Source organism: Rhipicephalus sanguineus, chromosome 6 (assembly GCF_013339695.2).
Source record: "Rhipicephalus sanguineus isolate Rsan-2018 chromosome 6, BIME_Rsan_1.4, whole genome shotgun sequence".
NCBI classification, from domain to species: domain Eukaryota; kingdom Metazoa; phylum Arthropoda; class Arachnida; order Ixodida; family Ixodidae; genus Rhipicephalus; species Rhipicephalus sanguineus.
This window is the reverse complement of record NC_051181.1, coordinates 161,692,583-161,764,671: the sequence shown is the minus strand read 5'-3', so window position 1 is coordinate 161,764,671 and position 72,089 is coordinate 161,692,583. Positions and strand designations below refer to the sequence as shown.

At 44.6% G+C, this 72,089-nt stretch overlaps 1 protein-coding gene across 2 annotated transcripts; it reads right to left on the bottom strand.

Moving 5' to 3' along the window:
* Positions 1 to 59,813: 59,813 nt before the first annotated feature.
* LOC119396942 (uncharacterized) lies at positions 59,814 to 71,033 on the bottom strand. Of its 2 annotated transcripts, XM_037664328.2 has the most exons (4): positions 70,971 to 71,033; positions 66,364 to 66,422; positions 61,235 to 61,310; positions 59,830 to 60,296 (listed from the first exon to the last, which is right to left on the bottom strand). In XM_037664328.2, the coding sequence occupies exons 2-4, from the start codon at positions 66,392 to 66,394 to the stop codon at positions 60,050 to 60,052; spliced, it is 354 nt and encodes a 117-aa protein (XP_037520256.1). In that variant the 5' UTR covers positions 66,395 to 66,422; positions 70,971 to 71,033; the 3' UTR covers positions 59,830 to 60,049. The 2 variants fall into 2 exon arrangements, with proteins under 2 accessions (XP_037520258.1, XP_037520256.1); XM_037664330.2 differs by lacking the exon at positions 61,235 to 61,310 and having other exon boundaries at positions 59,814 to 60,296.
* Positions 71,034 to 72,089: the final 1,056 nt, after the last annotated feature.

The window sequence follows — 72,089 nt, the reverse complement described above, 5'->3', positions numbered from 1 at the left end:
TTGTGCACACGGCTCATTATATCTTACTGTTTTCACTACCATGCAGTGCCTTCATCTGCGGCGCGTGCAAGCTTGTCAAGCCGCCGATAAGGCTGCCTTGTTCTCACGCACTCATGGAAGTGGTACATAAAGTTAGCTCAGCTGAAAATGCCGCAGTTATGCTTTTGTGTTGCTGATATTTGCACGCAATACTCTATTTATTTATTTATTTATTTATTTATTTATTTATTTATTTATTTATTTATTTATTTATTTATTTATTTATTATGAACCCTGTCAGGGACATTGCATAATTCATGAATCGGCTTATTATTGAATAATGATATCCTTGATAGTGGCCTCAGGTGTGGTATTCTCCAGCGACTGGCGCAGAGTTTTTTTGGGCAGACCCCTTCAGCCCGTGGCTTGTTGGATAAAAAAATCACAGCATATCCACGGAGTGAATGATGATGAGTGGGCGAAGCTGCGGAGGTTCATCGGTAAACCGTGAATCTTCCGTGAATTCTGCCCAGTACATCATCACCGACGTGAGATCGGGCGCGTTTATACTAAAGGTTCGATGAGTTATGACGACTTGCAGCTCACTTTAATTTTACATGTACGCTGTGAATTTTCATTGTTTAGAGAACCATTGCTTTAGAAAACATCTGGCGTCTTTCCTTAAGCAGCTGACGTATTTTCGTTTTGCTTTAGAAACATCTGGCGTTCTTTCGTTTTTCTTTTACAAAACATCTGGCGTCTTTCGTTGGTTTATTTCATCAATCAACGGCGTTTTGAACAAAATTTTTATTGTTTAATCACGCACAGGAGAAATCTCACCAGGCACTACCTTGGGGGTAAAGAATGGCTGCTAATGGGAATGAGAGACAGAAGAAGTCGGCTTTTAGCTAACGCTGCGAATTTTTTATTGTTCAACAACGCACAGGAAAAATCTCCCACCGGCACCACCTTGGAGGTCAAAGCGTAAGACTGGTTACGCACTACGACTACGACTACGAGGGACGAACGGGTGCCGCCTTAAGGAGCTTCGCCCCTAAAGAACATGCGAAGGAGCCTGCATGAGTGACACTATAATACCAAACATAATGGGTTCAATACACGTACGAATATTTACTCCAATGAGATGAACAAGGCAAGACTTACTGCGAATAATACGGCACCAGCCATCGCGCAACTGTTCCTTATTTTTCTATTCTTGAACAAAAACATTTTACTTTTATTGCAGTAGCAGTTATGTGGCCACTTCCTGCTCATTTTTGCCGTCGCCATCGGCGTCGGTGCCGCTGTGAGGTTCTGCATGAGATCCAGTTCGATAGCCTCGGCCCGCGCGTCGTATGTTCTATGTGCGAGTGAAAGCGTGCGCGAAAAGCCGACGATCTCTGCTCAAGCGGATATGAAACGCGCCGGCCGTCTCCGTTCCGCAAAAGGCGCATGGGAGGGTCCCGGAGGGCGGGTTGCGTATCATCAGCAAACTCCGCACTATGAGCGACCGTATTCAGGCAGAAGCGATTAACTGGGCCGAAACGGTCTTGGCAAGCTACTGGCCCTCCGAACCGCCCGCAAGACAACTTACCAAACCCCGTCAATAAATCGTTTCTCTCTCTGAGCGACCGGGCGTGGTCGCCCGCTGTCGCGCGCGCCGAATATTTACAGGGATTCATCATCAGCCTGTCTAAGCCCTGGGCGTAGACAGGCTGATGATGAATCCCTGTAAATTTTTTTCAGTTTTGCTTGCGTATATATACACGCACACATACAAACGCACGCACGAACACACGTAAAGTATGGTTGAATCCCCCTCCGAAAAAAATTTTGGCTACGGCCCTGAAAGCTAGGAACAATCTGCTGAACATTTGCTAACGCTACGTTATCCTGGCATAGCCGAGCTAAGCCACCGCAACATTTTTTGTTGAGCTAGTTACGCCAGGTCGCATGCTAAAGGAGTGAGCTGGTAGCCTTACTTCGTATAACATTCCTGTTTTGTTGCTATCGAATTCATTGCTTCGTCCTTGCGACGAAACTGAGACTTTTTTTACTTGAACTACGTTACAATTTTTGCGGAAATAAATATTACAATGTAACACATATATAACGCTTACATGTTCGCAACTCAAGTGCTAAGGTTTATTTCTCATTTACGTCGACTTCATGAGGCGTTTTTACCGGACAATGTTGACAAATTAACTGCAAGTTATACTTGATATCGTTATCTCAATGCTGTAGGCTTTGGCAAGAGTGCAAATCAATTGAATTCAGCAGCGTACTGTGGAGACAACTAGGATGTCAATTAGGTATTTGTTTAAAGAGTTCGGGCTTGGTTAGAAAACACGACCTGTGGAAACACGCACGCTCAAGGTCATTACGAGCGCTGACGCAACTTCTTTCCCCCGTGCCACGCCTCCCTGTGTCGCTTTAAGCGCGCTCGTTTGGGACACATAAACGAGAGAAAGCCCTTCAAGCATGCGAGAAGTCACTCCGCTCGTTCTTGATTGATTCGAGAAATCTTCTTGAGGCAATAAACTCTGATACGAAGGCCATTCGATGATTACTTAGAAAAGTTGTTCTGGATCCCTTTAAACTACGTAGATGCCCACAGTTCGCTCAAATGCAGCACTTTTTTTTGTTTCCATTATTTTCCACGTAGTAATAGAGTTAACGTTTTGTAGTAGCAGAACTTCAGAAATTCTGCGGTGTTCCTGAAATATCTAAAAAGTTTAGAGCTCGAATAAACTTGTTTTTAAAGATGACCGATTATCACTTTTTATTTATATCAAAAGACTTTCACTCGAACCGGTCGCGCAGTTTCTTCACCAGCAAGTTGCAGTGACTCACGTCCGTCCGAAGGTAGAAATCAGATTGGGGCGGATGAAAGCCAGTCCCTGTAAGGTCACGAAGCCCTGTGAGAAATGTACTCCCGTAGGCGGCGACGAAAGCCCCGAAACGCTTATTAGTATTAGTTACTAGTACGATGCAAGTAGAGCCCACTGCTATATACAGCAAGGATTGCTGGAAAGTCAAAAGTCTGCGAATTGAAACCTGTTTTACAGGATTACCAGAATTCATACTGCCGAAGAAAGCCAGTAAAAAGATCAGCGAGACGGCATCGTCGACTGACAGGATAATATAATATCACTCATACCAGCAACGATAAACCATATATATATATATATATATATATATATATATATATATATATATATATATATATATATATATATATATATATATATATATATATATATATATATATATATATATATATATAAAGATCTTCCTGTAGCTAAAAAGGCCCATATCCTTTTTCAACTTAGAAGGCAGCGCTTCACCGGGCGCCCTGAAGATGGACGGTGTCCTTCAGGCGCCTTAGAAGAGAAGTGGGGTAGAACGTCTGCGACATTTTGTGACGTAAACCCCGGTGGGCGAAGCAGTTGTATTGCGCAGAAACGTGCCCGGAATTCTTAATCTCTGTCCGGTTGTTCTGGGCACACTCCTATTCCATCTGCACTTTGATGTCACTCTCTCTCCGTCTTCCGTTCGTGTTCCAGCGACACTCATTTTTCATCGCTCTCATTCCACCTTTCGTTTGGCGGAGGATCGGACTACTAGCTTCACTTCGGCCGCCACAGCAGTGCACCGAATTTCTGAATAAGTAGAGAGCAGCAATCCGCACAGCAGCAGCTGCAGCAGCAGTTTGGTTTGGGAGAGTTGACTTATACGAAATAAACTAAGTACAGAGCAACAAATTAGAAAGGAAAACTTTCCCTGTGTTTCCCTCCCTGTTTCGTTACGCTGTACTTAAGGTATTTGCTCAGCAACATCATATCTGCCAGGAATACTTTGCCATGATGTGGGTGCAGCTGAGCGATAACCGAGGCAGATGGTTCCAATGAAAATGTGCCCCTCAGATACTGACTGCCTCCGTTATTTCTTTGTAATAAAAGGTGGTCCAAACGTTATTTAGGTTGGTGACACCAGCGGTACCACCAACTTGGCGAAGCTGCTCTCTGGTTCTAAACGTTAATTTGAGCATCCGAGACGCACACACAATAGCTACATGCACAGAAAAAGCAAGAAATAGCTAATAAGTGTGTTTTCAAATTATAGCGTTGTTAGCAGAGTCAAAGGGACTGGACCGACACATTCTGATGTGTTGGACTGATGTGAGGGTCTGATGCGATGCGACGATGTCGTGGACTGATGCGAGGCGACGCGTGGCGAGGCGAGGAAAGATACAAGGTAGCTTCTAAATGTTCAAAACAGGCCTTCGAGACCTGTAGAGAAGATTCGATTCGTGGTGAGGAGGATAGGATGAAGGCAGAACATTAGTCGACCGCTTTAAGTATTTGACTTTCTTTAGTGGACGAAACAACTTCGCCACATTCACGCAATTCGCACGTGCACCAAACTCTTTGTCGTCGTTCTCTTCCGGCACATTGCACGCAGGCACTTCCGGTTTTTTGCGTGCACATTGCGTCCTATATCCCGTAGATTTAGGATTGTGTCATTACTTACTGTGTCGCGTATCTGGGGAGCGCTTGCAATGGATGAAATGAGAGACGAGAGGGACGGCGGTGTGACTAAGTATTATGTGATTTACGGTCACTACTGCACGCAGCGGTGACGTAAGAACAAACACCTCTCGTGCTACACAACGAGCAAAATGACATGCTAGATAACATCTCATCCCTTCAAAGGAAAGGTGTTGGCTGAAATAGGAGCATGACTCAGCCAGCTATACTCGTCCCCGCAGAAATATGGGAATACGGCAATGAACGCTGCTTACACTTTGTTTCGTTAAATGCGACGTATGTAATGCAACGTGAGTGCCGACGTCCCGTCGCACCATAAGCTACCCTTTACATGCTAGTGTAGTCAACGTGGCTCGTAAACCCACGATATGCACACAACCACTGAATTTACACGACGACGTCGATCCACCTCGCAAGTCTTTGCTCAACGCCAAAAAAATCATGCGCAGCTCCAACTGACTTATCGTCGAAAAGGCTGATTAAACAGCGGAGCTGGTGGCACAGGCAGCTACTCGCTGCGTCGTCGGCAGCTACTCGCTGACTGCTTCGCATGAAATTGATTCCCGCTATGCGTGGGATCTGCCGAATTTTTTCCTTCTTTTCCTTGTGATGTTTACGGGCACAGATTACTAAAATCGATTGATGTCGGCATCAATTACGTTTTGTTGACAGGAATAGAAGGCTACATGTGTGAGCGCCGCAAAAGAAAACCATCGGTACCGTATTGTTTTCCAAGGAAGTGTGGAGGTGCAAAAGGCTTATACGATAAAATGGGATATAACCCGCTTCTGAGCGTAAATCGTTTTTCAACTTATAAAACGTCTGCTCTCAGTAAGCGTATCCCGCGTTGCTATTTTTGTAGCGTGTCAGAGACAAGAGCTTCATTTGAACTCCAGCTTTGCTTTCTGAAGAAACATAGACAGTAACAAATCTCCACTCAGGCAGCGTCAGTCTAATAATACGAATATGACTGCTTAAAAATAACACTGCTTATATACCTATATATGTAGTGCTACTAATAAACAGACTTACTCTTAGTGTTGAATTGAAGCCGCCAGAATGAAGATTTGTTACATATACAGGATGAATAACAAGCTCTCACGTTCTTGTTGAAAACTATATGAGAAGGTGGCAGGCTAAATCTACCGTGATCTAAACCAAGAATAGATCACAGCCTTTTTAACTGAACAACAACGAGGAATCACTGAGCAGAAAGGAAAAAAAAATCTTCATATCATGGGAAACCTAGACCGCGACAATTTAAAGATTAAAGCCGGCGACTTTCATCTGTTCTAATTCAGCGATGTGCCAATAATATAGGGTGCCCCAGCTAACATTAGTCGAGGTATTTTGTTTTATTTTATTATTTTTGTTAGCCAAGTCCATAATGCACGAAACATAGTGTTGCTAATGAACGCCTTGCTAATGAAAGTGCACAGATCCCCAAACGCTGTAAAAGTCAATAACCGTATATTGTAAGATTATTTGCTTTTCTTTAGGTTTGGCTAAACCTTGCTGACACCTTGCATGTTGGCACGCGCGCTTGTTGCTTTATTTTTACGTGATCGAGCTTCACTAACAAAGTGCGCCCAAATGTTTGGAGAAACTTCGCGATAATTCCGATAAGACTGCGCGCACAAAGCGAGTAGTTGAATCTATTGTCGAGCTAACGCGAGCACCGGTGATAACGCTAGAATTTTCGATCACTAATGTGACGACGTGTTCCGACGACCATCAGTGTTGTCGACGGCCACCATAGACATTTTTCACCGAAAAGCTGCTGCCAGAGGCTCGTAGATCAAAAGGACCTGGAATAAACAGCATGCTCCCTACAGCAGCGTCTCACGATGTAATACGGGTGCACAACTTGTAGTGCGCTTATGCAAAGTGGTTTGAACGTTCTACTCAAAATGAAACAAAAGTGACATCGGCGTCTTGCACGCACTTCTTCGCTACAGTGTACGCTTTTTTTTTCTTTTCTTGCCTCCTGTGTTTGTGTGTTGTCGCTGCAGTTCAGAGAGTTCACATATACATCACACACAATTCAAACACTGTTGTTGAAGCACTGTGTTTTAATTATGCGCTAATTAGTTTAGCAGTACTATTATTTCTCGCAGTTATCATTTCTTCTAATGGTTTAACGTGAACAGAAATAGCCAGATTACAATCCACATCGCCGGCCATACCTCGCTACCATTCTTACCCTTAATTCCTTCCACATGAGAAGCACCGCTGAAATTGTACTGAATCGCGTCGTAATGAAGTGTTATCACAACGGCCAATTGGCCGAAGAGATAGCGTTCACGTTCATCATGCGAGAAGCCATGTTTGGAACGGCAGTAAAGCAGCTAATCGAAAAACGAGCCTGCCGTCGTATTAGGAGATTGTTGGGCCTCCCGGACTAATGGTATCATTGCGCCCACAGCACGAAAACCATTGAGTCTCAATCTAAAGCAGCCTTACAAGTGTATGTTTCTCCACAGATGTTAAAAATTCACAAAAATTGGGGGCTTTCATCTTCAAATATCTCAGACACCAAGTGCTTCACATCTGCAAGTTTAATTTCAATAAATGCCTCATTTGACGTCACTCCGACAGCCGGACTGCCGTGGCCTGCAATAACTTATATTGCCGGTAAGTTTCTAGTTCTTTTGTCACGCTGCATTATTTTATTTAACGTTGTTATATATTATAGCACATTAATTTACAGCAAATCATTACCGCTGCGCAAGGAAGCCCTCTTATCTTTCTCACATGCCTTACGTGAAACACCACGATGTCTTAAACAGCATCACCAATGCAGCACCTCCTTTCCGTGAAAACATTATAATTACGTGTTTTAAACTGCGGATACGGTGTTTTAAGAAATTGAGATAGCATGTGGTTATAGCTTCTGGAACAGAAAAAATTGTCGCCTTTATTTCACGTCATTAAGTCACAAAAGCACTTATTTTTTATTTTTTTATTCATTTTACCTTACAGGTGAAAATAATAATTATAATTGGGTTTTAAGTCCCAAAATCATGATATGATTATGATGGACGCCGTAGTGGAGGGCTCCGGAAATTTTGATCATCTGGTGTTCTTTAACGCAGGCACGTATCAGAATACTTTTTCGGGTGGTGAGGGGGGGGGGGGGGGGGCAGGGCCTAATTGTTCGAAAGAAAGTCTTTCCGTGGCAAAAATAAAAAAAAGTTGCCCGGTAATATAAAAGGCTGGACGAATTGCCCCCTTGCCTATGTGCCTGCTTTAACGTGCACTGACATCGCACAGTGCACAGGCCTCTACCATTCGGCCTCCATCGAAATGCGACCGCTGCGGCCGGGATTGAACCCGCGACCTTTGGGTCAGCAGCCGAGCACCATAACCGCTACACTACCGCGGCAGACTTACAGGTCCAAAAGGACATTGAGTAAGGAGGTACAAACGGCAAATACAATGAAGTGGGAAAATAGGTAAGGCAACTGACATAAGTACATAACATAGCATACAGTAAACAAGATGCAGTAAAAAAGTTATGAAACGGCACTTAAAATGATACCGTAATGGAAAAGCGTAAATACATTAAAAAGGAAGGAAGGAAGGAAGGAAGGAAGGAAGAGGAAGGAAGGAAGGAGGAGGAAGGAAGGAAGGAAGGAAGGAAGGAAGGAAGGAAGGAAGGAAGGAAGGAGGAAGGAGGAAGGAAGGAAGGAATACAAAAAGGGAGGAGACAGGGAGCATAACCAGACAGCAGTCCGGTTGGCTACCCTGTACGCCTGGGGAAAGGGAAAGGGAAGTGGAAAGATGGGAAAGGCAGAGAGGGAGAGAGGAGCAAAAAACAAGAAATGATCAATAAATGCGCTGACACGTACGTGGCGGTAGAGCTGTTACAAGCGTTCACAAAGGCCCGTAGTGCTTAAAGGGACACTAAAGGCAAATATTAAGTCGACGTTGATTGTTGAAATAGCGGTCCAGAAACCTCGTAGTGCTACTTTTGTGCCAAGGAAGTGCTTATTTTGAAATAAAATCACGTTTTAGTGGTGCGCATCGCGTTAGCGCACTTCAAATCACTCGCCTCAAAATGGTCTTTCCCACGTCACTGTTGTCGTGCCCAACGTTGCCCGCCTTTACTGCACAGCGGCGTGCACTGGCGGGGTGCACCATTCGGGCATCCGGCAACATCACATGCATGAGGCATTTTGTCGAACTTTCTGTCAAGCGACTTTCACGAGCGCGCAATAACGCACGCGGCAGTACGCCGATACGAAACTACCACTGATGCGCGACCGCCGTGAGCGAAGCAGGGCGCCGGGCGAAGCGCAGTTCGGCGAAAACGGAACCTTTGAGCCACGCGCGCCGTTCCCCATGGCAACGCCAAAGAGGTTCTTTTTTCCATGAATCAAACGGAAACGAACAAACCGCATTTTATTACGTGTCTTGATGCACGGAAGGTTCTTTTTTATTGCAGCTAGGCTGATGACGAGTGGTTGATTGTAGTCGGACTCTCTCACGTCATCATGATTATTTCCAAAATGTCCCGCTCGTGGCGCTCATCGTGTGATACATTTAGATACCACGAATCGACGACACGGATGAATTCCCATCTCTGCCACCTCGCCCAAAGGCACAATCATCGACTTTGACTACACCTGCAGCTGTAGCTCCGAGCAATGTTCCGACTGTAGGAGTTCAGCAGAGCACGCTGGTCCGTCGACAAGACCACGGTCCTCTATCCAGGAGTGGACCGCGAGAGCGCAGCACTCGGCAAGGCAACCGAAACCACATTCTCATTGTATCTGCTCTTGTCGACGCTGCTCGCAGCTTCCTTGCACCCATGTCTTCTCCGGTCGCAAAAGCCATCTTGACACTGCTGGACCTTATTTTGCCTATTCTGGAAAAATGGCGTAGCAACGCAACAACTCAGCTTGAACAACATCCGAAACAACGTCACCATATTTCAATGGAACGCCTGCAGCCTCCGCTGTCGTCTCTCGGACTTCAGGCAATTTGTACACAAGCACCGCTTCCCGGTAATCGCAATTTCGGAATCCCGAAGTGCGCACCAGCATTCGCCTTTCTGGATACACTCTCACTTTTCGTCGACTGGAGTGGATACCAATAGAGTCATGTTGGCGGTCCGCAACGATCTGACTTTTAATGTTCATTACCTGCCAGTGACACGTCAACGAATATGTGGCAGCGACAGTAAAGTGGAACAAATTGACATTTACGGTGATTGCGGCATATATACCTCCTCGAGCAAGATTTGACGTGGACAGACTGCAAGAAGTACTAGATGCGACACCTGGACCGCACATTTTAACAGGGGATTTCAACGCACATCACCCAGCCTGGGGTGGCAGAAGATCGTCTGCACGAGGTCGGCGTCTTCTCGAAGTAGCTCACAAAAATGACCTGGTAGTTCTCAACGACGGTCGGCCAACCCTTCTACCAGGGAGATCGATCCAGTGCGCTAGACGTCACCATGATTTCCTCTTGCCTCACGCGGGCGGCAAACCTGGTTCCCAGATATTGAAAGTCACGGCAGCGACCACGTGCCAACGTACATCTCTTTGGGCTGCCCTCTGCAGCATATAAAAGGCAAGATTCTTCGCTGCACTGACTGGGAAGTGTACAGCGCGACTCTCGAAGATTCATACTCATCTGAGATGACCTACGACGAATTTGTGGATGCTATATGTCAAACAAAGCACAGTAGCACTAAGCATCTCAAGACGCCTGGGAATCGCAAAACGGCTGACATGTGAGTACGAGAGACTTCGAGCAATACGCCGCAGATCTGAGAGGCGTGCTCGTAGGAACACTATCTATAGACGACATTCGCGAAGCCAGGCGAACGCAGAAACGCATCACACGTCATCTAGACCAAGCTGGACAGGCGACAGTGGCGCACTTTCTGCTCCAAGCTTGATCCCAGAAAACCTGTCTAGAATATGGAATATAGCGGGAAGCTTGAGGGTCCCCGCCGACACAACTGCATCCTTTTAGTCTGTTGCACTATCCCGCAACGTCAGTGAGTTTGGACATGGCGGAGGCTTTTTGCTACAAGATAACTACAGCAACGGTGATCGCAACCATACCACGATTGGGCACAGAATGTCTCTGCTGCTGTGACAGTAGACACTAGTGTGACCGGACGAGCCGTTCTCGTTCCAGGAACTGCTCGGCGCACTGGCTTCAGTAAACAAAACATCATCTCCTGGACCTGACTCATCAACTACTGCTGAGCTTTCGCATCTGGGTGACAAGGCGAAGATGCACCTTCTTGCTATCTTCAATGCCAGCTGGAAGAGGGGCCGCCTCGAACCTAGTTGGAAACGGGCTCGAATCATCCCTTGTCCTCAAACCTGGCAAGACTCCAACAGATATAAACTCCTATCGTCCGATAGCTCTTCTCAGCTGTGTGGGGGAAGATTATGGAGAAGATGGTGCTGATGCGTCTGCATTGGGTTCTGGTGAGCGCTAACGCCTATCCCCCACAGATGTCGGGATTCAGAAAGGGCCGCAATAGCATAGATAACGTCATCAATCTTGCTAACTGCATTAGGCTCAACAAACTTGCACATAACATTACCATTGCTGTGTTCCTCGACATCAAGGGCGCATTTGATAACGTGACACACGAGGCGATCTTACACACTCTGAGGTCTGCAGGAGTCAGTGGCTGTATGTACAACTGGATTTCTGACTATCTCACTGACCGGTCGGTGTACATGACTACGAAAGACGGCGACACCACTTTTCATACAGTGCCTCGTGGGGTCCCTCAGGGTGGTGTATTAAGCCCGACTTTATTTAATATTTCGCTCATTGGTCTGGACAAATGTGTCCCTGCATCGGTTGAGATATCCTTATATGCAGATGACATCTGCATATGGAGCAGTGGCCGCAACCGTCGAGTACTACGCGGAAGACTGCAGAAGGCCATTAAATCCATTGAGACTTTTTTACGACACGTGGACTATCCATGTCACCCGACAAGTGTGCCGCCATTGCCTTTACCAAACGGGATATGACGCACTACAAGTTAAAGATTGCGGGCTCTCACATCCGATACGTGTCAAGTCACAGATTCTTGGGAGTGATCTTCGATAGATCCATGACGTGGTCTCCTCACATTCGATCACTAAAAGAGAAGCTCGCATCATACGCGAACATCTTCCGCATGATGTCAAGTAAAGCTGAAAGCTGCTCCGTGAGTGCACTACTGCGAATGTATACAGCATTATGTGAAGGTCTCCTGCGGTACAGTCTTCCTGCACTACAGGGCCTCACCAAAACAAATATTCAGGTGCTCACGAGCATGCAAGCCAAAGCCTTGAGGGTGTGCCTAGGTTTACCGAAAAATACATCGACAGTAGGGACCTTGACAGAAAGCAAACGTCTCTCGGCTGCCCTGCTAATGAAGCAAGAGTTCCTCCGAGTCTGTCTGCGTTTTGCGGCAAGGGTACAAGATCACCCACTTGCTTCAGTCAGCATTTCTGAGGTGCGAATGTTACTCCCCCCGACGTATGAAAAGCCGTCGATATTGACGGGGCCTTCATGGCAGCTTCCTCCCTGGACGATAGTCACGACAGTGCCGGGGTTCAAGAGCAAGAGAAACACACCTGGGCCGGCGTTGACATACTTCGCTCTAGAACACATCAACACCAACTATAGAACCCGCCGTCACGTTTATACAGATGGGTCTGTCACAGATCGATCATCTGCTATAGGCGTGTGGATACCGTCGGCGAATGTCACCATCACAGCCGTTCTCAGCCACCGCACATCCGCCGCTGCCACTGAGCTGGCTGCATTGCGGAGGGCGCTTGCATATATTAAAGATCAGAGACCCGACTCTTGGGTGATATTCTCCGACTCACGAGCCGCACTGCAGTCCCTGAAATCTCCACGTACGCAAGACCAACTAGTCCTAGACATCAGGCGCCTAGGCAATAATGCTCATGAACTACACCACGATGTAGTGCTGCAGTGGCTGCCTGCTCACTGCGGCATCGAAGGGAATGTTCGAGCTGACTCCGCTGCCAGAGCTGCGCATGACACAGCATCTGAGGGAATTGAAATTCCTTTTTCAAGACAAGACGCAGCGTTTCTGGTGTCTGCGTTCGCGCGTAATCTGCAGAGAACAATATGGAGCGATGCCAACAGCCAGTACGGACCGCTGCACAGAATAGACCCGACGTGTAAGCTTTCATATGCCACAGGGATTAACCAGACAAGATGAAACTTGCATTCACCGGCTGAGACTCGACGTTGCCTATACGAAATACTTCAAGCACAAGATCAGGCAGTCGGACTCACCCACGTGCACCACATTGTAACACTCGGGAAGACCTAAGGCACGTACTCTGCGACTGTTCCCGTTACGACGCAGAACGACGGATTCTGAAGGAGGCACTTCATTTGCAACGCGGCTCGAGCTTGGAGCTGCGGCACCTTCTCGGCCCGTGGCAAGACAGCAGTTGTGCGATGCGCAGCATAAAAGCGCTGTTGGCGTTTTTGAAGAACACTCAGCTCAGCCAAAACCTGTGAAGGACTCTTGTTATGTATATATGTGTGTTTGTGACTGTATGTACTATTTGTGTGTATATGGTGTATATGTGATCATTGTATATACCATAATCACCCGACACCTGGAGTAGCAAGCCAGGCGACAAACCAGGCTGACCTCTCCGGGCATTTCATTAAAGAATCTTATCTCTCTCTCTCACTCTGACATAAATTGTTATTTGCCTTTAGTGTCCCTTTAAAAAGCACAAAAGTGATTTAACTGCCTGGTGGGCCGACGAGCGATGGGGACGGTGCTTCAACAGCATCTGCACGGAGAGCAGCCGATCGTCCAATCGTCGCATCGCATCAGAAAGCGTTGGTCTTTCAGAGGCAAATCGAGGACATAGCAGATGATCGATGTCTTCCTCAGTGCTGATGACCTCGCATGCCGCACTCTCGGTCACTCCAATTAATGTTGTGTATGCTTTCGTGAAGACTGGAAATTATAAGTGACACATAGTTCCCCTAAGTCTGACGAAGTGCGCGATAAGATGATTTTCTACTGGAATGAAAAGCAATCCGGTAGGCATGGTCAGTGATCATGGGGCCATGCGATATATTAAGCTTTTTAGAATGGAGAGATGTAAGAGTTTAAAAAAATAACAATGCGTTTCTTTTGTAGCGCATTCAGTGACTGTAACATTTAGTTCCGCTTATTAGCGCACCATGTGCTAAGGGGGGATGCGTTGTAGTCCGAGATTCTGCTCCAGGTGCTTTCTTAAAATATTTTAAGTTGTCTTGTCTATACATTGTGGCCTTTTGCATATGTCCACGATATTAGACGGAGGTTCTCCTTGTACTGGCATGAGCCTTGTAACTATTTTAAAATTGCAGACAACGTCAGTGTTATGGTTTTTTAATGGCTTTTTATGCCCTACAGCATCGATACACTTTACGCACAATTTTGTAGCTGTGTTTCCTCCATGAAGTCCAGGAGGGACCTATGATGCGGACCGTATATCCATCGCTGTAAGTCCCGCAGGTGGCGTCGACGAGCCGCTTCTAGCCCGTGACTATCAAAGGGGATTCAGCTCGGCTTCCCGCACAGGACAAAATGTACAGCTCGAAGCTGTTTCGGCGCACCCACTTCGCGCGGATTGAAGGCGTCACAGTCCTTGGTAGCATTAGAGGCAGCCTCAGTTACAGAATTTGATTAAATTATTGCTGACAGAATCGCCATGCCTAATAATAAGCATTGTAAGGGATCGTGTAAGTGCTGAAAAATGTAGCAATTGCAGGTACTCATGCGGTCCGTTCAGCCAATTTGCCATGTGTGTATAATGTGTATTTGTTGTCTTTTTTTAAGTCATGAAATGATTTCCTTCGGTTTGTGACTAAGTTGTACATGTTGCAGCGTTACCCAACCTTAACGACTTGTCCGCGCGGTGGAGCAGTGCTTATGGTGCTCGGCTGCTGACCCGAAAGTCGCGGGTTTGATCCCGGCTGCGGCGGACGCATTTAGATGGAGGCGAAATGGTAGAGGCCCGTTTACTGTGCGATGCATGTCAGTGCACGTTAAAGAACACCAGATGGTCAAAATTTCCGGAGCCCTCCGCTACGGCGTCTTTCATAATCATATCGTGGTTTTGGGACGTAAAACCCTATATATTATTATATTAACCTGAGCGACGTGCACATGCGCTGCGTTTTTCATCGCACTCGGTTCAACTAGGGCTGGGGTGTTACATTTCGTTTCTGATTGGATATACGTGCTTTTCTGCTAGAGCAACGAACAGCCAGTAATGCACACGCTGACGCTGAGTGTGGGCGAAAACAATTTGGCGTCTAGATGCATATCTGTAATACAATCAAAATGAGCAAGACGCTTCCACTATTGCGTTAAATTTTAATCGCATCTGCACCATTCAATTCAGAACAGGACATTTGTTGTCGAGTAACTTGATACCACAAGGTTCTGTGCGAAAATTCAAATTCTTGAAAACGGAACAACGTATAGCAACACTTCTTACTACTTTTAAATGCGGCAGGTCTGTAGCAACCGCCTCCGCATGATAATTTCATTCTTTGTGCTCATTGGGAATGATAATGTGATTCGCAAGCCGAAACACAACTTTCGGCCACAAACCAATCACAAATGTACGAATATACGTACGTAATCTAGCTGCAGACCCTCCCACGCCATTCGGAACGTATCACGAGTGCCTCCGCTGTGCGCATTGGCAAGGAGCAATACTCTGCAATGGCACGGACGCTACTTTTATGTAGCGGCCGTGACAATGGCTTCAAGAACGAGACGACACGCCCACCTGATGTCGTCTGTTCTGGGATTGGTGACCACTCGATGGGAATTGAAGCATGTCCGTCATGGGCACTAAGCAGTTTTGTTTTTTCTGCGCGCGCACAAGAAACAGCGCACTGTCTATTCAGTTCCCGCGGACGTTGCCCAAAAAAATATTAGTTCCAAGTGCAGACGACTTACGGTGAACAATAAGTATTTCGCTTTTCATTCTGCCTTCAAATGTAGATATGTAATTGTGCATTCAGCTGTTTTATGTGGATGGACTGGATTTTATGTCGCTTAGGTACAGAAGACTGAGGCGCGAAATACATTTCTTGAAAAAGAGAGAAGCAGAAGAGAAGACTTCTCTTCTGCTTCTCTCTTTTTCAAGAAATGTATTTCGCGCCTCAGTCTTCTGTACCTAAGCAACATACGCACCAACTAGCCCAGAAGCAAGTCCTTTTGGATTTTATGTCGTGTTTTAGTGTCGCTATCTGAATGGACACTGTCCTAATGTAATGTTTTGTGGCTTCACTGACTTATACAAGCTGCCTTTAGGCGAGATTTTATGTAATTTTTTCTCATGGATAACCTAATGAAACCAACAGATAATGAAGCCTAGGAAGGTGTGGTGTAGTCTTTAACTGTAGTGTATCAGTTACGATATAAATGCAAAGAAATTAAAGTAGATGAAAAGACAACTTGCTGCCGGTAGGGACTGAACCTACAACCTTCCGATAACGCGTACGTTGTTCTGCCTATTGGTTTCATTTGATTGTGTCTAACAAAGAAAAGCAAGCTTTTGATTCATCTCCCATCTATATTTCTCATGAATGTGAATTTCACCAATCCTATTATCTGCGAAAAGGAGTAGGCGGCACTGTATAAAGAACGCCGCCATCTGCTAAACAGCATATAATAAAGAAATGAGTTCGAGACTTGCCAATCTTCAAAGCACACGCTGAGTAAGCACATCTTCAATTAGCCGCGCATTACGCGTTGTGATCAGCATGCAACCCTATGAGCGCCCGCATGCCTCCTTCCCTGTTCCTGTACCGCAGATTTCAACGTCTCACCGTGGGTCAGCACGGCTTGCTTAGCGATCTCATCGGGTGGCCTGCATTATGCGCTCGAGCTATGCGCTGATTCAATTGCGGATTGAACCGTCTGCGTACAACGTGCAGCCAATAGAGTACGGCGGTGGTTGCACGTGGCAGACAAACACTGCGCAACACGCAGCGCGTGGCGATCCTTAACCTCACGATGCACTCTCTACGTTAGCTCAGTGCAAACGAATTGAGTGACCTTATTGTGGGCATCACGCGTGTGACTCTCGAGGAAGACAAAAAATATCTGGGAACTTTCTCCTCTTCTTTTTTTTATAGTTATTTTGGTTGAAATCATTGCCTCCTTCACGATCGTTGATTTCCCGCGGTCAGCGCGGGCGTTCAACTGCATACTGTGAATCGTGCTAAAGAAGAGAAAGACCACCGCCTTCTGAGTGTTGGTTCGCAGAAATCTAAAAGAGAGGCACCACCCACAAAAGCGTGCTCTTTCAACAAGCGGGGCTTCGATGTGACTTCTCGAAGAAATCGCATCGCGCCCCTCAATAGAATTTGTTGCCGCCTTTGAAAAGAGTTCGCGATAGCTACTCGAACTACGAAACGGCTTGTTTCGTGTATGTACCTCCGGTTTTGTGACCCCGGAGAGCATTGACAGGAGCGCAGCCCACGACATGGCTTCGGCATCTTGACTTCGTTTCAGCTCCGGCTTCTAGTCGTTTGTCGTAAAACAACCTGACCGTTTTGTAAGATTCAGAGAGGCTGCACCGCAGCGTCTTATGACTCCAGTGCTATTAGTGAAATTCTGTGAATTATTTGAGAGATGCTGCTTATAAGACAACTTCGCCCAGTTTCTCTCCTTTTTTTTAATTAAAATTGCCGCATTCCGCTAGCGATAATCTTTGCAGCTCCTCCAAGACCTACTACTCACAATCACTGGTCAAACACATTCTTCGTGTGATGAAAGCAGCTACTGTTTGCCACAATGTCCCAATCTCCAGTGGTTGTCTGTTAGATCTCCCCGACAGTTCTTACTTCGGGACGTGATATTGTGTATTTTTTCACCCTCTTGTCTTTGTTTTATCACACAGTAAAAGTAACAGAACGAAATAAAAGTCATGGTTTTGCCGCAAGGTCGAAGCAATGAATGCGATAGCAGCATATTGGAATGTTACCCGAAGTAAGGCTAGAACCTAACTCCTCCAGGATCCGCTCTGACGTAACTCTACAAAAAGCTGGCGTAAGGAAATGCAGCCGCTGCAGCGAGCGAAACGACCTTCGTTCCGTCTATCGCTTCAAAGCGAACTGAGCGGTGAGAGCACCGCGCGCACAAAGGTATGAGCAGTCTGCTGATCCCTGTCAAGATACATTTCTCGCGACCGTGTCAGGCCATTTAAAGTATGCAGTGTCTGCCGTAGCTAGGCAGCCCACCGAACCGCCCTCCGGGCCTCCACCATAGTAACCATAGGCCTTTCGCGCAAAGGGAAACTCGTTTCCTCCCCGTTTGAGCTGCGATCGTCGGCTGCGCTCGCACGCTTTTACTCGCGCATCGTACATACGACGCACGGGGCGATGTTATCTCCCTTGGACTTTGTACGAAACCTCACAGGGGCGGTGACGGTAAAAATACGCCTGGAGTGTCCGTATTATTGCTATCACAACAAAAAATAATTAGGCAGCCTACGCCGCAGGTCGCGTGATCCAATCCCGGCCGCGGCGGCTGCATTTTCGATGGAGGTGAAAATGCTTGCTAGAGCCCGTGTACCTATAGGTTTAGGTGCACGTTAAAGAACCCAAGGTGGTCAAAGTCCTTCCGCTACGCCTTCCACTACGGCGTCCCTCATAATCATATTGTGGTTTTAGGACGTTAAACCCCAGCACTTGTTATTAATAGTAAGCGGCCCAGCTCAGAGTCATTAAATACGCAAGCACTTCTATGCCGACACTCGTAGGAAACCTGCGTGACCATCCCCATGTCATGTACATCACTATAAAATGAAATAAATTTCAGACACGTTGGCATTGGGTTCGAACCTGCGACCCCGCTCTTACAAGCCGGCTGCCTTACCCACTGCACTAACCCATTTATAAATGCACAAGCATTTCTACGCCGCATTTGGAAGAAACTTGTATGCCCGTCCGTATGTTACGTAACGCGAATCACTATATATAAAAAAACAGATAAAACAGAATAGATTTTGTTGGCGGAGGCGCTTTTCGAAACTACGGTCCTACGCTCAAAAGCCGAGTGTCGTACCCACCGGGCTAAACGGCCGCGCTTGCAGAAGGTGAATAGATCTGAAGGTGAGCACATGAATGCGTCTGTGCGCCAACATCTCCTTAAATCATGTCAATAACAAAAAAATGCGTTGTACAGGTGGTTCAAAACAGCTGTAAAAGGACAGCACTTTCTGAGAAGGATTTGTTGAAATATTTTGTGATGTTGGAACAAAAGCCATCTCTAAGACAACACCTGATGTCTACTGGAGCGTTTCACACATTAGTAAAATTACGGCTTTGCGCAAAAACAATGCCAAACACGACCCATACCCGATGCGTTTTGGTGGTCGCAAAAATAGCTCTTTCGTGACATTACGTCAGTGAAGGCGTGACGTTCGGTCACTCACTCACTCACTCACTCACTCACTCACTCACTCACTCACTCACTCACTCACTCACTCACTCACTCACTCACTCACTCACTCACTCACTCACTCACTCACTCACTCACTCACTCACTCACCGCTTGATTATGCCAAACCACCGAGATTTCGTTCCTTAAAATTAGCCCTTGTAATTAACAAAAAAAAATGATTTGTGGAAATATAGGCTGCCACTGTTGCCCTTTCTTTGCTTTGGAGGCGTATTTCGATGCGCACTTCTCGCCTTACAGTAAACAGAGGTATACAGTATCAATCTTGAATGTCCCGAATAAAAAAAAAGAAAGACATTGACCTATTAACGAACAAAAGAAAGACATTAAACTCCAATAAATTTGGGCACATACTTTCATGTTTTTTAAACCCGTAATCTGCCACCATTACACTGTTATTTCATGTGCTATTCTTTTGTAACGGCATTTATACCACTTGTTATTTCTGTTGCACTGTCCTTGCTTCGCTTTTGCAATTTAAATCATGTATGATGTATTTTGCAAACATTTTTTTTAGCATTGCATAATAATGACCATGCTGTTAATGACGCTTTTGTCATCCCCTTATGTAATACCCTGAAAAGGGCCTTTAAGGGTCAATAAATGATGATGATCGTTTAGATGCAAACCCGTGCCCAGTAGCCCGTCCTCCCTTCTAGCTATATGCCCACTGTTCGCTTCTTTCTTGATCAGCTCCCACGTGGTGACCTCTGACATTAACGAGTGACGCTACGTCCGCGTGCAGTGCTGGCCTGCGCGCCCGACTCCAATAGTACCCAGATGAACGCAGCCTGTTTTTCCTGAACTGCGCGATCGTCAGGCGCTTACGGTGGCGAAAGAGAAAGACCAACGGTGCTTACTTCAATGTCGCCATGTCTTCGTAGCAATACAGCTGCAGGTAATCACTCCCTGTTAGAAAAGAACTACCCTTTGGTAAGCGCACAAACAATATGGCAAAACACTTTGCTTCGAACTGCGCATGCAGTACATAGCTTCCGCTCACCTCACTCGCTCATTCCACGTAAAGCTCAGTAGGATTCGTTAGAACCATTGACCCGAGATTCATAACAGATCACCGCCAAGACGTCAACGTGCCTATACTCCTACCCGCTTCCCGCTCCTCTTCAATCGGTGGCGCTTGTCCAAGTTCGTAGAAAGTGGTCGCCGTTGTTCTCGGTAAATTGAGATCGCGAACTGCGCCCTCCGGCACCTTTCTTCCTAGAAACGTGGCAGCTCTGCTTTTCTTCTCGTATGCGCAGCCCTTTCGGACAGATTTGCCACGTATTTTATTGATTCTTGTCACTTCGAATAGAGTGCTGCTGATGCATTTTCCTGGTGTGCACTTTCTCTTTTCTCGTGTGTGTGTGCGTACTCCCCCCCCCCCCCTTGTTACAATTCAACTAATTAAAGAGAAAATACGAAATCATGTCGTTCCAAAATAATTAAATATGAAGTCTGTTTTAGTGACTCTTATAATTTGCTCTGCAATTATTTTAATTTCGTTTTGCCGTTTGAAATAAGCATTACAAACAACGGCCGAAGTAAGCGTAACATTTTAAAAATTCATCGTTCCTGCCAAACATTCGTTCTTTTGCCCAACCATGCGCTAGCGTCTCAAAAAAAAAAAGACTAAACGAGACAAAGATCTTACAACATCAGCATAACTGAGTCAGTAACTGTACTAAGCACCTCCAATGTCAAGCACCTCTCCACAATGACCCACACAAGCTGGGCATACGAGGGCCAGGCATCTTAAATGCGAAGCATTTTTTCGTAGACCAAGGGCACTTTTTCCGTGTCTATCTAACTATCTGGCTGCCTACGTTTCGGCGCTCTCGTAGTCGTCTCCTTAACTAGGTATAAACCAATATTAGTACAGGAAAGGTTATGATATGAATACAGTGACATGCTTGCCACGTACGTCATGAAACTATTTCCCTCAGCAACCTGTGACACCTACCCGCATACCGTGGTCCACGGAATTGATTCACAGTCTATATCAACCCAACAACCGCGACAGTAGACTTTGGAAATATTCACACGATAGCGTTAAGGAGCCCATGTTGCAATGGACACAAAGAATAAAAATCGCGGTTCCAGCCGGAATCGAACCCCGGCATTCTGCGTAGCAGTCGAGTATCCTACCAAAGAGCCACACCAGCGCCTGAAACTGCTTCGGAAAGAGACCCTACACAGTCGGGGCAACGTCAGTGGTGGCTGCAGTGTTGGCTAACCGCTCTGATAACAGTGTAACAAGAATCGCATATGTACTCCTATGACTCGGCAACTATAGACAAGCGTTGTTCGACCCCGGAGGAATACACCAACGACCGCTACTTAGAAAACGCACCTCATCGAAGCGTAGCGTGCACTTCGTTTCGATTAAGCTGACGTATGAGCTCTAACGTGATTACCGATCTTACATCGGCCCCGTTAGGCGCCAGTGATGTCGGCGTCGCTGGTGAGCCCTCGATATGCCCCCAACTTACTATGGTCGAGGCTTGGGCTAGTTGGTTCATGGTTAAACTTGGCAAAAAACTACCCACAGCTACTCAGTTTGCACAAGTGCGTCGATAAACATCGTAACGCTTGGGCAAAAAAGGATGCGACATAGGCAGCTACTCGCTGACTGCTTCTCATGAGATCGATTCTCACAATAGGTGGGATGTGCCAGAATTAGTACGACTTATTTTGGTTGTGGTATATATATTACTGTGCAGGAGAAGGGAGGGCAGACAACGCACTGCGCTCAGGTGTTATGGAAGCTGTTATGGCTCTACGTTTCAACGACCCTGCGCAGTTTTCAGTAACTGCTGCTACATTGTACATGCGTAAACTCGGAGAAGACAACCTCCCTCCCACTGTGGCGGTTGCAGGAGAGGACTCTCTCGCCGCTGGAAACACCACACGAGCGTGTCTGAAGCCTTCTTGTGCGACCTTCTTGGGAATGGGAAGTTATGGGATGGGGTGTGAATGACGCGCGCCATAGAAATTTTACAAACATGTTCTCTTTTATCTTGAAGAAGAAGAGTCGATATATGAGCCAGTTGGTTCATGTTACTTGAAGAAATGCCGGAAAAACCACGGCACACGAGAAAGAAGGCAGACGTACACAACGCTGAAAATATCAACTGTATCTCTTTTATCTGTTTTATCTGTTTTATCTCTGTTATCCACCTACGCTATAGGCCTAATAGTATGTATGGTTGAACCAAACATTTATACTCCAATAGATGTCACACTCAAAAATATGCAAACTCCTGCATGTAACGCGTAAATATATTCGCAACAATATTATTGAGTATCCAGTGCAGCCAAAAACATCTATGCTTTCCTTCGCTTTATTCAATAATGGCTTCGCGAAATGCTTGAGGCCCGTGTACTTAGATTTAGGTGCACGTTAAATAACCACAGGTGGTCGAAGTTTCCGGAGCATTCCACTACGACGTCTCTCATAATCATATCGTGGTTTGGAACCCCAACAATTTTTATTATTATTATATTCAGTAATGGCTTCAGGATGTTGCTGCTCAAAGCGATATCTCTCTCCTTTATTGCCATGCCAAACTCTAATTTAGGCCCATAACATGATCGGCATTCAGAGACAACGCATCAGAAGCCCTATACCAAATATCGTCGGAACTTTGATGAGTCCCTACACAGCACCGCGAGATTTGACTAGACGACACCGAAAAGAATAATAATAATAATAATAATAATAATAATAATAATAATAATAATAATAATAATAATAATAATAATAATAATAATAATAATAATAATAATAATAATATCTGGGGTTTAACGTCCCAAAGCCAAGATATGATTATGAGAGACGCCGTAGTGGAGCGCTCCGGAAATTTCGACCACCTGGGGTTCTTTAACGTGCGCCTAAGTCTAAGTACACGGGCCTCAAACATTTTCGCCTCCACTGCACCGAAAAGAAAGAACCCAAAGAGGAGGGCTTCCCTTCTGTTAAAGGCCTCGTAAGGACTATATATATATATATATATATATATATATATATATATATATATGTGTGTGTGTGACATTTTCAATATGACAATTCATGATTGTAAAAGGTTACTCCCACTTAACACAACAACGCAGCAGCTACTAAGCTTTAGCCACACAGTGCGTGGAAGGTGAAGGACAGGCGTAATGTCTGAGCTTCTCTCTCTGACGAAGACGAAGCGCGAATCTCACCGAGCATCACTGCCGTGCCCGAACGGCCTTACAAGCAACGCCCGCTGAAAGGCGAGTGACAGCCGCTCGAAAGGAAGACGTTCACGGGTGGGACGGGGTACACCGGCGAGCAGTATCTGAAGCCAAAGCCGCGACGGGGATCTGAGACGCTGCCGTGGAGCACGCGTCTAAAGCCTCCGGAACGTCAGGCCTGTCAGCAGAAGAGTCACATTCTGCGTCTGTCGCTCCAGTGAAACGGATCTACGAGATGCGCGCCGGGATTTGAGTCCGCGCTAGGATGCCGCGTCGCTGAGCAAGGATTTTAGAAGCGTGTCGCTAACCTTATTGTAAAGGCAGCGACAAAAAAATTGTGTCAAGCGAGCTCGTGGTTGCGCGGAAAGACGGGAATTTTTTTTTTTTTTTGAAAAAGTAGTAAAGCGTGCGACATGTGCTTTTGTTCCCATCCGAGTATGTATGGCGCGACACGGCGATCTTTGTTTGATTGATCTCCCACACATCCAGTTTTTCGCATGTGAAGACATGATACGACCAAGCGCACGACTACAGGCGGGATGAATAATGAATTCGCGGCCCGGGAGCAGCAGCGGTAGAGTCGCCCACACTGCGGATGTCGGAACTGAAGACGGCTGTACTGACAGTGCTCGTTTTGCAGATGCGGCACATGCAAATGGCACGATTCTCTTTGTGAATCGAAGAAACGAAGTTGGTGGGACGGCAGGAAAAAAAAACCTTTGTCTATATTTTTCTCAGTCGTTATCCAACGCAGATGGTTTTAAAACTGCGCTGAGACAGTTTCGTTTGCCTCAGCTGAAACGTAGACGTGCGTTGCTCAATACCGCACGCAACTCGTTTATTTGCATGTCCAGTGGTGCGGTTTTATAATTGCCGTGCGACGCAATACCAGCCATTGGTAGTCCGTACATTTTTATCAAATGTATTTGGAATCGCCATGATGAAAACGGCGCTATGTAAGCAGAATAAAACGCGGGAGAATATCTTACGTTTGTGGCCTCTCAAGGTTAAGTAAAGGTAAATCGATGAATGCCTGCACAGTTCGGGATATAAAAAAAACATAACCAGCTTTCCTGCAATCTGTTCACATCTATTCCGGCTCTTTTGTTCTGAACATCTCGCGTCTAAAACCTGACACTACGACAAAGAGCACGCGCCATTACTCGGCCTGAATGGCACACGTACTAAGCCGAAGCGAAAGAAAACGTCATCAAAAAACGCAAGCAAGAGGCAGTCTCTGTTTTTTATTTTATTAATGCATCTCTAAACAAGCAGTATGGGCTTCTTTTGTTTTCTAATGTATATGTATGTTCTATTTTGTGTCTGTCCGTGGCGACATTTTTCTAGTTTACCTATGTGGTACTAAAAACATGCTCTTCTAAAGTATACCGAGCTATTATTCCGTTCGTTGTTGCGTGTACTATTGGATGTAGGTTATCGATTATCAATTCGACCGATATTTTGCCTCAGCGTTTCATGCACTAGCATAAGAGGAAGCGAGCAGTAAGAAATGAAGGACAAAAAAGAAATACATGCCAGATTGTCTTGTTATGCATCACATGACTTTCACTACTATATGTCACATTTGATAGTTGCTTTCTGCCATCGCTAATAATGTGGACTGAACATATTGCTGAGAGTGATAAATATCTCAATCTGGCGTACTCCATACAGTTGTAGAAATCTACTTTATCCCGCGTAAGGGCCCCTCGTGCTCACTGCTCGTGCAGTAAGCACCAGCAGGAAATGTCTAAAGCGCCACACATTATGCAGTTCGTATGGTGTGGCACGTGATGTTATACTGCGCAAATGCAAGGCAACGTTCTTGATACTGCTGATGATGACGATGATGATGAGTCTTAGCTAAGGTCTTTGTAATTGTTGGACAGCTTGAAGGCGTCTACTCATTGCGCAGTTCACGTGGTGTGACACCCGGTTCATTAATACGCATTTGCCACGCAATGTCTGGAACTACGCATCTCCACTGCTCGAGTGATAGGAGGCCACCGTTGATGTTGCTATTGACGATGGTGGTAACAAAGTGTAGCATAACTGTTTGTAATAAATGGACTGCTGTAAAAACTTGGAGGAGGCTCGAGCGTCGCCTTCAAGTGTTGAACGCGATAGCGCAATCGGGCACCGTGCGCATCGCCTTCCACCGTGCCGCAACGAAACGAACGTTTGTGCGCGTAACATTGGCCGTTTCAAACTATCCTAGAATGCCTACTGCAAGTGCAGTTGCGAAGTGCCCACTACGCCATAATTCCTCCTTTTGCAAATTAGCGCAGTACACACTACGCGTCCGTAAGGTATCACACGCACCTGCGCAGCTGCACACTTTGTAATGGGTGGGCAGCTTTAAACCACCCACTCGTTGCGCAACTCACGTGCTTTGACGCCTGCTGCGATTCTACGATTCTGCCACGCAATATTACATGCGTTAAGGAGGCTCCTCCCACTACATGACATCTTTATACCGTTTTTTTATTTATTTTATTTTTACGAAGCAGTTTCAAGCACTGGCGTGGCGTGGTAGAACACCTGCTTGCAACGCAGAAGGCCTTGGGGTGCATGAGGGTGTTGGCTATGCACGATGGCCCGAGTTTGGCAAAACTCGGAATGTTTCTGAGCATTGGCGACACCCCCTTTTGGACGAGCTAACAGTACGAAAAGGTCAAATCCGTCCCTCAGCGCGCGCTGCGTTCTATTGGTTACGATGGAACGCGGCGTCACGTCAAGGGTGGTCGACAAAGTTGGATGGTGTCTTCAAACCAGAGGCATCTTTCGTTTGCTTGTCGTCCCACAGAGTGCAGAAGTGCACCCGTGCAAGTAAAGTGTCAGAAAGTTTTACTAACGATATTTTTTATAGGTACGGGATGTTTAAATTCATTTTCAAGCGTTTAATAGCTGCACTAAGTATCATTTAGAATAATCAGCACGGTGGCCTATGAGATTAGCTCTGGCCGAGCGCCTTACAACACCGCGGCCGGACCTAATCGCCGAGGCCACGTGTGTAATGACCATGGTCGGCTTCTACATTCTAGCGCGTTTCGCGGACGGCGCGCACCCTCTTCGTCCTCTTCATCATCGTCTGCTCGCTCCGCGAGCACGTGCGCCCGGCTGATTAGCTAAATGGCTGGGCGGTATACCTACCTAATTAAGTCAGGGCATGCTATGACCTAGCTAATTAAGTCAAGTCAGCTAAGACCAAGCTAATTAAGCCACATCTCACTAAGACCATGCTAATGAAGCCGCGTAAACCCCTGACCGAGCAAATTATTGTCATGATATTTAACACGATGCTAAGTAGGAGCGCGCTAATTAAGGCCGAGCTAATTAGGACCTTACTCACTAATATCACCCTAATTAGAATTATGCTAATTACATCCGTAATAATTAGCGCTGCTAATTTAAACCTATATAATTAATCCCGTGTTAATTAAATATTGTCAATTAGGAGAGGGCTATTCAACGTCATGTCAATTAAGACCTAGCTAATTAATACCATCAAAATTGAGACCGAACTGACGAGGTCTTCACTCCGAAGCAGACCGAGCAGACTGAGCAGACGAGCCACGTAAAAAGCTGGAAAAAGCTATGATCACAAGCTCCTCCGATGGCTCTAGTCTTGCACAAGTAGTGCAAGCTGACCAAATTATTTTATATGCAAAGAAGCTGTTGCTTAGCGTCCACCGCATGAAACGCTTTACAGTCACACCGGCACTGTGACAGTCACGAGTTGAACTGAAGCCTTTTCAGAATCAACGAGTTTGTGCCACAGTTCACGCGTCAATCAGTTTGATTGACAGACGCCCGCGGCAAAGATCGGGTCCGCCAACTGCGTTTGCTCTTGCCGAGGAGCAGTGCTTACGGCGCAACGCCAGTGAGCGGCACGATTCATCTATGAGCTTAATTGCGCAGACTATGCACACACGCACGAATAACTAAAGGTTATATCATCACGAGCCTACGAGGTCTCGCATTCAATTTCATCGCGCTCACGACGTACCACTCACAGCCATGAAGCAAGCGCCCCTGGTGGCATTTGCGGTGAGAAATGTCACTGTTTACTTGTTTGTGGAGATATTGTTTCTACTGACTCGTTACTGCAGAAAAATCTTCAGGCGTGTAGTGTAAGTAGCCGTAATCTGTCTATTTATCTGTAATATTCGAGAGAAGCGAAACGAACTGCAGGAGAGTGCTGCGTGTGCGCCCTTGTTGCCTTCGAAAGTGGAGAGAGAGAGAGAGAAGGAATGTAGGAAAGGCAGGGAGGTTATCAAGACTATGCGTCCAGTTTGCTACCCTGCACATTGGGAGGGGGATAGAGGAGTAAAAGAGAGAGAGAGAAGGATAGACACATGTCACATCCCACACATAGTGCCGAGTTTCACAGGCGGTCTTGAATTTAATTGTCGTAACCAACCTTGGTATCACGACTGCTCCGGTTGAGCTGTTCGGCAGCACAGATCCGTCAATGTAGATGTCTCACGCAACAACATCGACGGCAGCAGAACTGGCAGCCCTTCATAAAGCGTTACAATTCGTCAATGACCAACCGATGCACAAGTGGACTATTTTCTGCGACTCGAAGGCGGCACTGCAGTCTCTACTGTCAGCCTTACGCCGCGGGCCGCACGAACAGCTGGTACTAGAGATAGCAGAGGTTATCCACCACCTAACTGAGAAAGGACATCAAATCACTTTTCAGTGGTTACCACGTCACTGCGGAATCATCGGCAATGAACGGGCCGATCAAGCTGCCCGCTCAGCCCACGCAGAAGACCATGAACTACTACTACCGCTTTCTAGGACCGACGCTGCACGGAAGCTTCGTTTGCATGCTCGCCAACGCACCACGTCACAATGGAATGAGCCACACTTCAAACATGATCGACTGCACTCATTTGACCCTACATTAAGTCTTCAAGTCCCATCAAGGCTTCGCCGAGCAGACGCGACCCTTTTGTGTAGGCTGTGGTTGGGCGTTGCGTTTACCAACGCCTATGCTTTCCGCATTGGGATGGCCGACACCGCAGCCTGTGACCACTGTGGAAACGCAGAAACAATTAGACATATTTTTTGCGACTGCCCACTGTACAGTGCACAGCGACTATCTCTTTGCAACGCGCTGAACAAGTTGGACGACCGACCTTTGTCGGAGGAAAGAATTCTACGCCATCGACAAGACGCAACGTCACAGAAGAAGGCCATGCAAGCGCTACTGCGCTTCTTGCGATCGACCGGCCTTTTTGAACGATTGTAAGAAGAACTTCGTCCCTGTGTGTGTTGTTTTTTATCTTGTGTGTGTACGTGCGTTTTTTCCTCCTCTTTTTTCCCCTCTCCCTCTCTCTCTGTAATCCCTCTTTCTTGCCCCTATTTCCCCTCCCCAGTGCTGGGTAGCAAACCAGATGCTAATATCTGGTTAACCTCCCGGCCTTCCTTTTTTCATCTCTCTATCTCTCTCTTCACAGGCGGTTGCTCAATAAGGTTCTTTTCAAGTTCCGCAGGAGGGCTCGTGTGGCTTTCTGGGCTGATATGCTGCGCGACCAGGCTCCTAAGGTCTTTGCTTCATTAAAGGGCCGGTCATCCAGTCTATTCAAGGCACACTGGAGAGTCCGGCGATCTTCATCAAATTGGGCACAGTGGCACAAGAGATGTTCAATAGTCTTTATACAATTGCAGCTTTCGCACATGGATGAATCTACCATGCCAATGCGATCGCTGAATGAGTTAGTAAACGCTACACCGATCCACATCCGGCACAGCATTGTAGCGTCACGTCGAGAAATCTTGGATGGCAGTTGTAGCTGGAGTAATGATTCATGCTTTCTTTACAAAACAGTTCCCACTTTCCGACAATAGATCATTACTGTTGTTTAGCGAAGCTCAGAGAAGAAAAAAGACGTGTTACTGTATTTTCTTGTTACTAGAGATGTCCTTTACGCAGTAGCCACCACGCTCTGGAAACACAATGTTTGACATTTTCTGCTTTTGTTCTAATAAAAATGATGCAAACATGTTTTTTCATAATATCATTCTGCAGTCCTTTGAGGACATTTTGGGCGACTTTGAACAAAATTGAGATTGGTTTTTTTTTATTATAGATGTTTTTAATCGAGGAGCACTTTTGTCTTTTTGGTGTTTCGAGCATGACAATTTATTACTTCGAAAATTATTAGAGAAATACAAATGCAGAGGTTCATTACTCACATAAAGGCCTATTCATACTGCAAATATGAACAAGCTAAGATGTTCACAGAAGTAGCCATAGCGTCCCAAATTTGACTAATTTTCAAAAACGTAGCGTCTTTCGTGAATTTTTAAAAATACATAATTTGCTCATAATTCCATCAAATGATAAGAGCTATTTCCTATTTACTTCTACTTCCGCTAAAAAGAAAAATATTTGTAATATATAGCTTCAGTAGCTGCCAGCATGGTTGCGAATTTACGAAAACGCACTTTTCATAAAATGGTCGTCGTCAACCGGCGACGCTTGCAGAATTTTCCTGTGTTGAAAACATTTTTTATTTGAAAACGAACCGCGATTTCGCGCTGTGCAGTCATATGTGCACAACATACAAAATTATCAGGAAAATCGGAAACATCAAGTATACACCGTTTTTTTTATCTTTCGTGGAATCGACCTGAGGCTTTGTCAGTGGGATATTTTGTCCAAAAATAAAAATAGTCGAGAACAGGATGGTTAGTTTACCATAGTTATACAGCACACAATTCTGGGAGAAGACAGCTCTTCCTTGACGTGAACCTTTTAATGTTAATATCGCTTTGATTTGCTGACGAAATTATCGGCATTAGAGCTTTGTTTTATAGTCGTGGTATTGAATTTGTGTCAGTGTGGTGCGCCGGGCTTGCTTTCGCGTCGAGGTGTCGGACGAGCACTAAGCACACGGTGAAGCGCAGATACGGTGCCATGTATTGGTGATGATGATATATTCGTGAAGGTGGACCTATTTGGTTTACAGCTACAAACGAGTACTTTGATGCATACTTTCATAGAGAGAAGATCTCTTTTTTTTTTCTATACCGTATCTGACAGGCCGTTGTTTGGGGAGGTCGTGTCCGTGGCGTTGGAATGCAGCACATTTGTTGAACAAGGGGAGTGCCGGCGAAAATGTGTTTACCATACAATAAGCAAAAACTGCGTTCATCCGTGCGTACATATTTTTGTTAGCTTAGGGTCGATGTGCACAAGTTTCGTTCCCGAGTTAAGGTAACTGTGACGGGAACATGACGCGCGCACAAAACCAAGGTATTCAATATGGGGGCCACTGTCAGTTCACTGGTAGCGGGCGAAGAGGCGGCGAACTGCATTGTGAAAAGCGGAACAGAATTGCCAGCGGGCAGGTTGCTGTCTCTAGGACAGGGTAGAAGGGCATAAAAAATGGTGCAAGAAGCACCAAGTGCTCAATTAATTAAAGCCCTCGCTCGTTCATTATCGGCTCTTGGGTGAACCGTGAGCGGACGTGTCGGTGGTCGCAGAATGCCAAGCAAACATTCGGCGATAATTGCTCGCCGACCGGGAAAAACTCTGCGTACTATAATGGTTTGAGCAATAAAGGACGAGAAGAAAAGTGAGCTGAAAGGGCAGTGGAAAATGGAACATGAAGAAAATGGAAGCAAAGTAGTTGGTGTCATTGTTACTAAGGTAAATATTTTAAATATATTATTCAGCCTGAATATACGTTTCGTCACATACATTCAAATGGAGAGAAATGTACTTGTCTTTTTTTGTGTATGTGTGTGATGAGAGGTAAAGAAATTAAACTGTAATCCAGTAAGAACGATTGGCTTCCTTTCTTTTTTTTTTTTTTCGTCCGGCTGTCCTGGTGACGCTGCGCTAAAAATATATAAGAGCAACAGCGGGAAGAAAGGAAAAAGCCGATGATGGAAAACTGAGAAGGCCCTCAAGATGCTCTCAGATTGTGATTGGATTTTAACGTCGTGACGAAAGCAAAAAGTCAGTGCTTCATTTCTATATTTTCGTCACAGTTTTTCATGGGCGCAACTTCGAAGCATCCCATAGGCTGTCACATAGAAAGTAAAACTAATCCGAAAGATAGAAAAAGAAAAAAAAAGAAAATAAAACTGATTAAGTTTATGGAGTGAAGTGGGCTACGAGGGCAATATATTTTCAGATGAGACGGTAAAGGCGTATTTGTGCAGACAGATATTACCATATGGGCATTGCTGCGGAAACAGCCGGCGCTCACATTACAGTGTTTACGGTCACTAAATCTTAATAGCTTGAGAAATTAGGCCACCGCTTCCAAGAAAATGCACCGCAAAAGTAAGAAATGAGAGAGAGTGAAAAACGTAGACGAGGTATGGAAAAGACGCTGCTTTCTGTAACCCTCAAGGAACCCAGTCTTCGGGGAGAGATGGGAAAGGGAGGGGGAAGGGTGGGGACGCTGCTTCTGTCGGCCGTTCAGTCCGGTGTCCTTAAAGGGCCCCTAAAGCACTCCGAAGTAAACACGAGAGAGCGGTTTCTTTCTCGCCTTCCCCAACCTGCCTACATGCTCTATCTCGTCCTCGCCACTTACTTCTTTAAAAAAACTCGTGGAGATTAAAAAAACTCTAGGATCGGAGGCACCTCGCCATGGGGAGGTACCTCGCCATGGGCACCTCGCAATTAGCCATGGGGAGGCCGCGGGAGGTTCGCACTGCCTAGGAAGACGCCGCTCAAGAGAATCGCGGTGTGCTACCAACCGAGATTGTCAGCGTCGACGACGAGCGGATCCTGGGCGGTTAGCCCAAGAAATGGCTGCGAAGCGACGGCGGCGTGCTGAAGACCCCCAGTACGTACAACGAGAGAGTACTAGGGAACGGGAAAGGCAACGGCGGCTGCGAGAAGACCCCGAAGCGATGGAAGCCGTGCGCGAACGACGACGTGCCCGTAGATCTATGGGAGATCTATGGGAGAGTTTCTGTCTCTAGAGTTTGGACATCCGTGTCTTGTCTGTGACTGTCTGTGGTTTAACTTGAACCTCTCTGCGCTGAGGAGCAACCTAAAAACAACCTAGACTCACCTATATAAAGCATACCAACAACCTAGAAGCAGCCTAGAAGCAACCGAGAAGCAACCAGATTAGACTTCAGAATCGTCCAGCTTCGCTGATTCAAGCCTTGCACGACATAGTGCAAGCTTCGCCTTTTTTTTTTTTTTTGTAATCTATTGTTGGCACCAATGGAAAAGTTTGCAGTATTGAATCATGGGGTATGCAAGGAAAAAGCCATATTACATCACGAACAAAGCTTGCACCCTAATTGTTAACTATGCATTAGCAGCACAAACGACACGTTACACGTTGCAGGTGCGTAAATACTATGCTGGCAACAACAAAAAATAGGGATTCTTAAAATAGAACACGATAACACAGCAATTCAGTATGCTACGTATAGTTTATGGCTTGTAGAACTAAATGCCGCATCATTTGACATTTATACATATAGAGGGAGTTTTTCAACTCTTTTTTTTTTTGCGAAATGTGTTGTATGTACGTGTATATATGTAGGTAACGCCCCTATTTATGTTGTGTTGTAAGCACGCCTGTATATCCAGGTAACTTGAATATGAAGTCGGCAAGCGCAGTCACCGTCACGATCGTTCGTTTCTTCTTGACGATGAGTATCCGCTAATAACCTTTGACTTATTACTTGCCTCCCCTGAGAAATCATTTAATTGTACTCTGCAAAGACACTCTGTCGTAGATACATGATATATTTTGCCAATAGCTGATGAAGATCAGCTATTATTAGCTTATCTTTATTAACTAACCATAGCGTGTCATTGTGTGTCAAAGCTAAATATTAGCTATAGCATGCGTATTGAGATACTCGCCCTCGAAACTGCAACTTTAGACTTTGCTGTCGCATTTCTTATCATCCCGAAGAGCCGGTTGCTGCCAAACAATAATTATGAAGGTAAACAAAGACAAGCAGTCAGACTTGCCATGTTTCGCAACTAGTAAAACACATAATGCGCGATGTCTGGACAAATCTCGTGGGTATTGTGCGTCATATGAAGTGATCTGGCCTCGTTCCGCTCCTGCAACATCTGCACGCAGAGGAACGACTCACAGAACCTGCCACCGCAGCTTTTACGGAATGCGCTCCATCCTCCAGTCACACTGTATGAATGTACTGGCACAAACAACTTGTGTGCGAGTTATGCAGCATCCGGCCGGTAATCAAATGGCCAAGCTGTGAGGGGGATAAGGGTTTTTTCTTAGGTTTTTTTTCTCGGGCTCCTGTATATATGCGTACCAATTTCTACCCTCACTATGAATGTATTCTGCACTGCGGCTTTCGTGTATACTGTGCATACGTTCGTCAAAAATTGTGGCATAGGTAAATATTGTGGTTCGCAAGACAAACATTGCAGTTTGGTTTTCTGCACACCTGTGTGGCATTTGTATTAGTTTGGCCACCCTTTCAACAACGTGGCAGACACGTGTCCATGGGTCGGCGCAAACGCATATGCTCTCGGGTGTCGGTTATCGATCCTCCCCGTGTATGTGCGCGCACAGGCGCTGTAGCTACCATACATCGGTTCATTATTGAAGCTAGAACGAATCTTCCGTTGCTAGAACTGCGAAAGTTCGCGCTTTGCCTCTGATGCGATAGGATGGATGGGTGGGCTAGTTGGTAATACATTCTTGCAGGGAACCTACAACACTGCTACTACAATCAATTAGCCATATTTCACATTCGTAAAATGTAGGCACCGCAGCCCGCGCTAGATTTTTCATACATTTCTGTCCTAACAAAAATTATTCATTTTGTTTATAAACGGGAGCAATTAAAGAGGGAGAATCTGCAGCAAATGTTAAAGAGCGGGGACTCGGCCTTGCGCAGCGAAAAACTTGCGTGTCAGCAGCATTGGGTCTTATACCATTTGTATTATTAAAATGAAGCTGTTGAAGAACATAACGGGTTGCCATAAAATAGTATGTCACATATTAATCTAACATTTATTTGTCAACGTAAACACTAATGAATTTATTACATGCCAACTAGTGATCTCACCCAACGGATCTTCTGCACGGGATGTTCCGTGATGCAATATTCGAGCCTACAAAAAAGCAGTCTTCGGAAAAGCTGTTGTATTTTTGTTTGCCTTTAATTAGGAAACTAGCTCGACGGGTACAGTTCATTACTAATCAAACATAGTGAAATATAAACGTCAATGGCCGTGCACGCAAGAAAGGGAAGAAATGTGGCTGAGATAATTACGAACTTGGATTTAGACAGTTGACAGAGTTCGTGATTGTACTGACCTTCGAAGAGACATTTGTTCGCTCTCAGAACTGGTGCAGAGACAATACGCTACACTATTAAACCCTTACAAAAATAAGGTAATAAGGTAAACGAGCAAGGCACACGATGCCGAATTCCTGTATACACTCTTCGGAATGGTCCTTTGCCCAGGATCGATTGAATAAGATCGATTGAATTCGACAAGACGCTGCGCTTCTCTTCACTTGTTAGATGTTCCAAACAACCTGCTCTTTGCGCCCATGGTATTGTTTATCGAATATGAAATTACTTCCACTCCACTGAGCGTTTGTGAAACTGTATCGTACTATGGTATGCTTTCCACTAATCAGCAAGCCGCTAAAATTTTTGGGACGGAACATGAAAATGTGATATTCACCTCAATGAAAGCACACACAATAATTTTATATCTATTCTAAAGCATAGTTCCTCACTTTATGCGGTTAATAAGCATTTAAAAAAGAAGCGGCAAAAAGTTAGTAACAGCATCATTTACTACCGCTATGTACACTTTGCTACTTGTCGTTAAAGTTTCACTACTGTACAAATATATCAGAGGTAGTAAACGTCATTACTACTCAGTGTGTCGGGGTTAGTAAACGTTGCTACCAGCACACTTGACGGGTTAGCAAATGTTTCGGCCTCTTCTGGACGTGGCATGTTATGCTGTAATTTGGACAGCCTCACGGACAATTTAGCTGTAAGGTATGAGAATCTGGGTCTAAAACGTCGAATATATGTCTGGGTTGATGGTTGCTCACTGGTGAAAAGCCTGCTACTCCAAAGAAGGGCTATAAATAGTTTCTGTTGGAGTATATACCGCGTAGATGGCTTGACATTCTGTCTGAGCTTGTGTATGCGTTCTCGTTTATTGTTTGTTCATGGATCTATGCACGCATTAGTTAAAGGTGTCACTGTGGTGTGCGCTGACCAGGGTGATCACACGAAGTAATAGCGCTTACAATTTAGTGTAACAAGGCAATGCCGTACCATTTGACCTTTTTTTTTTTTGTTGGAGCTTAAGCTTTTGTAATATTCTTGATGTGAAAATGCCCAACGGCACACATAAACCATTAAAATGTAAACTTACTGCTGGTTAATTGTAGTTCACTAGCGTTAGTAACCGTACTATACAATGTAGTGACCATTGTGGTAGTAAAGCTACAGACTTTACTATCAAAACAGCCATGTGTGTTGGCAGGATTTTATCTTGGGGGTGCAAATCCGTGTTACGTCGCGGCTGAGGGAGGGGGAGAGCGCTGTTATAGCTTTGGGGGGGGGGGGGGTGGCTTGGTGTGGCTTGAAGGGGGCAAGTGCCCTTTCTGCATCCCCCCGCCGACGCCCTTGACAACAGCTATAGTTAAGGAGCTATAGAGGTTGTATGAACAAGAACAGGTGCCTCAGACAAGCTGGACGACATTTCTATAGCTGGACTTGTCTTTTTCAAAGGTGCCTTGTCATTCTAGGTGTGTTCGCTTTAACGGGGGACCAGCCTATCGCAGGCACGTATTCCTGTTCCTACAACCTCTATAGCACCTTGGGTTACCATCGGTTGGCTCCCACCTTTACAATGGATTTCCTCGTAGGTAGTAACTATTAGTAGTGTCATGGTAGTAAAGTTACTACCTTCACAGTTACTACTTGCAGTTACTGCATGGACAGTGAATGCTGTGACAAGCATTTCCTATATAAACGTTAGTAAGTACTACAGTATTTTTTTAGGAGTGTTGCCTAGCCCTTTCATGTGTACCATGATTCGCACCTCGAACAGGCAAACGCGTGAAATGAGACCTTAAATAATGACTCAACCTAGATGGAAACTGACACCGAAGGATCACAACGCTTGCATAGTTTCTCGGTATGAGGGGATTAAAAAACGCAGGTTAAAGATGGAAGGCTACAACGTAAAAAGTAATGCGAATACACAATAAAGACAATAACACAAACAGTACGAACACTTCGCGCATATCGTATATGTGTACTTCATGTTTCAGCACAACGTGTGGTCTTTGGTTAAAACACACACACACAGAGCGAGAGATAATAAAATGAGGGAATGGCAGGGAGGTCAACCAGAATTATAACATCCGGTTTGAAGAAAGAAAGTACACCGGCGAAATAAATGTTTAAGATGGTTCAACCCGGCCAGGCGGGTTTCCGTCAAACTCTCAATTTCAACATCCGGTTTGCTACCCTACACTGCGAGGGGTGGTGGGAGGGAAAGAAAGACTGGGAGAATAGCGGAGAGAAGAGCAGGCGCGCGAAAAAAATACACATATTGTATTGAACCCTCATTTGTTACTTTTCTTTTCATCATTGCACTACATTAAGTCACGTATTAATAAATGTCGGAAACTGTCCTTCCCTATCTTGCAGTTTCGCAACAAGAAATCTGTGCGTGAACGTCTCGCACTGGGACCCCATTTCCCATTTCGTGTACATTTCCATATCATAGGCGGGTAATTACTCGGGTGGAATTTCTCTCTTCAGACGTCCTCGTCTGTGCAGCCGTAATATGGCGACATCGCAAAACCTTTCTGAGACGACAAGGAGCATTACTTGAACGCGAAAAGAAAGAAAGAAAGCAGAAAAGGTGCGTCCGGGCGCTAAGGAAAAGAAGCAACCTGACCGTTCTCGGAGGTGCTCGGTTTCCTTTAACGCTGCAGTTTTCAACAAGCCTCAAATTGCCGACTGTCGCGGTGCACCCTTGCCGCATTCATATGAAATCGAGAAGCTTTTTTTTTTTTTTACTACGTGTCTCATTTTAATGCGAGCGAGAAATTGTAATTCTGCTATGCTCCCGTATTTGCCGAGGAAAAAGAAAAGGCAAGAGAAAAACTGATGTCGTTAGCCTGGTTACAAAACGTTTACCCCTCTGCACGGGGAGATAGCAAAATGTCGAACAATATTAGAAATAAAAATGATATGCGAAGGTGATGCGCTAGCACAGACAAAAGCGTTCTCGTGCATTCAAAGGCGCTCAGAGTGCAGTTGTCGAAGCGCAGGTTTCTATGCTGATAAGTGCTTTCCACCGTACACGCGTACTTGTCTCCAAGCATCTGTTGCAGTGAGCGGCGACCTAAGTCTTCACAACGAGAAATTAGCGTAGGCGTAGGCACTGGAGGCGCAATGTTAAAGAGACAGCGGAGCTGATGGGCACCTATGCAGTCCTGGCTGTTCCGCTAAGTTTTGGCAATTGTCTTTCTTTCTCATCCTCTATTTCTTTCTTCTGATCTCTGTATATTTCCATTTCTCTCTTTCTATTTCATTCTTCTTTCATCCCTTTCTTTCTCTCTCTCTCCTGTTTCTCGCTTGCGTCCTCCTTCTTTCTATCCTTTTCTCTCTTTCACATTCTTTCTGTGCTATGCTTTGCTCTCTCCCCTCCTCCTCACCATCACATATCTCCTTCTCACACTCACTTCCCTTTCCCACCCCATCGCTACACTATACTATACAAGGCTATGCTATGCCCTGCTGTTGTGCCTGGATAGGCGAGCGGTTAGGACGTTCACCTTCGCATTGAGGATACGCGGGTTCGAATCCCGCATTGTAGAGAATTTTGTTTGCCTGAAGTTTCTCTTTTCATAGATCTTTCTTTATAACTATTTACTTCTTTCTCTCTTTTTCTGCTCGTTCTTTCACTCATCAGGGTTATTACAGGCCACGGCGGAGAAATCGGCGCACGTGTTCTGTGAGCGAAGCAGAAGATGAAGAAGATGAAGAGGAGGATGTAGAGAAGGCGTGCCGGTTCATGATGATGATCATTTCTGTTTCCGACAGAAAATTTACGGCGAACTTGAACAGTTTCGCTGTTAAAATCTCCCACGAAGCCCACTCACAAGCGTATTTCATTAAAGCATTAAATTGTCATAAATGTTTGTCGGAGTAGTGAGGCCCCCAGGTTCCCTTCAAACCTGGCATGTATTCGAAGAGAACGCATGAGCGTTAATCCTTCCAACTTTTTTTACCCGTACAGTGTTATATCTTATCTCTAATGTAGGCCGAAAGAAATCTTGGTGGTTCATGTTACAGATTCTTTTCGAATGAATGAATGAATGAATGAATGAATGAATGAATGAATGAATGAATGAATGAATGAATGAATGAATGAATGAATGTTTTTTTTTTTCATATTCCAAATCACATATTACAAACGGTTGTCGGACCGGTAGCCAAAGGCTAGTTGTAGGTCCAATAAACAAAAACCAAGCAAATCCTCACATAACAGTAGACAAAAAGAAATAATGGAGAAAACACTAATGAGGATAATATTATAATAATTGCTGGGGTTTAACGTCCCGAAATCATGATATGATTATGAGAGACGCCGTAGTGGAGGACTCTGGATGTTTCGACCACCTGGGGTTCTTTAAGGTGCACCTAAGTCTAAGTACACGGGCCTCTAGAATTCTAGCCTCCATCGAAAATGCGGCCGCCGTGGCCGGGATTCGATCCCGCGACCTTGGAGTCAGCAGTCGAGCATAAATGAGGGTGAATTTTCAGTAGGAATCAAAAGGGTATCAAATTAATTTCGTAGAAACGTACACCTCGCGAACAATGAGCAAGATAATGGATACACAGAATAAAGGACAGTTGCTATCGCGATTACAAGACGCAAAGGAGGTGATGGCTATACATCACTTGACACGAAATTAGTGCATTATGGAACCATCAGCATCAAGCCACGGTTGCATTTTAGAGCAGTCCTCAGGCGCCAAGAGGTGTTCAGTCCCGCACTGCAGCTGATACTCGAGAATTTCCACATCCACCGAACTCCAGCTTTCAAACCTCTCGAGGCCTTCCAATAAAAGTCGTCATAGCGAGGTCTATTGGGCAAGCAAAAATTATAAGAACAAATCTTCGAGCAAACCGTCACGCGCTGTCCTCTTACTGCTTAACGCGGAGCGCGGCGTAACTTCGTGAATGACGAATGGCCGGCCCTTGGGAGACAAATCCCGTCTCTGAGAAATTTCGGCATTGGCAAATTTACATTCTAACGCGGGCAGATTGCGTGGAGGGCGACGGCTAGTAGAGCGAGGCAACGAAAAGTGGAGAGGACGGCCAATAGAAAACCGAAAAGCCGGTTGCCGCATCGCCCTGAGCAAGCCCTTTGCCAGTCGTTACAGACGTTCATGGATGTGTGCGAGGAGTACTGGAGCGCGTGCAGTTTCGGTCTAAAAAAGGAAGCAACTATGTATTGTAATACCCTGGCTGTCTCCTTTCCATCGTCACCACTTCGTCCCGTTTTTGTGAAGATTTACAGTATTTTTTATCCTAACTCTCATCCATACAACCGGCTACAATCTGCATCGCTAGAACGGTGCAGTGGTGTTAACCCTAAAGTTGGCGTCAGTAAATGATAAGAGGAATTCACGTAAATGACTGGTTGTCCTAAATAAGCAGGACTGACCAACATCTACGCACGTCGGAAGTCACGGCAGCAAAAAATCTAAACACGAGACGTCAGTCAATCGCGAACCCTTTCGACGCCTGAGAAGCTGGTCCAGCACGCAGCTTTCACAGCGGTGCACCAATCTAAAACGGCGGCGCGCAATATACGCCCGAAGCGGCGCCGACACCGTCCCCAAAGGCGAATTCAAATTTGACGCGCGTCTCAAAACTCTGCAGTTGTTGCGCCAGTTGGAGATAGATCCATCGTGGCGATGCTTCATCTCTTTTCAGGCGGGCGGCTGACGCAAAAGGAAGAGATACGAACGCGAATAAAAGAATTTCAAAACTTAGAATAGGGGCGAGCAGTGGGAAGCGCCAAAAATTGCCTCTAAATTGACGGGCGCGCGCACTAAGCATTACGGCTTCCAGTCACTGGCCCCAGGGCTTTTGTCGGGCGCCGCGGAGCTTGTTCAGTGGTCATCTCTTTATTGTTGCACCACTGAGAAGAGAGAAGCACGACCCCGTGGCGAACTTAGTGCGGCAGTCACGTGACCTTCGGCTGGGTAGTCTTGACAACTGTACTATATATCCAGAATAGCGTCCACATATGCGTAAGGCAAGCTAATGCAACACTTTCACAGGAACCGTTTGTCGCCGCTTTTAAAAGAAGTAAGGAAAACAGGAGACAGTGGAAAGGCAGGGATGTTCACCAGTTTAGTATGGCCGGTATGCCACCCTGCACAGGGGAAAGGGATAGGGGAAAGAAGCGAGAAAGAGAGGGGAAGCACACACACAACGTCAAAGTCCGGCAGTCTTGTGCGCTATACTCGGCATCATTATCAGTCTACAGCCGCTCATGCAAGTCCGTTGTCCTTAAAAAATTTAACAATGCCTTCGTTGCTTTAATTGTAAAGATGCCCGCTTAGTGTTCGCAGGCAACGAATAATACTAAACTATTTTCTCCAATGCCAGCAGTAATGTCTGTTGTATACCGACGTGCAATGGACGTGCAGTGGCTTCTACTTTTGTGTGCTGCATCGGATTTAGTGCGTCGTCGCATTACTGCACGAAACTTGTCTGTTTTACTTGTTTGTTTGCTTATCTGATTATTTTTATTCATTTAACTGATATAAACAACAATTTGTTTAGAGGCCATTATAGCGCATAGGGTCGAACTGCAGTATAACAAGACTGTGTTTGCTTTACATGCATCGTAGCAAATGTCATTAGACGAAGGTATACGTACGAAGCACCCATTGGCGGTCGTATTAAAGAAAACTAGTTTAAAGGTTTTAAAGCAAAGCAATCGAGAAATGATAAGATTACATTGTGAAACCTTATAAATATTACGGTACCTTGGCAGCGCGGCAACCTACCAGCTGAGCTACCACGATAGGCTTGTGTCTAATGCTCTTCTTTTTTTTTTTTTCAGTTGTTACTGTCGTGTTCGTCGTCGTTGTTATTCTTCTTGTTGCAGTTGTCGTCGTCATCGGCGTCGTGGTTGTTGCTGTGTTTAGATACTCTGCCTAGCTTGATCTTGACAATAATATTTTACGCTTAAGCTTTTCTGACGCTTTTGAGTGGAAAGAAGGCGTTACAACTTCATTATGGAAGTTGTGAGCAGTTGGTGCGCAGCTTCAGCCGATAGTTTCCGTTGGAATACTTAACAAATGCAGTATTTCAAGGCAACAGAATTGAGCGACCGCCTGTGAAACGCTGCACTGTGCGTATGTTGTGAAATGTGTGCCTCTTTCTCTCTCTCTCTCTTACTCCCTTCTCTATGTGTAGGGTAGCAAATTAGACGTGGTCTAGTTAACCTCCCTGCCTTTCACATATTCCTTCTCTCTCTCTCTCTCTCTCTTAGCAAATGATAACTGGAACGTCAGGAAGGTCACGTGAATACCAACAAATAATTATTTTACGTCAGCCGTTTATTATCTACGTCACTTTATCATCTTTTTTTCTTCACGCACAATTCACAAATTTAATTTTTTTTTTGTCTTGCGTATTGCGAGCCCGCACAGGCCTCGACCCAAGAGACCTCACGTTTGTTTAACTTTCTTTGCTTATTCCTTTTATTATTATTATTAAATAAGAAACATTTCTTAACGAACTCACGTCACTGAGCGTTTCTATTTACGTATCTATCTCTCTATCTAGCCGCCTACATCTGGGTGCTCTCGTGATCGCCTGCTTAACTTATCATAGACCAAAATTGGCATGAGAGGGCAAGAGGACTTGACGAATATGACTGTCCAATCATGACATTAATAACGGGAAAATCCTGTCGAGTACGTCGTCAAACCCTCTCCTCCAGGCACGTGTGGCACATAATCGTCTACCAGGGATCCTAATTTTTATTCTTTCCATTGGTCGGGGCTGCCGATGTCGGTATTTCTTAACGCTCTCTCATTTAAATTACCGATGTCTTGTTTCTCGCCGTTCCTCGGTAGATATAAACTGTCAATCACCTGTGGCGCATACCCGTCTACCGCGGCCCATGGTAAATGGTTATGTGCCACACGTTGCTGGAGGAAAGGATTTGACGACGTACGCGACACGATTTTCCCGTTATTCTGCGTGGCATTCAGGTATAGAACAGACACTGGTAACTAAATGCTAGAGCGTTAAGGAAAAACCCACATCGGTAGCGTTGACTCAAACGAATGGAAAGAATGAAAATAGGATCCAGCAGGAATCGAACCCAAGCATTCAGCGTGGGCAATCAGGTATTCTACCACTGAGCCACGCCAGCTCTATAAACTGGTTTGGAAAAACAGCCTACGCAGGCGTAATGTCGGTGCAGCGTCAATTGTGGTTGTGTGCTGGCTATCTAATTTTACAAGAAAGCAATAAACACTACATGATACTCCTACGATGTGTACTCCTACGATACAGGCGTCATATCATATGAACATCTGTAGTTCCAGTGTTGGCTCCGCTTTTATAGCAGTATAATAAACATTATGATCGTATTTCTATTATTCAGCAAGCTATATTGAAGCATTGCTCGACGCCGGAGATATACATTAACGAAAGTTACATATGATATCCACATCACCGCACCGTAAGGTGCAATTCGATCACCAGAATGACGCAGTGTCTTCTTCATTTCTTACGACGCTGGGCGATGGCCTCATGCTGACCGAGGATGATGCCAGATTGATTGACAGCCGCTTGGTAGACTACGCTACGTAGGCCACGTACGCCCAGGTAGCCTACGAATACGACAAACACGATCCACTGATGTTGGTCTACGCAGCACTATCCAGGCCTACCAGCCTCGACGGCCTATACCTCATGAAGGCGAAGGGTGGCTCCAGGTTCCGACATGTCGCCGGCTCCGTCGACAGACAATTTGTCGACACAATGACCGAGGCATCCATGTATACCAACAGCTCTACTATACCACATACTTCACTACACATGGACCCCTCGACACCACGATCACGACCGGATCCTATAACAAGTCATGACTAGCTGCTGGTGCTCACTGATCACGGTGATGATGCCCTTGCTCAAAAACTTTCAAGAACTTCTTGCACACATGCACACGGGCTCGTGAAACGTGCGTGCGTTCTCAGGACACGTATACCACAGAGCCATGCCAGGCCTAGAAATTACTTTGGAAAAACACCCTATGGAGGCGTAATATAGGTGCAGCGTCAATTGTGGTTGTGTGCTGGGGATCTAATTTTATAACAAAGCAATAAACACTACATATGTACTCTTACGATACAGGCGTCATGCCGGTTAACATCTGTGGCTCCAGTGTTGGCTCCGCTTATATAGCAGCCTAATAAACATTACATTTGTATTCCTATAATTCAGCAAGCTATATTCAAGCGTCGCTCGACCCCGGAGGAATACGCTAAGGAAAGTTACACATGATATTCACGTCATCGCACCGTAAAGTGCACTTCGTCTCGGTAATACTGACGTATGTGCTCTAACGTGAGCGCTGACGTTACGTCAGACAATATGTAACCCTTTAAACGCCAGTGTTGCCGACGTGTCTGGTAAGCCCACGATGTGCACACAACTACTAAACTTACAAAAACACGTCGATCTACCTCGTAACGCATGTCTCAAAGCCAAAAAAAAAGGCAACATAGAACTACTAGCTGACTGCTCCGCATGAATCCGATTCCCACAAGGCGTGGGATCTGCCGATTTTTTTCCCCCGAATGCTCATTTATAGTCAGATATGTTGACTAAGCACACTCTGACCACGTTGCAGTCGCAGTCCGCAGGGCGGGTACTATTCACTGTGTATTGACTGTTTCACACTGTGTATACGAGAACCACAACTACAGACCCCAAGTGCAATCACAAATAGAAATATCATAGTTGGCACAATGAGTCCTTTTTTGACATGTATGCACCTATGTGGCGTTTTCTCTCCTCTCATTCATTCAGACTACTTATAGGCCGCTTACTCCGTGCAGAATTCTAATTTAACAAACATTTTCCTAAGCTCAGTGAGTAACCGTTTTTATCACTTTCCCTCTTTCTTTTTTTTTTTTTTGGTTTGCCAGTCTTACTTCGCAGTCTTGTTTTATTGACTGTTATCGTGATAGATATACCATTGTACGGTTACAAATACTCGCAGCTAAACGCGTGGATATAGTAATAACACCGACGACTCTAATCGCTGCTGATGACGTTGTTGGGAGTACCGTATGTCTCCTCAACGACTCCTTTCATGCGTCCGGCTACATTTCGCAATTCTAAATTACTTTCGCAGAGGCTTGCTTCACTGTGTCTCCATATCAATGCAAACTGCGCTTTGTGACGTCAGCAGTAGGGGCAAGTGACGCCGCTGTCGTGGTCACGGTGCTACGGCGTGGGTTTCTTCCTGTGCAGTTATTACGACGTCTCGCTCTAGTGCCGACACACGCATGTCGCAAACGAAGCAGTGGATGGAGAGAGAGAGAAAGAGAGCAGAAGAGTCCATCAAACCGCGACCATTCCTCTCTTCCTTGACTGAGCGACGCACCACGGGCTTCCAAAAAGTCGAATAGCTTTTTATAGATCGCACTGCGACAACCTCGGGGTCCGACAAAGCTACATTTGACTGCGACTCCCACTCTTCGCGCTCGAGTGGGCTCTGGCGCCTTTTGTTCTTCGCTGATTGCCTGGCAAGCTTTTGCGAGAGCATTCTTTTTTTATTTATTTATTTTTACGCACTGCAGACACGGTCTCTGTAGGTTATTTCACGAAGCGATCAAAGCGCCCTTCCCACTTTAAATTAAATGCATCGAGATTTCCGTCGCCTCTTATCGCAGAGCAGATTATATTTAGTGTGTCCGGTCGTTATCGCGTCGCGTATCACGCGTTCTCAGTTCCTCAGCTCAATAAATGTGCGATTGCTATTGTGCCAGTAATAGAAAAATGACTCAGAGAGAGAGAGAGGGGGGGGGGAGAAAAGGGAAAAGGAAAAAGCAAGGAGGCTACCCTTATGCGAGTTTCCGGTTTATTACCCTGCTGTCGGATAGGGAAATGGGAGTTTTGAAAGCGGGCAGAGGAGGACGAAAAGCTTTATTGAAAGAGGGAGAAAAAAAAGCAAGGAAAGCTCTCCCATTCGAACGTTCAACAATGCCGGTGAATCACACACTTGCACAGTCCTTCGATTGTTTCACAGCCAAATCGTTTCTCTCTCGGTGCACTGGGAACGTGCTGCGGTATAGGCCATCGCTTAGTGGAATGCGTAGACACAGGTAAGAACGACGTCCAGCCGCAGCCTACAGCAAGTCTTTGCCGTCCTTTCAGCAAAGTCGATGAAATTCGAAGGCTAAACGCAGGGAATATTTCTCGGCGTGCATGAAGTGTGGATTTGTCCGGACCTGCCTCGAAGTGTGCCAACAGTGTCAACTATCGCGATCGCTATAGAGACCAGACAACTCCCGCCAGGGTAGAAGGTACGTTGGCCCACTCCCCATTTGGAGGGGGGATGATGATGTGTTTGTGGCAGGCCACTATCTAGCCTCTATAAATGCGGACAGACCACGTATAACTCTTTCTGTCAGACGTCGGCCGCTCATCGTGAATCGTCACCATCTTCCTTCACGCTTGCTACGAGACCTTCTCGTCGCTTCGTTCATCAAACGATCAAACTTAAAGGGGTCATGAACCACTTTTCCAAGTAATGATCTAATGACCTCCTATCGGAGTTTACTGCCTCCCGAATCGATTACCGCAAAAATTTCTCGAATCCGTCGAGAATGAGCGGAGTTACGGGGGTTTGGCGCACGCTCTCAGCGTTTTCTCTCTTTCCTCGTGCCGACGAGCGCACTGGAAGTTACACAGGGAGGGATGGAAGTTGGAACGGGGGAAAGAAGTTACGTCAGCGTGCATCATGAAACGCGATCGCTCTCCCGCTGTGATTCGCGTGCGCGAGTGCGGCTATAGTGCCTAGAATATACTATATTCTAGGCACTATAGTGCGGCTACCGTGTACTGAGGAGTGCGGCGCCGGCAAGTGGCGGCACCCCGTGGCAAGAAGCGCATCTGATTCGAACGCCGCTCTCGATTTATGTCGGCTATCGGCCAATGAGGATGCTATGTCTTTTGCGACGCGAACAGGCAGATCGCGACATCAACGGGCAGACGCCCCGCCCACCGACGAGAGCGGCCTCTGTTTGAAAAGAGGGTGCCTGAAAAACAGCAGCTTCGCGTTCCTCCTTGTATCCTTTACGCGGCGCGCACGACTGCAATATTTGGCTGAGCAGTTCATAGCCGTGTCCGCTTTCCGCAGGATGTATTTTTTCAAGAAGCCCAAGGGGTGCTTCATGGCCCCTTTAAAATACCGAAGAAAACACACACTGTCGGTACCGGCTCTTAAACAGCTCACTTTACTTATTATTTGAGAAGTACAGAAATTGCACACATGTATACACCGACCGCTCAGAAGAGTTACAGCAGCGGTTATCGTTTCAAATAAAGTCACCACTATCAAGATCAATGTCTGCATTTGAGATGGTGTCTGCATTTGAGTGGTCCTAGATAAATGAATTCCTGTTGTCTGCTGTCTGTCGGCTCTGCACTTCAAGCCCAATGAGGCTATGGCAGGCCAATTTTGTATGACATTGTTACTGTGGACGAATTATTACCCACGAATGGGTATTAATCTGCGACTCCAAGGTGGCACTTCAATGTTTACTGTCAGCACTGCGCCGCTGTCCGCGCGAGCAGCTCGTATTCATATGAGAGGTCAGACACCTCTTGGCTGCAGAAAGGAGTCGCAATTATTCAAGCGGAGCCTGTTATGACTTGCAGATTACGGTGGAGGCGGCATCGTACGCGAAAATCCCTGCGCCGGCGAGTGTACAAAAAATGCGGGTGTCCACAGAGCGGCCCTCGAAGGTGCGCTGATTTCGCGCGTATTTGTACGCGCCGTTTCCCAATAAATGATGCTCTCTCGATCGTGGGCTTGCCAGTGATCAGCCGTTTCTAATATGGAATTTGATCTTTTATCGAGGTCGCTTGTCATTTCACGTTACCACGTTTCATTGTTGCGTGGATGTGAACGCATGACCGTCGTTGTTGCCTGTATAATACTTGCGCTAGTAACTTGTTGATAGAAATATCATACTTTTATATCTAGAGAACTGATTGCATTTGGTCATAGTCACACGACGCTGTGTATGTAATTAACTCCATAAAAAGAAGGTAGCCAAGCACCAAACCATCCGTATGCCGTAGGAGTCGCAAAAACAAGAGCAAAAACACAAAGAAATAAACAATGGAGCAGAGGGCAATGCAATGAAGCGGGAAAAAATTATGTTTTCCATGATGGCGTAAATTGTCCTCCGAAATCCAGTGAGTTGCTCAATGTCTCACCATCTAAAGGCAAATACGTGAGAAGGGCTTCATAGTGCGCCTATTTATTTATACACAGTAATGCACTTACGGATCTCGATCGCTACAAATGAATCGAGCGCTCGTTTCTTGCCATGCAGGCTGGTGGTCCTACGGCCATGTATCCTGCTCCTATAGAAAATTATTTGCTTTTTTTTAATGCAACTGTTTTTGCGTCGTATGAACGGCTGGCGTGGTTCCTGCTCAAATACGGATAGGTGCATGACAGCTAATTACTTGTTATCGGTTTCCTCCTGCAGAAACATGAGTCATCCATTAGGAAGAAAGTGGCATTATACGTGGTGTTGCAAAGCCAACACACCTGAAACAGCTTCCTGACATTTAGATTCCCGTCCAGAGCAGTGAGACGCACAAGCTTACAGGGGCGTTTTCTGTACCGTATACGCTACCACTTACGCGTGCACCGTGCGAGGTATTCCACCTATTTCTAGAACCTGCCGTGCAGTATACCGTTATCGTGCTCGTACTTCCATAAACTGCAGAACCAATGCGTTTCCCCAAGAGGCGACTAATCACTGCTTGGTTGGTTGTCATAATATTATGGATATAACAGCGCGTCCATCCTAAAACTACGAGGCACTTTGGACTGAAGACCAACCCAATACAGAAACAATTGAAGTTGATTGCCCGCCAACTCATATTGCGTCCCTCTCTGCTGCTTAGATAATTTCATGCGAGGTAAAGTCCGAGCAGGGTATTTTGAAAGTTATCAGTGCCCACAATAAAAATGCAGGTATACCGGTGAAAAGGAGAGAGGGAAAGAGAGGACAGAGAGGTTCCATTTAGAGGAAATCGATCTGGGTGGTTACGCTTTAGTCTGTAACAGTGTACCAGGGAATATACAGGGTAAGTGAAAGTAAATCAATAAATAAAAAAATAATAGAGCTGAATGCTTATGGTAAATCAGACAGCTACCCTGCTAAATCATCTCAATGTCGATAGCTGGGCCAGTTGGTACGTGATTTAAGATGAAATACCAGCAAGGAAAGAAAGGACACATAGAAAGGAGGCGACAGGACCAGCTTTGTCCTGTCGCCTTCTGAATGCCGTCACGATCAACATACCATATGCAGCAGCGCTGCGAGCCGCGGGGGCGCCACCATTCCTAGAAACAATCCCTTGCCTTCCCCAGGTGTTTCGGTCTTCCCAGCGTCGGGGGTAACGTCACTGTTCGCGCCTGGTCATGTCATCTACAAAAAGAACCTGCTTGTCTGCTCGCCGCTCTTCCTCCTCGCACGGCGAGGAAGAGCACTCAGCCAGGAGGAGAGACGAGCCGACGAACGGAGCATAGCGAAGGAAAGAGCGAAGCGTGTGAGGGCCGCTTTTGGATCTTCCGATGCATGTTACTCCGCTATTACACCATCGCTCCGAAAAATTCTGGTGGCTACGTGTTTGTTGAAGACACTGCAACACCGCAACGAAATTTCGACCTCAGGGCCCTTTAAATCATTTCGTCCGTTCCTGTGTCTTGCAGGAACTTCAACAGCGCGTTCGTTGTTTGTCTCGCACTTGAAGTTCTAAGCCGTGGGCCGAGGATAACGCCGTCCTACCGTGGCCGGCTGACAGTGAAGCAAGCTACGCGGCCCTCATGACGTTCTCACAAGAGTGCGAAAGCACAACTATATGTATATTTATACTAGTAATATATTCCTTCAAACTTTTAATTTTAAGATATATGATTGGCAAACACTGATTCCTCGCGAAAAAAAAAATAAAAGCTGAACTTTACTTTTTGTTTTATTCAGCACCCAAGTCGCAGGGTCGGTACGGTCAATGTACCGTCACAAAATTTTGAGGGATTCGTTCTACTTGGGTCGGTTCCAACAAAACAAATCTTCTCGTCACATCCACTGCTCAGTCATTGGCACCGCAATAATTCAATTAATTACCTTCTTGTTTTCAAGCAACTGGCTAAGGAAGTCAAGCCGGACAATCGAAATACATGGGCCTACTGTTAGCAGTTGTGTGAGATGGTAGAGACTAAAACGGTCGCCTGCGCCCATCTTTCGCATTGTGCCTTTGCTGGCTTACCGCGCCACAGGCTGTCGTAAAAGCGGACCATTTCGATGTTCGAAATGTGTAATATGCCAATCTCCTTTAGTTTTTATTTTAATCAGCTAACCTGAAACGCCTTGATCGGAATTGTTGTTTTGTTTCAAATCTATTTTTGGTGCTATACTCCACATATATCTGCATCTGCATTAAAGTTTAAGACAGATTTACCAGCGCAAGAAGACGAAACACTTAAGAAGTAACACACACACACACACACAGCGCTGGCTTCCTAAGTGTTTCGTCTTCTTGCGCTGGTGAATCTATCTTAACCATGAACCAACTCGCCCAAGCAGCAGTTTTGCATTAAAGTCTTTCGACACACGCCACTAAATATTTATTTATTTATTTATTTATTTATTTATTTATTTATTTATTTATTTATTTATTTATTTATTTATTTATTTATTTATTATACCTTAAGGACTCGTAAGCTGTTGTGTTACAATAATCCAGAAATCATAAATAAGATAAGCAAGGGATGTTGTTGTACAGCTCCTAATAATGCTAGCAGCCATGAAGCCATACCCTATACTGGGGGATTGGTGAAGGGGAATAGAAAGATGAGAAAAAGAGAGAGAGGAGGGAGGAGAAGAAACAAAAAGGAAAAAAAACAGGCAGTGCGCTCACTGCAGCGTGCGGGACTGGCCCGCAAGTCAGAGGCGTTGGCGCAAGCACCATTCGTGCGAATAAACAAAGCAGCTGCATAAAGACAGAAAGAAGGAGCAATCATGCAAGCAAAAGGAATAAAACAGATGCAACAACGTTAAAAAGTGACAATCATGAACCTTTATTCTTCCTTTTTGTGCCGTCACAACGAGTAGCGTGTTTTGCTTTTCAACCACGCCTTTCGGGAAGCAATACTGTTCTAATGGCTAGTATTCATTCGCGATGCGACGAGGTTTATCGTCGTTAATAACACAGGTCTCTATACTCCCTGCAGCGCCTGTCAGCAACACGGGACCTTCGTCTTCCTCATCCTCCCGGCCCCGAAAGCACCGGCGGCGCGTCTGCTTCATTACAGCTACCCGGGAGTAAAGCGTATACCCGTCACGGCGACTCAGAGCGCCGATAAGATGAGGCGGCTAACATGTGCTGTCTCGCGCCTAGGACGACGCAGGTTTGGTGAGGTTATGAGCGGCTCAACGGTGTCATTTGCAGGCGAGGTGGCGTCGACGATACGATACGGATAAAGCGCAAGAACTTTAGAAGAGAGGCCAGGGACGTGAACTGCAGGTATCCTGAGCCAAACAAGCGAAACAGAAGCAAACGTGCGTGAGGGTTGATGGCTGTAGTGCACTCCGAGGCGTCAGATCGGCAGCGGGATATCCAGTGGGCATGAAGACTCGCGGCATAGGGAGAAGGCGGGAAGTGTTTGTGAGGCGTCGATGCATGTTTTGTAGTCACTCCTTGCACTCTTAATCAGGTCCTGGTTAAGTGCTGGCTATATCAGAAAAACCAGACGAAAAATGTCCGATTTCCTGGCTATATAGCACTTTAAGCGGGACCTGATTGAGAGTGTGTGCTTGCACAAAGGTGAATATGCGGCAAACATGCGCTTGTGTTCTTGAGTTAAGCGGTATTTTCAAGTAGCCCGGAATCAACACTGTTTTGAGTGTTATACGATGGAAGAAGGCTGAGCTAGTTGGTACGGATTTATCGTAGAAGAAGGTAAGGCATATGAACACAGGAGAAAAGAAGTGGACAACACCGTCGTCTCTGTTGTCTGCTGCTCTTTTCTGCACGCGTCTGCACACGTTACATTCTTCTGCGTTGAATGTTACGCATTTACAGAGATAATCGTTAATCATGGGGGGCTTCTGCTTTTATTTTGCGGGATGAATAAAATTGCCGGCAGTGTATACTGACATCACCATGTCTTTAATGTCCTCTTAAACACAGACGCGTGCAGTCCTAATTAAAAAATAACCATCGACAAAATCCGAAGCACGTCTTATTGCTCTTTAATATTCGCCGTCATACATTCCCATTAGCTAAGTACCCTAGGGAACAAAAATGCGGCTCGAGGCAAGAAAGGTTAATCTATATGCTGTCGTCGCGTTTCAAGAATAAAGGACACGCCGCCTTCTAAATAAGTAGAGGTAACCCCGACTGGGTGCGCGTCTAATTAAGACGGCGCGGAACGAGATATGCTGGGTTATCAATTACTGCCGCCGACGTCAGCCGACCTTCGATCACCACGTTCCGAGCCGGGCAAATGATGACAGATCCTTTAGAAACGAACGCCTGAGAACTTCCTCGAGGGAAATTACCACGATCGATTTAAAGTGGCCCAGCTTTGTTCCAGAGTAACACAAAAAAAGTGGACTATTTGAACCAAGCTATATAGGCGAATGCCGAAGCTGCGGCGGATGACAATCACCGCTAGTTAATTGCAATGTCTGCGTTGAAAAGGTGTTATAGGAAAAGTACAGCGCCCAAATGGACGGGACGAAGAAAGGTGGCACAACACAAGCGCTGACGCTCAACTGGCGATTTATTGGGACATACAGGTTATTTAAACGTGCAAAATATAGATGCTGGACATGCACAGAGGAGCAGGCAGGGAACAAAAACAATGCAAATAGAAATATTCACCCTGTGAAAACTGCACCTGCCCGGCAAAAAGGTATTTCACACAAACATATACTACTGATTAGGTTTAATTCTTTTTCATGCAATGATACCGAGGCTTGGCTGACGCATGACTCTCCCTCTTTTTTAATGTATTATATGCGTTCACGAGTTCTATGGTCGTCTGATCCTTATGTGTGAAGAAGGCAACGATGCTGAAGAAGGACACATCGTTTGGCAAGATTATGATTACTGAATGCCATATTGTAGTGTAATGAACAACCACAAAAAAAAAAGAAGCACAAAAACGCCTCAAAGGGACCCCGATATGGGTTTCTGTATGTCTTCTTCGTGATCATGCTATTACGCCACAGTACGTCTAAGTTGAGCCAAGTTGATCAGGGGTGAATGAATTGGAGTTTTAGTTGCCCAGCAAGAATTAATTAACGACCAAAGCACAAAGCGTCCCTGCGTTTGCGAAACAATGACTGAATATCTTCCACGAACGTCATGGCGATTTTATATTCGGCGTTAGCTTGAGCTTTTCCTTGAAAACTAGAGAAAAGAGGCTCAAAGTGGGGATTTTAGGGTTTTTCGAAGTTCAAGATGTGGAATCAGAAAGTGTTGTGTAACAGCTATATCCCTAACTGAATTACGCCTGCTTCATTGGCGATAGTAGAGACAATATGAAGCTGTACACAGTCTCTCATATGGCGGCATTTGTGCTCACGGCAGCACTGTAACACAATCATCTAAATGTTTGGCACGCTTAGGAGCAAAGCCATCTTTCTTTTCCTATACTTTTAGCAGCTTTCTTTAATTTAGCTTTCTTTAACAGTTTTCAGTCCTTCTAAATTTAACAGCTTTCTTTAATTATCACGATATTTGCCAGCACCGAGTTTAAAGGCAAAAACTGAGTGTCTGTCACTGTTTTCACTTGTTGAACGAGCGAGAACCGGGGCAGTCGAATCAAAACGGCCGCACTTATACAGCACTTATACAGGGTGTTCCGCTAAGAAGCACCTAGCATTAAAAAAATTAAACATAGGCGCTATACGCGTGTCGTATTAGCCCAGTATTGTTCTGATCCATATAGAGCACGTCAGAATACTTTTTTCCAATCCGCTATGCTCGGCAATTAACAAAGATTGCTTTTTTTTTTAATCGTAACTCTAGAGAAAAATCTTCAATACAAAAGTTAAAGCGCTTGTTCAGAAACATTGAATTTTTTCACCTATGCAAAGATTACTCCCCTGCTAATTTTCTCCCAGACTTTCTTTAAAGCGCGCGAATTTTAAAAAGTACCACGTGACTTCCGCCTAGCCCGCGGCGTTTTTAGTGCCCTCAAATGTAAGTTGAACGAATTATCAAAAGCAGCTCCGCGCACGAAGGTCGATTGAGCAGGCTATCGGTGAATGCGATGGACGCTAAATAATAGTGGGGCGTACCGTCTAAAAAAATCTACGAAACAGCGACCGCCACTTGTCAGTGAATCTTTTATCTCGGTCCTTCATCACGCTGTCACCCTCGCCCCTTCCTATGTGTTTCTTCATTAGTGCGAAAAGAAAAGAAAAAAATGCCGACGCTGCATCAAATGCTGCCTACGGTCTCATGTGGCATTTGCTCCGTGGTTGCCGCTTTTTCGCTGAAGAATTTTTATTGCGATAGCAATTATATGGACAGTCTCGGCGGGTTTTTGCCGTCGCCGTCGTCATGCACCATATATGTATAAGTATGTCATCATCATCATCAGCCTGTCTACGCCCACTGCAGGGCAAAGGCCTCTCCCATGCTCCGCCAATCAACCTGGTCATGTGCTTTCTGCTGCCACGACAGCAAGCATTATCAAATCATGAATGGTAGTCTACCACTATCGCTCAAGAGGAAGGTATATAACAGCTGCATCTCACCGGTACTTACCTACGGAGCAGAAGCCTGGAGACTTAGAAAGAGGGTTCAACTTAAACTGAGGACGACGCAGCGAACGATGGAAAGGAAAATGATAGGTGCAACCTTAAGAGACAGGAAGAGAGCAGAGTGGGTCAGGGAACAAACGGGGGTCAAGGACATCATAGTTGAAATCAAGAAGAAGAAATGGATATGGGCCGGGCATATATCACGTCGGCAAGATAACCGGTGGTCATTAAGGGTAATTGACTGGATTCCAAGAGATGGCAAATGCGTGAGGGGGAGACAGAAAATTAGGTGAGTATAAGTATGCACATATATATAAAAGTCCCAAAGAAAAATGATTCAGGAAAATACTTCCGAAGTGCGGAATCAAACCAGCGACCTCTCGCACCGCAACGCGTGGCGCTAACCACTACTCCACAAAGCGCAGATCCTTCAGGTGGCTAACGGCGAGCGTTATATACACACCATTTACCGCTGGCAGGACTCAGAGACGGCAGGCGCTTATAAGCGTTTCTTCATTACCAGCGAGATGGCGCGAGGAGCGCAACGGGCGCATTTAAAAGTCGTCGGCCAGCTCGCTCGCTTCTTCTAATATTTGCGCAGGGAGAACCTTGCCCTTCCGCGGTCTGCTCGCGCGGTAGTTGCTACCGGGGGGTACATGTTTCTGCAGCGTAGCAGCGCGTCCATCACGGGCCGCTTTTCTTGCTATCGCATTCATTGCTTCGCCCTTGCGGCGAAACTGTGACTTTTTTTGTTGTTGTTGAAACGGTATGCTCGTTTTGTCGCTTAACGTCCATCACAGTCACCGATATCCTGTTCAATCGACCTCCGTGCGCGAAGCGGCCTTTGATAATTCGTTCAACTTACATTTGAGGGCACTAAAAACGCCGCGCGTTAGGCGGCAGTCACGTGGTATTTTTTTAATTCGCGCGCTTTGAAGAAAGGCCAAAAAAAAAATTAAGCAAGGAAGTTATCTTACCATATATTGAAAAATTCAATGTTTCTGAACAAGCGCTACAACTTTTGTATTGAAGGTTTTTCTCTAAGGTTATTATTTAAAGAGTTCATTAAACAATCTTTAATTGCCGAGCTTGGCGGATTGGCAAAATATTTTGACGCGCTCTACATAGTTCAGAACAATACTGCGCTAATTTGAGACACGTCGCATATATATATATATATATATATATATATATATATATAATATATATATATTATATATATATATATATATATATATATATATATATATATAGTATTTTAGTACTATAGATGCTTCTTAGCTGAAACACCCTGTATGAAAAGAGATCTGTGTCTAAAGGTTGTGTATTTGCTCGTCTCGCTACCGCCCATATTTCCGACGAATAGCGTTTATATGACTCCGCGAATTAGGACCGCATATTTCAAAACTAACTGACACATGTCCATATTGAAAGTACTTTTGATGCCCCTTAGTCCTTTCAACCTTGATATCTGACTTCCATCACTCCGAATCTTTCTCTCGGCCGACGCTTTTTCTGACCTACACAAATAAACGTCATGTCAGTTTTATTTCACCAGCAGAAACGCTGGAAGCAAGAATAAACGTATAACCACGACATGTACGAACAGCAAGTGGTTGGCAATAATGGCGATTATACCAGTCTGCATGACAAACGCCAGGTCGTAGAGAATAAAATGTCTTGCTGGTTTAAAGGGCGCTCACCGTTAACTCTGCCACGGATCCACGGTACATTGCAGTGAAGCACCGCTAAACCAGGCGCATTTCTGCGGTTTAGAAATCATAAATTGGAGCTGGAATTCAAGTCAGTTTAGATATCGAGAGAGATTTATGTCAGCGTACTGGTTCCCCATATCGATCCGCAAACATAGATAAGCGTTCCATTCGCTCCGTAAGAAATGTCTGTAAAAACAGTAAATATATTTTAAATATTTCTTTTATGCGTACAAAAAAAAAAAGAAGACAGGCTGCATTGCGAAGTGCTTCCAGAGTTCACTATGCGGGACATTGACCACCACTTAAAAGAGTGAGAGACACACGAGTAATAAAGGGATAGCAGGGAGATTAACCATGGTTAAGCCCGGTTGGCCGCTCCGTGCATGCATGGGAAGAGGAATGACTAATAAAACCTTATAAAACATCAGGAGGACGAGAAAAGTGCGCACTTAGCATGGCATATATATGTATGTATATATATATATATATATATATATATATCTATATATAGTATATATATATATAATATATATATATAAAATAGCCGGCAGCCCAGTATTTCCATATGACTACTTTTGTTTGTCCGATTTGTCTCTATCCCGCCTCTTTGTCATTCAGTTGCGGCGTGTACCTATCGTGTACGAATGCTGTCTAAACGGTTACTCTATGCCATTCACCCAACCGCATACGCGGGTGCTTGCCCGTGGTGTGGAGGACAGCCAACTCTTTCCACATTACGTGGAAATGTGAATTAAGGCCCCCAAAAAATTAACTCGCCTCAGATTCCGGCGCAAAAATTCAGGGACGGAGCCGTGGGAGACCCTGCTCGCAGCGAGGAAAAGGAGGCCCAAGTGGCTCTCCTGGACCAGGCGCGGCGGCTGCTGAGGCTAGTGGAGCCCTGGACTAGGGGCCCCACCCACCTGCTTCTCAAACCCCTCTTCTTTTTTAATAAACGTTTTTCAATTCAATTCAATTCAATTCGGTTGCTAAAATACTAAGCCCTCCGAAACGTATGCAACTAATCTTCAGAAATATCGTAAGGTGTGGGAAATGCAATATACGCAACTGCCAAGCAAACTTTTCACTGACTGGTTCAAACGCGTGAAAATGGATTTTTAAATATTATGGAATAATCCAAAATACTGTTATTATATTCATAAAACATGCAATCACTGTCCTACTGACGGACCGACAGATTAACTACCATTTTAATATCATTCTCTGACCACTCGTTATTGTACTGCAACCAAGCCCGACAGATGAACAGCATTCAGGAAAACACTTCTTAAATCTTTCACGTTCCCATCAAGTGACTCCCTCCTACATGCTCCTCTGGGTAAAGCTGCTGAGCCAAGGCGACCACCTGCGGTTCGATTTCCACGGGTCTGAAAACCGTCAGGGCAAACCAAGAATTAAAAAGAAGTCTTTGTGAATCGAAAGACAGATATCGTCTCTGGCACCCGTCTGTGCACGGCAGTTGCCGAAGCTATCGCCTGCGCGCCACCTTTTATGCTTTTTTCCTCTGAACCACAACAGGTTTTGGGGGTCGTGGAGAGCAGAATAGTGCTCCTGGGAAATCTAACAGGGCTTTCTCGAGAGATTTTTGGGGAGGCCTGTGTGTGTACAAAAAGTCAGCATCCGTACCGGCCGATCGGTGGTTCGCACTCAGATATTTTTTTTCTCTCTTTTTTTTGTGGGCTAAGGGTTCACGCGAGTTAAGATCAATCCAAGTAGCACCACCACGCAACGGGAGGGAAACAACGCAGTCAACAAAGACTTCGTAGGTTAGAGACGTGTCTAACCGCACGGGGAGGAACGGAGGCTCCTGTCAGATCAATATTCTTCTTAGGCGGACGTGGCCTTGATACACTCATATTTCTGTATTTTATCGCGTACAAGCCGCACAAAATATACAAAAAATGACGTCTAAAGTGGGGTTGCAAAATATATGGTGAATTGGGTGTGCAAGATGGCTTCACAACATTTTGCTGCGGTAATGCAAAGAAAGAGACTTCACAACAATCCGCGGATTTTTTTTTTTTTTTTCGCGGCTTTAGTTGGGAATGCGGGTTATATGCTGGGGCGGGTTATGCGCGAGAAAATGCAATACGTCGTGGGATCTACACAGAAGGAGGAAGGGAGGAAACAGAAAAGCACAAGGCAGGGAGGTTAACCAGAAAAGCGTCCGGTCGGCTGCCGTACACTGGGGGATTGGGGAATTCGAATATAAAGATGTGTGTGAGAAAGAAAGAGAAAAGGAGGAGGAAAGAAAAGATGCGTGCGGGACTGCACCACAAGTCAGATGCGTTCGCACAAGCCCGTCGTCCTCAAAAAGCACAAAAGTGCCTTGTGGGCCGACAAGCGTGGGGACGGTGTTCCGGCAGCACCTGCACGGGAAGGTCGATCGTCCAGTCGTACCGAACGTATTTGTTTCCCTCCTTAGCTTCGTTTCCTTTTGCCGACTTCACTTGTCAGTGGTGTCTCTGTACTTATCTCAAACTCTGACGTCGAAAAACAGGGGTGGTGATTAAGTATGTACACATACATGAAGCAACCCCGAATTTGCGATCTTTTGGTAGAGTTCTTTTAGTCTAGTGTTGAGGCATCATCCAAAATGTTTGCTACGTATGTCGTTTTGTATAAACGAGTACCTCCTCGTGCACCTTTGTTGAGTTCGGCGTTTTCATTGTCTGGCAACGCGAACACTTCGACCACACTTCGATCCTCTCTCCCTGTTTTCATACACTGCATGCAGCCTGCACGTAATCAACAAGTCGATGTTGTGTTTATTTTTAAAATCATCAAAAAATATATATAAGGAAACGGGAACAACGTGTAGAAAGTCTGCACGTAGCTTTCTAACAGACTGTAAGATCTGTTCGGGATACTTTGGTGGCTTGTAAATCAATATGTGTTTGTAGGATAAAAAAAAAAGCATCGCATCGAGCCACGGTAGCTATGTCTTTTTTATGGATGACATTGGGATGACACCGCCTATATTGTGTAGTCTCGAAAATCAATCAACGTGAGGATGAAATTGCATTATCATATTTGACGAACTATGCAGCGTTCTTAACTGTATGATGAAGCTGGGTTGCTGATCGCCTGCATATATCGATATCTTGTGGAACTAGAGCAGCGTGAAGCCATCACTATCAAGATGGAGCACCGAAAAGCTTTCAAAATGACGAGAAACCTCAAGTGAAGCGGCTCCTCATCGACTTCTCATCACTTCCATCCTTCATCTTGCCCTGAACTTGTGTCTTGTTTACATTTTTGGTTCTATTTAAACAATGACGCCTGGACCATCGTACTCAAACGTTTTGGATCTATTAGATCCTATAGTGTTTCGCATTAAAACCACATCGTCATCTCACTATCACTTCAACTTTCTTTGTTTGTTTTTTTTTAACAGTGGAGCTCTTTAAGGCGGCCGTTAGCCCGTGAGCTGCGGACGGAAATGATCATCATCATGATCCAGCGCACGCTCTCTTCGTCCTCTTCTTCATCGTCTTCTTCGTCTACTGCTTCGCTCGCAAAACACGTGCGTCGATTTCTACGGCGCGGGATGCAATAACTCTGATGGCCCTATTGAAAATTTGCCCAATGGTGGGCATGATGGGACCCACTACCCATCATCTTGGTGGATTATGGTACTGGGTAATGATGGACGCATGGTGGACAGATGGTGGGTGATGGACGGATGGTGGACAGATGGTGGATGATGGACGGATGGTGGACAGATGGTGGATGATGGACGGATGGTGGGTGGATATTGGGTGATGGACAGATGATGGGTGGACGGTGGGTGATGGACATACCGGGTGTATGCTGGGTGATGGGCAGATAATGGGTAGATAACGATGGGTGTTGGACGCAAAGTCGAGCCATGCAATTTTTTTACAAAAATAAGACATCGTGCTTCTTAACGTGATTATAGACAACCTTTTACCATTGAGGTTAACGAGTTTACTTGCTGTGTCTACACGTGGCCAAGCATGCAGCCACATGTTGATGCAGCACGGAATCAATGAATGCATCTTGCACCAAATACTCATGTTTATTTGTTCTCCATGCTGCCATGCCTAACACGTACGCCCTGCTGGCTTGCTTCATTAGTAACTTCTTAGGAACTTGCAGATGGGAGAAAGGCAGTTTCCTTGAGGTAGTGCAGTCAGCCAGATGGGGTGTGCTTTGATGTACTTTTCCAGGCATGCTACAACAGAATTGAATAAAAACAAATAAACTGCTTTCACTAAATTTGGAGCAATAACATCAATGAAACCAGTTGCAATCGCTTTGACCAAAAGCTTAAACCATATCAAGTCAAATAAAAGGCAGCACGTAATCAGTCCACATGTCCGTAACGTTCTAGTACGTTGTTCATTGCCAAGGCTGGTGTGCAAACCCCATTAGCTACAAAGTACGTCAAGGGATGTCCTTGCTGTGCGCTTTGAGACTCCATATTGCTATTTCTTATGCCAGCCATCTTTGACAAAAATATGCAAGCAAACAACTTCAACTCTTTCCCTACAGAGTTTTTTGTTAAAAAACTATAAAAATACAATTTTTTTTATTTGCCCATTCGATTTCATGTATCCCGAAACAACTAAAAAACTATTTAAAGGCACTTTACTCGCAAGATAAAAGAAAAATATTTTTTGAAAGTATCCGGAAGATTGGCTTCACTGCCCTGCAACACAGAAGGTGCCCTAATTTTTATTCAGTCTTTGGTGCAGAAAATGTCTGGAATGAAAAAAATAATAATTTGCGGGGAGAAGGAGCCCGTAAAAAAAGCCGTGAACACGTCGTGACGTTGGGGGTTTCTTTACAACTATTGCCGTGCACTGTCGATACGTTGAGATTCGGTGCTCATCCGAATCTGAGGATTCAGAAAAAAATATTCTCTGTATCGCTGCCACACTTTCCGGGGCACTGATATTCTTCGTTCCACAAAACTTAAGCGAACAAACTGAACAAAGCTGTTGCCAGCACTCGCGCACGTACACCCTTTTCTAATTCAAGTTGCCAGAATCTCGCCCGTCCTCAATAAAATGCATGCTTTGACCGTGTTTTTATATTTTTTACTGCACTATCTGTGTAAGTCAAAGACAACACAGCAAACTGAATCAGAGTATCTTAATTGCAGCGCACCCAAACGCTTCTTTCAGCATGGACGAGCCCAGTTCTTCGGTAGGAGCAGTACAAACTGTGTACGAACTCAGATCGTCTGTGGTAGGAAACGGGTTAAAAGGATTTTAAAGAGAAAAACAATTTCTGTCATTTAGTGCAAACAACTTCAGAGTACCAAAGACACCACTCTTCACACGAGAAGATACTTGGTAGGCGATTCATGAAAGACGGTAGGCATGCAAACATGAACACAAGAGAGAAGTCGGGACAACACAAATGCTGACTAACCGACTAGCCGAATAAGGTTAGTCGGCGTTTGTGTTGTCCCAACTTCTCTCTTGTGTCCGTGTTGTATGCCTACCATCTTTTATCATGTATTCCTACCAACTAGCTCTGCTTTCGGGCATTGGTAAGCAAGACAATGCGCAAAAAAAAAAAAGATAGACGAGGCGACGCTGCACAGACGTTCCCACACCAGCTCTCCGTGACATCAGATTTTGCCAGCACCTGCTACGGGCAATATTTTTTACGTTGTGTTCCTACATACCTAAATCTTAACATAAGTTTCACAAAATTTTAGCGAACCAATGTGGCCGAAATACGATAAAAGACGTGATATTTGCAACGTCATGTTGATATGTATGTGATCAGTTTTAGCATGAAATTCAACAAGTTAAACACTGGCCTTCATTTCCTCTTCTACTAATTTACCTATGAAGGTAAAATGAATGACATTACAGATCTTAAAGAATAATTTATTTGTCTAAACTGATCTAAGGTTTCACTTTAGTGTCCTTTAGGGGAGACACTCCTCGAAATAACTTCTTTTTCATTTCTTGTAATAGACTTAAAATACACATACACAAATACACATACACATATGCTGGCATCAGATGCAATTCACTACAGATTGTTTGTGCCAATACAAGTGCACTGGCACTTGAGTTCGCAAATCTAAGTGAAACAGCACAGAAAAAGATGGTACAATGTATGCTAACGCCCTTCATGTCCACGATGGTGTGAGCATGTTGCGTTAGTGTGCCGTGAATGTGCTGCGTGCAGAACTTTCCTTTTTTGGCACTATGGGAAGGCATGAAAGTTTATAGAAAACTTTGTGGAGGACAGGCACAGCTAACCACGTCATCCTAGTAAGGTGAATGGTCTTAATTGTTTATATTTTTTGTTCATATTCCTGTGCTCAAACACAATGCGATTACTACAGAGTACTTATACTTAAGTAAATAGATTACTCTGGCAGGCCATATCTTACAAATTTCATTAATCATAAGTGTCCTGTTTAACTGTATGGCTGTGAATGCTGCAGCATAAGAATGAAATCAAATGGCCATAAAGCGCAATTAAAAAAGGTTTAAATTGTTTTTCCCCATGCTTTCTTTGAATCCATTACTAGTTTTTTCATATGGTAGTGTTAAACGAAAACTGGGCTCGCCTATTGCTTTTCATCCTCTTCGTCCAAACAATAGCAGCATTACTCGCTGAGTGCAATAAAAATAATGGCAACTAGAGAAAAATGTGACAAAATCAGTCTGAGAAATGGCAGATATGCAAAATGGACACAGCATATTTGTTCAATATTCAACACAGGTCTTAGGGAACAAACATTGATGCCATTTGTCACCAGCACTGAATGGGTCAAATTGAAGTATATAATGGCCTAACAGACTGCTTATGTCCAACATGTGTAGCAGCCACTGACCTATATGCTAGGGTACCCAATTTGAATGCATTCATTGCTCAGAACAGCAGACGTGACATTCAAACTAGCATCACTTTTTTCGTAGAAAGTGAGCGCATTTGCCGCAGCCTCGAACCATCAGCACTCAATAAAGAAAAGGTAATCATCTACTGACCTAAAGATTCTAATCAGGGCACCATCAGAACTGACAGTTGGGCAAGGTGGTAGTGATTCATCATTGAAATTTTGCCGGTGTTGCTTTGGTCTCTTCTTCGTTCTTGTCTAGTGTATTAAGTGATCAACGAGAAAGTATACTTTGTCGACCATTCTTAAACATCACCAAGTTTACACAACATTAGAACCCATACATATGCCATACTTTTGTGTGACAATGCAATCCTGCCACCCTTTCATTTAATATCAGTGATATGTATACAGACATTTCTTACAAAAAGCCTCGGCATTACTGTGTTTTTCAGAACACCTTTCAGATCTTTACAGGTGCATTTGCTGAATTTTTGCCTGTTTACTGTGGATCTACAGTGACGTGATGGCTGGATGATGTCTTCACACAAATGTCACACAAATGTATAAGTTCCGAGGTCATGTCAACCGTGCCATTCATTTCGAATAGATTGACTGTGAACTATAAACGAACTCCGAGATCTGGATTATTTTGCAATTAGAAGGTATATAGGTAGATTTGTCCTGTGCTCTTTTTGACGAGGGCTGATGTGCTGGCTAGAACTTATGAATATAAGTGCCATGCAATGATGACACAGAAATCTTGGGCTTTCATATGCAGTTCAAAGGCTACCACATGTGCTCAGCATCATTTCTGCAGTTCGTACGGCAATACTGGACTCATGTTAACCTATTCAAAGCTGGTGAAGAATATTTAGAATGACAGAAAGCTGAAAAAATTGGTAATGATTCATCTTGAAATGAAGGTAGGCATGCAAACGCAGACACAAGAAAGAAGTGGGGTCAACACAAACACCAACAAACAAATGAAGAGGCATACAGTGGTGGAAAAGAAAGTGGACACAAATACCTTTACACGCATCTGCAGGGATAGGGAGACACCTAATCAATCCGGCACACTTGGAGCTTTACGTGAGAGATAGCACTTCAGGAATCTGATTTCTTCTTCATGCAAGTCAGCTGACAGCTGGCTCACACATGCAGTTCCACTACTATCGATATGCCAGGCTTCTACCATTACAGGTTTTTTACATTTCCACTCTTGTATGAAACTACGCATTCATCGAATTTTGGCGTGCATTTACACTCTCGACAATGCAAGGTTATATAAGATGGTAAACCTCCAGTTTATGACTCCTGATGTTTCGTTAATCTCTGGTAAACATAGCGGCCCATTTGCTCTTTGGAGAAGCAGCAACAGCGAAGAGAAACATTATACCACACCTGTACGGCAATCGGTAAAGTTGCTGGTGTGTTCTACGAAACAAATGTTAGTGCACTTGTTGTCTATTATCTGTTTATTCTTTCTCTGCAAGGTGGCACAAATCTTACGTAGCCGTAAAGGCAGCATTGACACTGTATGCACTTCCCACTTTCTTTAGCCTGTGAGATAAGCAATGAGTGTAAAGAATACCTACGGCACGCTTGTTACTGTTAATTTTTGCATCCCATGTTTGCACGTGACACAGTCGGCTTCTTGAAACGTTCAGTGACAGTGGCTACTGCAAAACAAGGATAACCTGCATCTAATGGACGCGTAACCTGTGCGTTAAAGCTGGCCTTCATTTTGTGTACAGACTGGTGAGAGATGAGTTTAAGCATGACATGAAAATAGCGTTTTTTTCTAGGCTTAGAATGCTTGGAGTTGAAGTCTGACAACAGTATTGAAGATCCAGAAGAATACTGCTAGCAAACTTGGTTTTCCTGAAATGTTAAGTTAATGCCTAAAGTTTGTATACTATCATTCTGAAGCAATGCTTCAGTAAACTTCGGCCATCCTCCATTTAACTCAAATTGTTCAATCATTGAGGTAACCATGGATTCAAATTGGTAACCACAACAAAATATCAAGTAAGCATAACATGCGCAGAATTGAACACGCATTGGTTTAAAGATGCCCCAATGCTCAGTGATTATACCTTAAACACAGTTGACAAACGCTTAGAGGAGGCCTTAGGCAAAGATATTATTGAGGTTTTTCATTACGTGTACAATTACATGATTGATTTTTTTGTAGCGGTGATAAACTTGAAACCGCGGTTACCTGACGTGAATAGACAATTTGATGTAATTGAACGAGGGCTGAACCTTACTAAATAACTGGCTCAGAATGACAGAATAGTACAATTTCAGGACATTACCTTAGTGTTTTCTGTGGAACCACGTGTGATGGCAGTATGCTCCTAGATCTTCAAAACTACTGTTCAACTTCTCGTCCAAGCATTCTAAATTTCTAAGGAATAGTACTGGCTTTGCTGTGTCATGCCATAAGTATTTTCTCACCAAGTGCTGCGTGAACACAATGAGCACCAGCTTTAATGAACGGGTTAGGCATCTATTAGATGTAGGTCATTCTTGCGTTGTAATAGCCTCGGTAGCTCAATGTTTTAAAGCACATTTGTTACGTCTGAACGTGGTTGCAGAAAGCAATAGTAACAAGCGTGTCTTATGTGTTCCTTACATTCAGTGATTATCTCATATGCTAAAGTGGGAAGTAGATAAGGCATTAATGTTGCCCTTATGGCTGCCAATGGGCCAGGTAAGATTTGCGCCACTGTACTGAGAAATAATGAGCAGGGAATAGACAACGGCAGACTCAAATATTTTTTTCCAAGACACCCACTAGTTTACTGATTGCTGTGTAGCTCTGGTTTATACAGTTCTTTGTAGCTGTGGCTGTTTTCTTCATAGGACAGATGGGCTGCTGTGTTATTCAGAGATTAACGGAACGTAAGAGGTCGTAAACCAGTGGCTAACACACTAGTTTATTTTTGCATTGTCGAGGGTGTATATGCACACCAAAATTCGATGAATGCAAGGTACTATTACCTAGTATCGATATGCCTGGCATATTAATAGCAGTGGAAGCGCATGCTTGAGGCAGCCGTCGAATAATTTGTATAAAGAATGAATCAAATGCCTACACATTTCTCTCAGGTAAAGCCCCACATCTGCCAGATTAATAAGTGTCACCCCATACCAGTGTGCAGGTAAGTGTTTGTGTCTACCTCTCTTTTCAGCCGCTCTGCATTTCTTCAGCTGTTAGTCAGCAATTCAGTTGTCCCGATTTCTCTCTTGTGCCTGTGTTTGCATGCCTACCTTCATTTAGGATGGTGAAGAGTGGCACGACCGTTTTGCTGCTCAACCGCAGTCTTGAAGAAAATGTCCCACATTGCCAATTCATGAAAATATGACAGTTTGCAAAGTGAACAACGAACACAGCTGCAGGAAGGTGAAACATAACACTTACCTGACTCTCGCTGCATGACTTGAGTAAGCATGGTGCCTCAGGACAGCTCCTTTGCAGATCTAGAGCAAAAACGCAATACAAAATATTCAACAAAACAATACAATGTTTTTACTGTAAAAATGCATATAGGTTAAAAAGCACGAGCTCGTATAAGCTGCTAGTCACATATTTTACAAAAGTTTCCAAGAAAAAATTCTCGAAGCATCCACAAGCTACAAACATAAGTAGGGGTGTGCGAATAGTGGAATTTCATCTCGAATCGAATTCGAATCGAATAGTGCCGAATAGTGGACAAAATATGGAATATCGAATACAAAAGATTTTATTGCAAATTGAAGAAAGAACAAGGAAGTGAAATCTGCTCATGTCATCGAGCACCTAATGCGGTGAGTTGCTGCTACTGAAATGCTACAAATTTTCATGCAGCACCACAAGCTGCTCCACACGACCTGGCTTGAGGTTCTCTCACCGTGATGGGTTCGGTGTTTCCTGCAGTTGAAAATCTGCCCTCACTGGGCACCTCATTGTAGCAGGCATGGGAATGTATCGCGAAGCAATTTTGACGATACCTGGATAAAGTGCAGCCCCATGCTCTTTCATGTATTTCCCATGACATCCTTTCTTGGGATTCAGGGACTGAATGAAGTATTTTTAACCTCTTGACGTAGCTCAGTGTGTTGGTTATTTTTTGGCGCTAGCAGTTCCACAGTCTCCCAGACCTCCCTGGCCTATTTTGTGCTGGAGCCATGAAGCGCGGAAATGACACAATCTCCTTTAAAATAACATCCGCTCGCTTGAACCAGGATTTCGTTGAAAGTTTTATTGAAAGACCTACAGTAACGACGTCAGCGTTAGCTTTATCCACCCCACCCTAACCAAGTTGCACCATTGGCCTTCGTCGCGTTTTAGATATTCGCGGTCTCGAATTATTCGAAACTTCGAATACTAGCTATTCGAAAGTCGAATCGAATTATTCGTTACGTATTATTCGATTCGAATTCGAAACTCGAATATTCGCACACCTCTAACATAAGTAAATTTGACAAGATGCATCGTCAGTGTGTGAGAATGCATTTTGGCTGTTACCTACTAGGTTATCTGCGTGCAACTTTTGAACAATACCTGGGCAAAAAACTTTATAAATGCACTTCATCTGGAACTGTGAGACGATTAATATTTACGAACGTCGATGACATAGAAATGTTATGCGGCTTTGAATAATGATCAACAGTACATACATGACTTCCCCAATCAGCTGTGAAAATGGCTCAAGCTATCGCTCTCTCTCCAGCTAAATACCCGAGACAAAGTTGATGAGCATGGTGAACAGTTTTATTAAACCCCATTGCCAAGATAGTTGCTTACGACATTGCAATGACAGTCAACAGAGAAGCGCAAATAAAATGATACGTCGGCCACACCACCAGTTTTCTTTGCGTTGGCTTATATGTATTAGTAGATAGGATTGCTATTGCATATACTTCATTTTAGGCCAAAGACCTAGAAAAGTTACATTGGCTCTGACTGCCTTGTTTCCTAGTGGCGTGTGTGTCATCTTCACATCTTCTTGTCTAATGCTGTTTTATTGCCTTTTATATTGCACCAACCAGTGCAGTCCCAATCAAGCGCACTACTACTGATTGTTGTGCATTGCAAGCATGCAAATGTGGTTAACAAATATGAGCAAATAAAATGCAAGGCACAATTCTAGACAAACATAACTTTTTTTGAATGAGAAAACTGTCTTTCATTATTACGCTTCTTCCCACAGATTCCGCAGAAGTGAGTCAAGAAGATATGTTGTTTTGATGGGCAAAATGAAGTATATGTTATGCACCTATTGACGCTTTTCTGTAGATATACATCTTTGTTTTTTTGTTTTTAGATTTTGAAGAAACCGGACACTAATAAGCACACAAGCTAATGTGCATTCATCATGTCTGGCTGAGTAGCTATTCAATAATGCACATTTTCAATAACAGAGCGAGTTTCATAAAAAGAGTGTAAAGAAGGTTACAGCTGTTGCTCATCGTAAGAAGTTTGCTTGCCCTCTCCTTGTAGCAATTTCTAAAAAATACAAGAACCAAAGAAGAAAATTGTAGTGATGCACCATATGGCACAAGGCTGTGTGAGTGGTGGTCATCGCTAACCTATAAAAATGACACCATATCTTAAAACAATGGTCATTCCTGCAGTGCCTGAATGTGCATTCTCATAAAGCTGAATTGTGCATTGTTTTGACACTACTTAAAAACTTATAGTTATTGACTCCAAATTGTTCCACAGAGAGTCCTATTCACCTTCTAGACGCAGCAGCAGCCCCTTTCGCATACGCTAGGCACCAATAAAATCTGAGAACATATTCTTCTTGACGAACAGCCACCAGAGCATGGTTTTGCTGCATAATAATAAAAAAATGAAATTTACGCACAATGCAAGCTGATAACCATCAGTCGCACTAAAGTGACCACACCCAGCAAGGTCATTTGGACCGTTATATCTCGTGAACAAAGCAAATGAGGACATATGATATTAAATCCGTGTGTTCATTGACAGAGCGCTCTTCAATAAAAAATTGTCGTCAAAATTGAGACCAGATTTTTAATTTTTTGAAAATGAACTTTTTGAAAAAACTCGCTTCTTTAACTATTTTTTTCTTTTTTTGCATTGCCCGTAGGAAAATATCTTCCTATAAATGTTGCAAAGGTTCTTTTCTATATTTACACTGTTTTGAAATTTCTGTTTGAAATAGGAAGGCGCCAAGGTGCCTCAAGCTTAGCACACTTTTTTTCATTTCGACCGTGTTTGCCTTTTTCAATTTTCTTCCTTTTGAGAACGGCATAAAATATGCATGATGTATTTACAACATTGCTTTTTAAAACCAGAAAAAAAATTTTCAACACGTCATTTATAGTTCACGTTAAATTCTGCGCATGGAAATCCGAAAACATTGCAGTGAGCAAACCGCCGCACCACCTTCAATATTTTTATTTTCCGCGCTGGGAGAGTTTCCTGGAAATAAAATTTCGGTTCACTGCACTTTGAGTGTGCCCACATTACACATCAAAACCCAGGCAAAATAAAATATCGACCGGACAGGCACGTTTGATCTCTCGTGTGAATCACCCTGCTGTGCATTGCTGCTGTGTATTTGTGAATGTGTTTTCTCCACCAATGCTTCGTTCGAGGCCACCGAAAATACTATTTTATAAGAACAATGTGCTACTGTTAATTTCTGGGATGTCAAACTCAACAAATCCGCATCCCTTGACGTGTGACTCAATGCATTATAAAAAGTTTAGCCTGGCTGGTATAGATTCCAACAGGTATCTCCATCCTTGATCAAATTTCGGCGCTAAAGGAGTTCATAGTATGGTAGAGATTCACCATGGTGCCACTCGCTGGTACCAGGAGACCGCAATAGGAGGAATCTCTTTGTCGTGTTCCACTTGGCATTCGTGACCAAAATCATATGGCTTTGAAGAAGTGTGTACAAAGTATGGATAGGCACTGTACGCCTCAGGAAGCATTGCTTTTGTGTGCCTATCTGCAACAAATGCATTTATGCCACGGGTATCTCTGCGCTGGCAGGTTAGTGTCGCCAAAGTACCAACGAAAATTCAACTCTAGGAGACTGAATGTTCTGAGCACGGTCAAGTGCAACAACAAAAAAAGGGGATGTGTGCAAGCTAAGTTCACAATCACAATGGAGAAGGAAAAGCTAAAGGGTCAATAGTGTGTAAGTGCTTTTGTATTTGCTCAATAAGTGCTGCAGCATTATAAAAAAGAGCAGCTCTACTTTGCATGAAACAAAGGAACGAAATGTCAAAATGGTCACAGGAAGTCAATGCTCCAGATGTTGAAATGAAGAAAAAAATAATGAATATTGCACAAACATCACAAGTCATGGTGATTGTCATAACTGGAGGAGGGATTTCAAGCTCCCTCAAATTTTGAAATGCTGCATTTCATATAACCACACACACATACGAACACATGCACAAAATGAAGTATAGCAAGACCGCTATCATTAACAATTTTCTGGCTAGGCCCCTGCATGGTGTGTGTTTGTGTGTGGTATTCTGGGCTATCTTCATTATGACCCTGTAGCAATAACACAACATCTCTTTGCTGTACAAGGGTGTATACATGAAAGCCAATTTCCTGAATGTGGCCCTATTTCCTTGAATCAATGCAGGAATTGTGGGCTACTAAACAGCAAATGGAAACAAAATCCTTGATACACAGGGACACACGAACAGCAACACAACACTGTAATCGGTTTCTAGACTTGACAAATTTGGCTGTTTTGGTGCCTGATATGGGTTGTTGTTATAGAATAAACTAGACCTAGAAATGAAACGCCACACTTTAGTATTGAGCAGCTTCAGATCTAAATGCATTTTAAATTTGATGTTGATGTGTGCACATATGTCCTATGTATTGTAGAAGATTCCTACTCCACATTAGCACTCCTACATGTTCCTATGTTTGCGCTAGCAGATGAAACTTATTGACCTCACCACATGTGTGTAGCCACCATAAATCGCAAGTTTGATCTGTGACAACAATAATGTCAAAATTGTTTACAACGAGCTGTGGCCTACCTGCATTTGTTCATCACTCGGGTTCACATCAGCATTGGCTGCATATGGTCATCACCAGCAGGGAGGTGGCTGCAACAATTTCTTTGTTAAAGCATTGCCGAGAATTTGGTCTGGTTTGTTGTCAAAGAAATCTGGTAGTCAGGCTTTGAGAGAAAGTTGTGTAATAAGGCTGTTTACCAGTCAACTCAGAGGTTATGCCAAGCAGGCATGGTCTCACGCAAACCATAACACGGAATATAAATGGACTGACAAATACAGGAATATTTTTAACTTTGTTCATCGTGGAACTAACACATTATGCACTGATTAGCTTATGGGTTGACAGAAAATAACATGAGGGAGGTCATATATTTCACTAATAACACACATCCTTGTCAGCCACATGCTATAATGGGCATTCAACAATTACCCATCTAAGAAATGTGAATAAATGTTATCTGAAATTTTCAAAGCCTCATCGTACATGTGATTATTGCTCAATACACTTTCCCATGGATTCTACTGAATGAATGTCGACAGCATGTGCTTTGCTGCCTTCAACATAATTTATGAGAAATACACTTTGTGCTTGACCAAAATTGCCGAGTTTTTGCAGAATTTCTGTGGTCTACATGTCTTTTTACATCCAACAAAGCTCCGCATGCCAGTGTTTCACTGTGCCATGTCAGTCATTAGCACGGGAAGTTGGGCGCGTTGGTATGTTATCATATTCAGCTGAACGTGTAGCGCGGCATAGGTGAGGGAAGAATTGGATGACACGGCGCTTCATTCCTGGTCTATGCCACGTTGCACGTTCAACGAAACAAGCCATGTGGTGCCATATTATCTACCTTAGATGCAGGGTGGCTTGTTTGTGCCCTTAGCAACATACACAATGTGCAACCACATTTATAGCATACTTTATGCAATTTAGCATACTTTAGCAAATAAGATTTATGGTGCCGTAACAGAGCCTGAGCTCTAGTTCATGGGTACGATTACAGCGCTGTTTAAGTGGTTGCTTTATGATACTTGCCAGCGTCATGGAAAACTGCAGTCCACCTATCACTACTCCACCAGTAGACGCGAATAGCGTATGAATGGTTTTTACATAAACGCACTAGCACATAAACACAGTGA

Bases quoted from the DNA above. Each gene is read 5' to 3' on its own strand.
- LOC119396942 (XM_037664328.2), bottom strand. From the start codon at position 66,394: ATGCTTACTCAAGTCATGCAGCGAGAGTCAG. The intron at 61,311-66,363 runs GTAAGTGTTATG...TTCCTACCACAG, and splicing joins AGTCATGCAGCGAGAGTCAG to ACGATCTGAGTTCGTACACA. The intron at 60,297-61,234 runs GTGCGCTGCAAT...ATTCTGTTGTAG, and splicing joins ATGCTGAAAGAAGCGTTTGG to CATGCCTGGAAAAGTACATC.